At 37.1% G+C, this 69,301-nt stretch overlaps 2 protein-coding genes and 1 long non-coding RNA gene across 3 annotated transcripts; 2 read left to right on the forward strand and 1 right to left on the reverse strand.

The window, feature by feature from the left end:
- Positions 1-31,514: 31,514 nt before the first annotated feature.
- LOC140878719 (uncharacterized) lies at positions 31,515-32,180 on the forward strand. Its single transcript, XM_073282331.1, has one exon. The coding sequence runs from the start codon at positions 31,515-31,517 to the stop codon at positions 32,178-32,180; it is 666 nt and encodes a 221-aa protein (XP_073138432.1).
- Positions 32,181-43,961: 11,781 nt separating this feature from the next.
- Positions 43,962-44,438, forward strand: LOC140878720 (uncharacterized mitochondrial protein AtMg00860-like). Its single transcript, XM_073282332.1, has 2 exons — positions 43,962-44,015; positions 44,124-44,438. Exons 1-2 carry the CDS (start codon positions 43,962-43,964, stop codon positions 44,436-44,438), a joined length of 369 nt encoding a protein of 122 aa, XP_073138433.1.
- Positions 44,439-52,655: 8,217 nt separating this feature from the next.
- Positions 52,656-53,704, reverse strand: LOC140884687 (uncharacterized). The gene is made up of 3 exons (XR_012150702.1): positions 53,434-53,704; positions 53,201-53,349; positions 52,656-53,044 (listed from the first exon to the last, which is right to left on the reverse strand). It is a non-coding gene; the product is annotated as an uncharacterized lncRNA (long non-coding RNA).
- Between the last annotated feature and the right edge of the window lie 15,597 nt (positions 53,705-69,301).

Raw genomic sequence — 69,301 nt, forward strand, 5'->3', positions numbered from 1 at the left:
TGTTTGATTAGAGTTTCTTGACCTTGAGTTTTGGTATCCCGTACACTTGCATTCATGCTCATATAGTATTTGTATACGTATACTCTCGTACTGAACATAGTCACTCACATTCATATTTTTGTGTTATTTGGACACCTCATTCGACGGGACGGGTCTTAGTTTGGACGGAGCAGGAGGCTCAGGGCTGACTTAATTGCAGGGTTTTGGTAGCTGTTGGGAGCTTTGTTTATTCAGGGGATTGTATCAGAACTTGTTAGTTTGGTACTGAGAATCTGGTTCTATTTGGTTGTTATAATTTTGGATTTCTTTTTCTTGGCTCTGTATAACTTTGGTGTTTTCCGCTGATAATTTAAATTAGTTTTAATTAAGATTATTGCATGTTTAGGATTCTGATTAGTAGGTGATAACGGTGCGGGACTCTACAGAATGTAATAACCCGAGTACCCTTTTAAGACAATTAAATGTTAAACGTGATTAAGAGATCATAAATTTAATCAACTGCATGTTTAATCAGATAAAAAAATAATCTAATAATCATCGGAAAATCCGGAGAGTTTAGACCATCCGAAATGGGTTCGGAAGCACCGAATCAGATGCTTGGAAGCTCGGAAGTAGGGTCTAAGTTCAGATCGTCCGAACAAAAGATCGGAGCTTCCGATCAGAGTTAGGCAATGTAGTCTTGTTGTGTAAAGAGTGTACAAACACATGGTGATCAGAACGTCCTAAGTGAGGATCGGATATTCCGAAGTGCAGATCGGAGCTTTTGATCAGCATTAGTCTGAGATGTGGGAATCATGAGAAGTTCAAACCTTTCGAACTCTGCCTATAAATAGTCCATCTGAGAATTAGATTTCCTTGTCAATTCACCTGTTTCTCTCTCGTCCTTTAGTCTTTCTTGAGTGTTCGTAGCCGCTGTTCGAGGGTTAGGCACTAGAAGCTACTTTCGGGGTAGCAGCAGAGTGGTGCCTAAGGGGTGGATTGTTGCGAACTTTACGCTCGCAAGTGCACGGTGTGAAGTTTTAATAAAGAATGAGTAAAGTATCGTTCCCACAAGGAGTGGTGTAAAAATTATTTAGTACTTGTAATTAAAATAGTCCAAACTTTATTCAGAAAATTAAATAAAGATTTTTGGTGTTGAAACTTAAATAAATAATAAGTTTTAGAAAAATTAGCAAACCGAGCACACAAACTAAGATATTAAATCAATGAAAAAAAATAGTCTAGAGGGTTTGATTTCACCCAATTTCGACAACAACTACTTCTAATTAAATTATTTTCATGAATACTATTCAATTAATAGCCAATAACAGTTAAATTTTTCTATTTCTCTCTCCCGAGCAACAAATGGAGTGTATCAATTAAACTTCGATTTCAATATCCCTATTAAAAATATATGGTTAATGATATATAAAAAGCGATGTTCTTTCTAAAGCTCCATTAACGTTACATACTCTCACGAGCTATATAAACAATTAACAGTGTAATTTCTATTGTCCTATTAAAAATCCACTCTCCCGAGCAACGATTTTAAATAAATTTAAAAAATCAATTTATGGCCAGTAAATTGAAAATACAATCAATACTAAAACAATTAATCTAGGAGAATTCAATCCAATAAAAATAAAAATTTGTAAGAGTATCTACACCAGGCTACATCAACCTCTAGACTAAGAAAAATTAGTTCATAATCAAAGTTTGATATACACAATTCATGTTCAACAATCTAGACATCAATTCAATAATGAAAACTTAAGTAAATAGTAACAAATCCGAAGATGCATTGTCGTGTTTGGATGATGCGATCTTCGTATTTATTTGAAGCTCTTCACGTTCCTTGCAGATATTTCTCCTCCAAACTCACGTTGTTGCTCTCCAATATTTTTTCTGATATGTGGCGGCTGCTTCCCTCAATTTCTCCTTCAAAAATCTTTTTATATGTTTCTTGAAAAGCTAAGATCAAGCCCAAGAATCTAGAGTTTTCAAATTTTCAAACTCTGATACTTTTTTTCTAATTTGCACAGCCGCGCATCTTCCTTGTTTTCTCAGTTGTGCAGCAGCGTGATATTGGTGAGCAGAAGCGCATGAAATCTTTCTTCAGAAATCCGCATAAGCGTGACTCTCGCGCAGAAGCTTCTCTCAAATTTTCCTAACTTACTGGTCATGAAAGCGCAGAAGCTCAAAATCTTGCGCATAGGCTTTCTCCTTCTTTTCTTCCCTTATTGATGATTCTCCGCAGAAGCTCACTTCTTCACTGCATATGCATTTCCCCTGTTCTGCTCTTTTTGTCAATTTCTTCTTCTTTCCATCTCTAATTACACCAATTTATGAATGCTCCTACATACACACAAACAACAACAAAACAACATAAATTCGCTCAAAACAAAGAAAATTTCAATTAAAATCATAAATAAATTAAGTGCATAAAATACACTTATCTTAGACCCTTCGACATCAAAGGGCTGACTACAGATGCAAGTATAAGTCTAGACTATGAGTAGATTTTGGGAGTAGCTATTAGTCTAGTTAATACTTTAAGTGAGCTATAAGTGATATGGTATTCACTTTATTATAGGTTTGGAATTTTGACCCAATGCTACTAGGTTGCTTGTTAGATGTAGAAAAGTATTATCCAAGATATTCTAGTTGAGTATGAATGTTCTATGTGTTGCATTTTATCTAGCATGTTTTATGTGCTTATATTATGTCACGACTATTATGCTTCATTCATTTTCATATTCAGCTTGTATCCTTGAGATAGCCGATAGTGGGGTCGCTCATCCCCTTTCTTCAGTGGATGGTTGGACCCGTTTTTACGGAGTCGGGTCATCTGTATCCATAGTTGATAGGTGTGGAAGCCACCTTCTGGTGCAATGACAAAGAGTGTTACATACCATGTCCCTTGATTGAGAAGAGTTTGATTGAGATAGTTTCTCGGTATCTTTTACATTTGTGTTCACGTACTCATAGCATGTGTATACTCATAGTTTCGTATTGAGTGCTTTCATTGCTCATGTATTTGGTTTTGTCTTGGACACCCCATTTCACGGGACATACCTTAGGTTGGCGGACCCGGCGGGAGTGGTCGTTGAGGCAAAAGCTACAGATTTCCGAGGAGTGATGTTTTCTTGTATCAGTTCTAGTTGAACTCTTGTAATATTTTTATTTGGTTAGATAACATTTGGGTATTTATAGTTTTGTTCGATTGGGTTTTAATATTTTAGTTTCTATTGTTTAGCTATTTTTTGTTTATCTTAATTTAATTGCATGTCATTATAATTGACTAGTGGGTGATCCGAGACGGGTCACCACAATTTCATTGATAGACTTCAAGAACACGATTATGTGATATTTGAGCGAAATCCATAATCATATGACTACAAGAATACGCATAATATCTAAACTCAAACAACATACTAATTTACAATGGCTAAACTGTCTAGGAAACTCACTCAAATAGAGCAACGTTTGGAGGAAAAGATCACTAGTTTGGAGACAAAGTTCGGCACTCAACTACATGAAATCATACAACATTTGCATAAGGGTGATGCCAAAAATGGTGAAGAGGAAGAGAGAAGAAGTATGGAAGAGGATAAACGGAGAAAACAAGAGGAGGCAAGAAAGGCAATTGAAGATGAGAAAAGGAAAGATCCCAAGAGAGGAGGCGGTTTTGGAGGAGGAAGCAGTTCATGATTCAGAAGGTATTATTTTTTTTCAACTACTTAGAGTAGATGTAATAGGTTTAATCCTTTATTTTTTTCCTCATATAAAATTTTAAGTTCATTTTCTCAATGAAGTTCAAATTTTCTAAGTCGTTTGATCTTTGATGTTTATGACCTAATGGGTTTTTTTTTGTCATCATCAAAATAGAAAATTGTTTAGATCCATTTGTTTTGGTGATCATAAACAACATCTCATTGCTATAGTGCAAAATGTCTTAACTTGTATTACAGGTGTTTAGCCAGTTCAATACTGCCAACTGCTCAATGGTTCAGAAACTCTAAATAACTCCATTAGTTCAGAATCGTTCAAGTAAGTGTACGCCAGTTCAACCAATTCAAAAAACTCACAACCAGTTACGAAACTCTCAAGACTATTGAACATCTTGACAACTTCAAACAGTTCAGAAGCTTGAACCGCTGAAACAATTTGTCAAGTGGCTCCAACTGCTCAAACCGCTAATTGTTGAGTATATTTTCGTTGAAGATGTTGTCGTTAAACTGATACATCAACTTCAAATCTTGCAATATAAGTCACATTTAACGTACTTTAAATAGCAGACAAATTGATAGCCAAAAATGTTCATGAATTAGACGTTTATATTTACCAAAAATAATAAATGCATTCCACTTTAGCATTTGTGGCAACTGTTCTCATCCATTCTAGGAAAGAGTCTTGAATTTCATTTATTAACAATGTACAAAGATTTAAGATGAAATTAGATATCTTTACTCCTCACATTAAATGAAGAGTGCAGTCGGAAAATTGTCCTTGTTTCCTATAAATAGAGGATGCAAGGTGATCTTGCAGACAAATCTAACCACAAGAAGCTATTTACGCGCATTATCACAAGCTTGCAATCTTCGAACACATTCAAGATCTACATCTACTTTGCTGATATTGTACACGCATAAAATTTTATCTATCAAATCATCAGGGATCATCAAGGGTTTCGATTCAACCTCTCAACCATTCATCCTAAACCGTTGAAGGATTTTCTCGCCAGTTTGAACCTCCAGATTCATTCTTTTAATATATTTGTGCATTTGTATTGGTGTTAAGACGTGTTGGCTTACTTTGTTGTGACATAGGTGTTCTAGTCTGGGTTGTTACAAAGACTCGTAAAATCAAAGTCTTTTGGTGCATTCATTCCTAAGTGGAAGAAGAACGGACATAGAATTATTTCACCTTAGAACTTCCAAATATAATGTTTTATTAACTTAGTTGTTTATATTATCTTGCTAACAGTGCTTACATGAGTATAAAAGAGTCGTAAGAACTCTTGGACTGTTTAACCACACTATTTTGTGGTCTAAACCATTTTTAAGGTTGAGAAAATTGGTATTGGTTAGCTAACCATAACAAGACCATTTACAAGATTTGGAAAAATCTTTTAAAATATTTTAACAGTGTGCATTCATCCCCCTCTACACACACAACTGATCCCAAGGATCAACTGTTGATCAATTTGTGATGTCTGTAGTTACACTCTACATTTATATAACTTATATATTTCAAGGAGTGTTGTAACTGTATGCAGATGCTTGTTTCTAATCAAATTAAAAGTGGTAGTAATAATAAGATTTTCGGTTCATAAGGGTTATTGAACAAATCTGAATTTGGTTTATAGAAAAATTTCATTCATCAAATCTTCTAGTCATAAAAATTTCTATGAAACAGAAGAAAGGGAAATGTAGAAGCTTACTCTTCAAACTTCCATAAGCAAGCTCTTGCATCTTTGCTTATTACTTTATCATGTTATTTATTGTATCAGCTTAGTAGACGAAACAATTATTTTTGCATTTTAACAAAGTTAATTGTTCCATCAGCTCAAAGTCAAGAGATAATATAATTGAACCGATAACTCAGCTCAATAATTTCTGAAAGCTTTTTGTAATGTTTGGACAGTATGAAATCACAGAAATACCAGAAAACTTTTCGATTGTGTGTTATCTTTCAGTGTTGTCAACACTTCAAGAAAACACTATGCAGCAGAATAATTAACTAACAGCAAAAGTAAATAACACACAAATATTTATGCACAAGTACTAAGTACTTGTACGATGCCTCTTGACAAAATAATCACTAGAAAATCAAATCAGTTTACAAAACCCAACTAGTGATTGTTTATGAAAAACTACTTTTCTCAACAAATTGAGAAAATAAATGACTTCCTAAAAACTAGTAAGAAATAGAATAAAACATCAATATGAAGTTCTAAACCGAAAAACAAAAACCAAAGAAACACTTTCTGAACAACACTTCACTCGTGTGTTCTTCAGTGTTTCCAACACTACTCGGCAACACAACGTAGCAGTAGTATCTCTTCAGAAATTCTTCAATGATCGATTTTCAATACTCTAGAATTTTTGCAGTACTTTCTCTATGTATTTTGCTCTCTACGTTTCACTCTCTTGATCTCTCTATCTCGTTGTCTTTCTGATCGGTCCAAGCACTCCTATAAATAGATCTTCAATATGTTTTCATAAATAAGAACCTACAAAGCATGGAAACAATATATCATCAGAATCAAATATTTTGATTCAAGAAATAACTGATATTACCAATTTTAAAACTTTTTCTAAGAAAGGCAAAACTATAAATATAGAAATTGAATGCAATAAGAAAATAATTTAAAAGACATGTGCACAAAATGTTCTTTCAAACTCCCCCTTTTTGCCTTTCTGGACAAAACACACACACAAGTGCAAATAACTCCCCCTATCTTATGCAACTAAAGCTCCCCCTGAATTTAATCATCTCAGAACACAGTGTTGTGTGGTCGTGTTGGCAACACCAACTCTCAACACTTACTAGATCAGAGTAGCAAATAGTTTAATATCATATCAAAGAATAATAAGGAGCACAACCTAATCAACTCAAAAATATATTACTAACTCAGAGCAAAATAACAAAAATAAAAGATAAGGATAAGAAAAAAAATCCTAAAACCAATTACGATCAACCACAACTAATCATCTTTATCATCTTCAGCTTGATCAGCACTTGATCCTACTCCCTCTTTTTGTCCAGAGGGCCCTGGTAGTCCAAGTTTAGTCCTGTACTCAGCCATTAAGGCTTCATAGTACTCGAGATCAGCTTTGGCTTGTGCAATTTTCAGTTCAGCATGAGCCATTTGAGCACGAATTGCATTAGAATTCAACATAATCACAACAGTGTTATGAATGGTCATGGGTGGAACAGACTCAGTGTTTGGCAACACTGGGTACAACACCAGTCCATGGTAGATCAATCTTCCTATTTCCCTTCAGCAAACCGGGTGCGATCTTGATAAGCTCATCTTCTCCAATCAATTCTTCATCATCCTCTTTCGTGAAGCCTTGAGATTCCAGCATACCATAGATCAATGAAGGAAACGGAAACTTAGTTGCTTTCCAACCACCTTCTCGAAAGGTCATAATATTTTCAAATACCAAATTTCCAAAGTCCAAAGGAGCTTGAGTTCCAATGGCAAACAGCGCAAGGGCTTGTGGCTTAGTTACCACTGTTGTATTAGTAGATGGCGTTCAATTCCTGATCGCAATTTTGTGAAGCACAGAAAAGAAAGAAGTAAGATTTGCAGCTGACAACTTGTCTAGGTGCAGTGGAAATTTTTGAACCATTCCTCCAGTGATCACTTTAGTGACTTGATCAATATCCTCAGTAACTGCATCGTCATCGATATCAGGAGTATTGTAGTGCTCATTGATCAAAACAGGAGTAAAATCATACACCTTTCCTTGGATGTACACTCTTCCAAACTTAAATGATTCTTCATCTCCGGTCTTTATGTTCAGATTGCAGTAAAATTCTAACACAACTCTTCTTGAAAATGGTCCGGCAATGGTGACAGTAGAATATAAATTCTGCTGTTTCAAGAAAGTCACCAAGTTCTGCTTTTCGAAGGACACTTCATCAATATTTCTTTCTTCCCAACAGTCTTTTCCAGACAGAGCTTCCCATTCATCAGCAGATTCCTTTGAATAAAACTGAAGATTGTATGCCTTTGCAAGATCAATCTCAGAGTCAGATTCAGCATCAATGTTGTCATCAGTGTTGGCAACACTGTTATCAGCAGCTTGTTCCTCAGAACTTCTAGAACCATCAGAAGCAGCATCCTCATAATCTTCTTCCTCAGAACTTGAAGAAGATGAACTATCAGACTTCTGGGGCCGGTTATTCTCAAACTCTTGCAATATTTCAGCATCTAGTTCATCACCATCAGATGGAACCTGTGACGATGCAATTGGTTTATCCTTGGTTTTTCGAATATTTGCCATGAATGTGGCCAGTGAAATTTCCTCATCAGTAGACACTGGAGCCTCTGTGGTTGTCTTTGTGGTATCATCAACAACAATAGCACTAGATGGCTCTTTCTCAGTAGAAGCCACATCAGTAGAATCTTCATCAGAAGAATCATCACCACTAGATGAATCTCCTTTCTTTGATTTGGCCTTTTCAGCAACAGAGGTTTTTGTCCTAGAAACCACCTCAAAATTCTGATCTGCAGAATCATCTCCAGATGAGAATCTGGATCATCCAAAATAGGACGTGAAGTCTCTCCCTTACCACGAAATCTCTTATTGGTAGTAAAATCGGGGTTGAAGCCCGCTTGGCACTTTGACCTTCTTGCTATTGGCTGTGTTGGGAACACACGATTCAACACTGAGAAATCAGGAGGATTATCAAGGTCGATTTCGTTCCCGGGTTCTCCTGGAGCAATTTTTGCCAACGGTGTAGGTTGAATGGCCGTAGGTACAATTGTGAGAATAGGATCAGAAGATACCTCCAAAGGCTTGTCTTCCTCTTGATAACCCATCTCCGATCGTATATCATGCGAATCGAAAGCTTTGCCTGCCATTATAAACAATTTAGAAAGTAAGGGTTTCAGAGAATTTTTGCAGAGAGAGTTAGAAAAAGTTGAAGATGATAGATCAATTTCTACAGTGATAGAAATATATAGGAATAGGGGTTCAAACAGTAAAAGAAGATCAAAAATCCTATCTATCATATCAGACTAGAAATCTCCCCCTAACGGTAACAATTCTCCAACGGGTAAAAAAATCTCTCTAATTAAGGAAATTAAATTTGATTAATTAAGGATACCCAAAAACTCTCACTTAAGAATATATCAATATTTCCCAAAATAAATAACTCCATATCGAGTTTTAACACCACTGAAACATATTCAATCTCAACCAATTCAATTTTCATCAAGTTGGGCAATTTTTCCAATTTGTGTTCGTCTTTGAACTTTTAACCCTGAGCACGATATGATCACAATAAATGCAAAATGCATGATCTAATTTATGTCTAAAACAGAATGTAATGATATTAGATTAAAAATGCATGCAAAGTGTGTGCAGTACGTGTTAAGAACCAATATTGGCAACAATTCCCAACAACACTGTAGTCTTCAAAATAATTTTGAATTTGACACACTTTCAGAGCCATGTTTTTCTTCTTTTTATTTTGATTCAGAAGTGGTAGCCTGCACACTAAAAGAACGGTCTTCATTGGACTCTCTTAGGTAGCTTTTTCCAATTTTCTTCCGATTTTAGTTTGATTTTCAAGACATTGGTCACTGAAATTTTATCAAACCATGCTTTTTAATTTTTTAAAACCACTTTTCACATGGGACAATATCATGGAATACACGAACATCCCTCAACTACTTCGTGGTTTAAAGCATATTTTCATGGCAAGTGTGTTCTGAAAATAACTTTGACAGAAGAACTACAAAGTGTCAGTCAGTATTATCAAACAGTGCAAAACATAGAACATTATGAATATGCAGTATGCCTAAAGTCCTAAAAATGCACATGCATGTTTGGTGTTGTCCGTCAGTGTTGGCAATACTTAAGGACAGCAACCGTGAGTGCTTATAAAGAACACATGTTGAGAGATTTCCTAAGACTGGAGAATCTCTCGAAGTATAATGCTTTTGTAAAAATATCGGCCAGTTGGTTATTGGTCCCAACAAACTCCATATGGATCATGTCGTTCTCAACTAAATCTCGAATGAAGTGATGTCTTATGTCAATGTGTTTAGTTCGAGAGTGTTGTACTGGGTTTTTTGATATATCTATAGCACTTGAGTTATCACAGTACACAATTGGTGTTTCACTTTTAAGACCATAGTCTTGTAGCATTTGATTCAACCAAATTAATTGAGAACAACAACTTCCCGCTGCCACATATTTGGATTCAGCAGTGAAAAGTGACACACAGTTCTGCTTCCTACTATACCATGAAACCAAGTTGTTACCCAAATAAAAACAACCACCCGTGGTGCTCTTTCTCTCATCAACATCTCTTGCCCAATCAGCATCACTATAGCCTACCAAATTAGTATTGGTTTCTTTAGTGTACCATAACCCTAATTCTAAAGTGTCTGCAACATACTTCAAAATTTGTTTTACAGCTTTCATATGTGTGACTTTAGGATCAGATTGATATCGGGCACACAAATACACACTGAACATAATATCAGGTCGACTTGCACTTAGATATAACAGACTTCCAATTATGCTTCTGTACAAAGTGTTGTCAACACTGTCAGCAACACTGTCTTTGCACAGTTTTTCATTAGTTCTCATTGGTGTTTTCATATGTCTAACATGATCAGTACAAAACCTTTTCACCAAATTCTTAGCATATTTACTTTGACACAAAAAGATTCCATCACTCATTTGTTTCACTTGTAATCCTAGAAAGTAATTCAACTCACTACCATGCTCATTTCAAAGGTAGCAGTCATGCTTTCAACAAAATCATTTACAAGTTTTTGAGATGAAGCACAGAAAATTATGTCATCAACATAGATTTGACAGATAATTATGTTACCTTGTACTTTTTGAACAAAAAGTGTTTTATCTACCTCACCTCTTTTGAATCAAATGTCAAGCAAATACTCCGTGAGCCTTCCATACCAAGCACGAGGTGCTTGTTTCAATCCATATAAGGCCTTCTTCAACTTATAAACATGATCAAAATGATGTGGATCTTCAAATCCCTTAGGTTGCCTTACATACACTTCTTCATTCAAAATTCCATTCAAAAATGCACTTTTGACATCCATTTGAAAAAGTTTCATTTTCATGTGACATGCAATAGCCAACAATAATCTCACAGATTCTATACGGGCTACAGGTGCGAAGGTTTCATCAAAGTCCACCCCCTCAACTTGTGTATATCCTTGAGCTACCAACCTAGCTTTGTTCCTTACAATATTTCCTGATTCATCAGTTTTATTCTTAAAACTCCATTTTGTTCCAATGATATTACTATGATCAGGTGGAGGAACTAAGATCCACACATCATTCCTAACAAATTGTTCAAGTTCATCATGCATAGAATTGACCCAAAACACATCTTTTAAAGCATCACCAACATTTTTTGGTTCAATACTAGACACAAAGCAAGAATGTCTTACCTGAGAGTATGCGGAATTCATGCACACTAACCCACTCATCTTTTGATAAACAACTTTTTCCTTTCTTCTGGTTTGCATCCTTCCTTGTGCCTCTCCTATGATTTGTGAAGTAGGATGGTTTTTCTGAATTTTTCTAGGTACATTATGTACAACATCTTGTATTTCGTCTTCAAAATCATCCTGATTTTCTGTATTCTATTCATTCATATTCAGTGTTGGACTTAGTGTTGTGCTGGGTGATTTTCAGGTGGAACAACACTAGTGACAACACTGGAATCAGTCTGGGGAGTAACAGTATCTAGCATATCATCAATATTATCTTCAATTGTTTTCCCCTTCAGATCTGCATAATCATCAAATACCACGTTAATAGATTCAATGATAGTTCTAGTTCTCAAGTTAAACACATGATATGCTCGACTATTCAAAGCATATCCAAGAAATAAACACTTATCGCTTTTTGAATCAAACTTAGCCAACTGCATCCTGTCATTCAAAACATAACATATGCATCCAAAAATATGAAAATATTTAAGGTTAGGCCTCTTTCCCATGAGAATTTCATAGGATGTCATAGTAGAACCTTTCCTTAAATATACTGTTAGAACCTAATTGGGGGGGGGGGGGGATTTAGGTTCTATTGGCAACTTTAATAATTTAAAGCGATTATGCAAATACGCAAGCGGAAGACTTAAAGCAATCAAAAATAAATGCGGTAAATAAATGCGTAAAAGAAATAAAGCGATAAATGAGATAGAATATGTTTATGGAAGTTCGAGATAAATCGTCTACGTCTCCCCTTCTTGGTTAAGATCGATTAACCAAGGATTCACTAGCACTTCAACTTCTTGGCCTTGATAGCTCCAAGGATAGCCGTAAAACTTGACACGATCACCGCGCCGATACAACTCGATACTCTTGGCCTTAAGGGCTCCAAGTATAGCCTCAACACAACACACTTGGCTTCACACTCAAGTGCTTACAACGATAGCACAACACACTTGGCTTCACACTCAAGTGTTTACAACAATAGCACAACCAACTCACAAACTATTTTTACAAACACTTTCAAATATTTGAATATATCACACACACACTTTAATAGAGAGAAGATTGCTTGCAAAGTAGAGAATAGATGAGTTGGGATATCTCCAAATGACCTTGGATGGCCTCTATTTATAGTTGGCAAAGATTTGAATCTGATTTGAGTGCATGGAGCATGTGTTGAGAAGTCAAGGAGTGACAAAAAGTGTTCGGCGCCGCTGCCTACTTTTTTCCAGCACTGAGCGGATTTTGTGGAAAAATCATATCTCATAATCTAACTGTTGGATTGATCTGCAATTTAAACCGAAGCTTTAAAACATCTGGATCTTCATTCGGAATGTTAGAGATTTTATTTAAACAAGTCAAACATTTCCAGTAATTTTCGAAAGTTGCTTCATCAAGTTTTCAAACTTGTTCTGTGCAACAAATTTGAAAAATTTATATCTCACAATCCATCCGTTGGATTTATCTGAAATTTGGAAATAGGTTGTAAAACATCCTAAATTTGAATCAGATTGGTGGATATTTTATTTGGATGTCTCCATCTTTCCCAGTTATTTTTTGAATTTGATTCTTCATCATTCGCTTTATGTTCTGCAGAAATAGGTACTGCATAACTTTTGTGGAAAAATCATAACTCCATATCTAGCCGTTGGATTGCTCTAAAATTTGGACAGTACATGTAAAACTTCCTCATAAATATTATGACTGGTGAAGATTGGATTTCAATGCTAGAAAATGCCCAGTAATTTTCGGAAGTTGCTGCTCCATACTTTGGCTTCTTCTTGTCTTTTTCTTCATATCTCTTAACAATGTTCCATCTATTCAATGAGCAATACAAGACTTTATAAATACATGTATAGCTTCAAAATAGCTTCCAAGAATTTAATCATCAATAAATCTAATCTGTAAAATCTCACTTTATATGGTTAGTAACAATTAACCGAGTTTTGTAATCATCAAAATATAATATTATGAGACTTGTTAATGCATTAAAAACATTAATCTTATAACACGAGATTTGTATGCGTTTAAGGCGTAACATATATCCTATTGGATATGTGACATGCAGTATTTAAAGCCTCAGCCCAAAATCTTTTTGCAATATTTTTGGAGCTTAACATAACCCTTGCCATCTCTTGGAGGGTTCTGTTTTTCCTTTCGGCAATGTCATTCTGCTGAGGTGTCTTGGGTGCTTAATATTCATGTGATATACCTTCCTTTTCACAGAATTGATGAACCAATGAGTTTTCAAATTTCTTACCATGGTCAGTTCGAATCCTGATAACCTTCAAAGAATACAAGTTAGTAATCTGTTTTATTAACTTTTTGAAAGCTTCAAATGTCTCAGACTTTTCTCTTAGAAATCTTACCCATGAGTACCTTGAAAAGTCATCAACACACACAAATGAATATCTCTTACCTCCACAGCTTTCAACCTTCATAGGTCCTATTAAGTCCATGTGTAGGAGTTCAAGACATCGTGTTGTCCCACAGTATTGTAACACTGGATGTGACACACGAGTTTGCTTACCTTTCTGACAGTCTCCACACACGTATGAAATTCCAGAAGTTAGATTTGGCATTCCAAGTACAGCATCATACTGGCTCAGTTTCTTCGGTGCTTTGAAGTTGGCATGTCCCAACTTTTGATGCCATAAATTCAAATCATCAACCTTGGTGAATTTGCAAGCAAAATCCTCTCCAAGTTGATAACAGTTGTCCGATGATCTAGACCCTGTCAAAACACACGAATTACTCTTATCAAAAACTTGACATAAATTTTTATCAAATTTAACATAAAGATCATCATCACAAAGTTGACTAATGCTAATAAAATTAGCATTTAATCCTTCAACATGTAGAACATTGTGAAGCTTAGGCAGTCCTTCTACATTCAAGGTGCCTTTTCCAACAATCTTTCCATTGGCTCCTCCTCCATATGTCACTTTTCCTTTATCCTGTTCAACATAGTCAGAAAGATACTTCTTCAATCCTGTCATGTGGCGTGAACTGCCACTGTCGAAGTACCAATGACCTGCCACATTAGTTTTCAAGAAAGTATAAACGACATTATAACTAGATTTATCTTTTGGTACCCAAACCTTTTTCTTAGAATGTTTCTTCCAGGCAGTGTTCTGGTTCAGTGTTGGCAACACTGATGGTAACACTTGTCTGGTATTCCAGTACATATAGTCATACCTGAGCTTAAAATAGTAAGGCTTGATGTGACCTTGCTTGTGACAGTAATGATAAACAAACCTACGCTTCTTTTACTTTTTCCTCTGAACAGGAGCTTGTGTCTTCAATGGATTTGGCTTTTCCTTTGGAATTGCAATTGGAACAGTAGTAGAGTTACTGTTCTCTTTGACAAAAATAGTTTGTGATGACTCCCCTATTTCAAACTTGCTGTTTTGAAAGCCTAGACCAGCTCTATCATCTTTTCCCATCATCAAAATTGAATCCAGTTTGATCTTGCTTGAATTAAACTTTGTGAGAGTTGCATTGGCTCTTTCAAGCTCTTCTTTGACCTTGCCTAGTTCTAAATCTTTTTTGCTCAGAACAACTTCAAGTCTAGCCACTGAAGCTTTCAGTTCACTGTTTTCTTTTGAAAGTATTGAATTTGATTTGTTCCTTAACATCAATCAGTATACAATTCTTCATACATCTTCTGGGCCTTCTCTAAATACAGCTCTTCTTCATCAGCATCCTGATTGTTAGAGTCTTTAAGTACCGAAGCATTCAGACAAAATATCTTCGGGCCAGTGTTGTGACCAAGTGTTGTGACACTTGTAACAACACTATGTTTCTTCTGCAGCACCAGAACTGAAAAAGCATTGTGAGTCTCTTCTACTCCTTGTTCTGTACCTTCCTCATCTTCATCATCACTTAGGGACGCACACATTCCTTTGCGAAGTCTTGTTGGACACTCATTAGCATAGTGACCAAATCCTGTGCACTCATGACACTTTACAGACTCAAACTTCTTTGAGATAGTCAGTGTTTTTCCTTCTTTCTGAAAGTTATTTTGACTCTTTGAAGGGATGGTATTCTGTTTTGGTCCGCAAATCCTCAATGGTTTTCCAACAGCAGTGATCTCAAAACTTTTCTTACTAAACGTTCGTTTGAAATAGCATCACCAAGATCAATTGACTCATTCTCGATCTTTCTTAAGCGACGTTCATAATCATCGATTGACTCACTCTCTTCCATTCTCAGATTTTCAAATTGAGTAGTGAGAATCCTTATTTTGGTTCGACGCACACTTTCGGATCCTTCACAGTGCATTTGAAGTTTTTCCCAAGCCTGTTTAGCACATACACAGTTAGTGACTAGTGAAAACATATTGGAATCAAGAGAAGTAAATATAGCATTAAGGGCTTTATTGTTCATATTCGAAGCAGCAGTCTCATCGACATTCCAATCTGTTTCTAGTTTGAGGAGAAAATCACCTTCTCCATCAGTTCTCCTTGGTGGATTCCATCCTTGTAACACACACTGCCATGTCTTTTCATCAATCGATTTGATGTAGACACACATCCTAACTTTCCAGATAGCATAGTTGGATCCATCCAAGATTGGAGGACGTTGAGCAGTTCCTGAATAAGGTATCTACATTGTGATATCCTGTCAAACACAAAAACAGAATCACACTTAGTATCGTCAAGTGAATGTCTCTGACGCCACTTGTAATGTTTGGACAGTATAAAATCACAGAAATACCAGAAAACTTTTCGAGTGTGTGTTATCTTTCAGTGTTGTCAACACTTCAAGAAAACACTATGCAGCGGAATAATTAACTAACAGCAAAAGTAAATAGCATACAGGTATTTATGCATAAGTACTAAGTACTTGTACGATGCCTCATGACGAAATAATCACTAGAAAATCAAATCAGTTTACAAAACCCAACTAGTGAGGTACCGTTTGGTACAAGTACTAATAGTACTTGTACAACTTATCCTATCCAATCCCGTGTTCTTCTCGTCATATTATTTATCCATCTATTAATTATTTATTTTACATCAATCAAATCATTAATCATTTATCTTAAATCAATCAAATCGTTGAACTTAAATTACTATATTATCCTTATAAATAATATTATTCATATTTTATTTATTCTCAAAAGGACAAAATGGTAATTTATATTTTTAATATAAAATTCACTCAATCAAATCAAATAAATTATAATCTATCAATCAAATCAAATACTAAATTAACTATAATTTTCTATTTATTTTATATTACGTTATATTATTTATCGAAATATTATTTATCTTATACTCGAACCAAACGGTGCCTGATTGTTTATGAAAAACTACTTTTCTCAACAAATTGAGAAAATAAATGACTACCTAAAAACTAGTAAGAACTAGAATAAAACATCAATAGGAAGTTCTAAACCGAAAAACAAAAACCAAAGAAACACTTTCTGAACAACACTTCACTCGTGTGTTCTTCAGTGTTTTCAACACTACTCGACAACACAACGTAGCAGTAGTATCTCTTCAGAAATTCTTCAATGATCGATTTTCAATACTCTAGAATTTCTGCAGTACTTTCTCTATGTATTTTGCTCTCTACGTTTCACTCTCTTGATCTCTCTATCTCGTTGTCTTTCTGATCGGTCCAAGCACTCCTATAAATAGATCTTCAATATGTTTTCATAAATAAGAACCTACAAAGCATGGAAACAATATATCATCAGAATCAAATATTTCGATTCAAGATATAACTGATATTACCAATTTTAAAACTTGTTCTAAGAAAGGCAATACTATAAATATAAAAATTGAATACAATAAGAAAATAATTTAAAAGACATGTGCACAACATGTTCTTTCACTTTTAAAGTATTTTAAAATTTTTACTCACCTCCTTCTAAACACATTTTTTATTCTAACAATAACTAATATATCGGTTCCTAAAATAATTACATCAATCTCTCAAATTATTATATTCAATTTATCAGTACTCTTTTATCTCATAAAAAATTATCAGTACTCTTAATGCACAAAACAAATATTAAAAATTTTGCTAAAATTAAATTAATTTTAATTTTTTTACTTCACCTTAATCACCAACAATACCATTTATAAAAAAAACAATTATGATAATTACCGTGCGAAGTTAGGATAAACTCAACGAATTGAATTATAATATGACAATTTTTAAAAACATGATTAGAACATACAACTATATAAAAGAAATTAATGTGTATTTGTTTACAAAGTGACTTACCTTTCAAAAACAAGAACAAGCGTTATATTATGAGATTGAAGTCCGATTATATATAGTCGTGGGAGGTTGAGTCCACCCGCCCATAAATTTGTAACACATGTTAATTAAATTCACGGGTAGACAGTGTCTGAATCCACGACTGATCCAAGGGAAGGCCACCCAGGTGGCTTCTTGGGGCCTTTCTTTGGTTTAGTTCCAATAATTTGGAATTTCAATTATTGAATGAAGTAATCGTATCGATGTTTAATTTTAAAAATTATATATATTGTTTTCTTAAAAATTAGCCTAGTTTCAAATTTTCTGAAGACGATTTTGTCTGAATCCATGGTAGATGAATTTGGGACAGCCTAACACGAATTCAAACCGAATTTATCTTTTTTCTAATGAAAAATCCGAATTTTTCGGATCCACAAAAACAGGCATTTATAAGGGAAAAAGATGATATTTGAATCCGTGAGACCGTTACAGTGTGTCCGGGATTGCATTAGTTTCGTAAACCTTCCACATCATTTTTTTTATATAGAAAAAACTATAGTCGTAAATGATTGCAACAGAAGCTGCAAAAGCTGTACCGTGCCACATTCATTTCGCAATTTTTTTTATAAAACCCCATAAAATAATAAATAAAAATTTGGACCTCATATTATGGGGAAAATTAGCATTTTGGTTTTGTATGTTGGCTTCTTTTTGGCTTTGGTCCTGTATGTTGGCTTGTTTTGAAAAAGATCCTGTAACTCGATTTTTTTTTTTGGATTTAGTCCTATATGTTGGCTTATTTTGGTTTTGTTCCTGTAAGTTGGTTTGTTTTTTGGTTTTCGTCCAGTATGTTATCATGTTTTGGAATTTAGAAGTTGATCTCTAATTATTTTTGTAATAAATATTTTTTATTCTTTCATGTTTTATCTGCTTATTGGTTTGAGATAATTACAACTAACTAATAAAAAAATATTTTTTTACGCTTAAACTTTTTTTAATATAAATAATTTAATAAAAGTAAAATATGTTAATTTAATGTATTAAATGTAACATACTTTTGTCCTTTTAAAAAGTAACAAACAAACATTCATTTATATCGTTCTCAACTGTAACTTCGATTTTTTTTTATTTGGCACTAAGTGTTCGCCCACTTAGCACCTATTAATGAACATATAAATAAGTTCCAACCTAAATTAACAAAATTAGCTAAAAAACAAAAATTTATTTAAAACATACTTTCGTTCTTTTAAAAAGTAACACTCTAATATATTTTTTTATCGTTCTCAACTATGGTTGAATTTTTTTGTTCCTCTTTTCTCGAAAGCAGAGCTTTTTAGGTATGTTTCACTTTTATCACGCTTAATCGCCGCTTAAGCGTGCTTTTTAAAACACTGCAAATAAGCAAAATTTTGCTGCTCCCTCCAGTTTCGGCGACGGAGGAAAAATAAAAAAAAAAACCAAGTTATTGTACCTTTTAGAACATAATTATTATTTTAAAAAATAATTAGAAGGTCAACATCTAAATTTTAAACCTAATTTATTTAATTATAAAATCATAAAAATATATTTATTATAAAAGCTTAAGCGGTGAAGTTGGAAATTCAACTTCTAAATTCTAAATTTAATTTATTATTTTAAAATAAAAAACATAGACGCTTATTCTAACTTAACCGAGCTTAATTTGGTCAGAACCGTATCTTTTTCATGACCAAAATAAAAAAAACAAGTCAACTAATATGAACAAATCCAAAAAAAATCCAAATTCTTGTATTTTTTTTCAAAACATAACTTTGTATAGGACCAAAATCAAAAATTAAGTCAACTTATAGGACCAAAACCAAAACAATCAACATGTAGGACTAAATCCAAAATAAAAACAAAGTTACAGGATCTTTTTCAAAACAAGCCAATATATAGGACCAAAACCAAAATGAAGCCAAAATACAGGATTAAAATGCTAATTTTCCCCATATTATGTGTTACCTGTTGGCTGTTTCATTCTTATTCACAACATATGCTTTAAACATTTATCAGATCTTTTAATATCTCTTTCTTGATGATGATATACGACGTGGATACGTCAGAGGAATAATTCTTGGAATATTTCTTGAAAAAAAATATGATTACTATAAACCTCCGAGAAACTTTTTAGAAAATTCAAATGCGATCACGCGAATTTTTTATGCATTTCAACTAAATTTTGATGGATAAAATTAAATTATTTAAGAAGCCATGCAGTAAATTTAATAGATTAAAACTGTAATTGCTGACTTAATTCGAGTTCAGTTAGCAACATACTTACCCTACACAAAAATCATACATTTTATCGAGAAGTGTCAAGGGCACTGCCCTGAGATGACGTGACAGAACATGATTGATTAAAATCAATGGACCCCAGAAGCATAGAATTTCCCCATTTTATCATGTAGTAAATTGATCTTTGCAAGCTTTCGATCATCTTATTTATCAATTTTTCATTTCACTGCTCTGACCTTTGAATTTGTGTTCATTTCATTTGATTTTCAATATTTCTTGGATTCAAGCCCAATCTGACCATCTCTCAATCTCAAACTCATTTACTCGATCCAATTAAGTCCAGTCATATTTAATTATTTATTGAGATATTTTATCAAGGTCCATAAATTATATAAAAAAAAAATCAAAAGATGCTCAAGATCATGAATTTCTTCGAATATCTATAAATAGCTCAAATCATTTTATTTTAAGGTACGTTCTCTATAGTAATATGCTCTTTATTTTTCTAAAAATTTTATTGGGCAAATATTGACTTGAGTGTCAGAGTGTTTTTGTCGTGTAACCCCGACGCTACTCACTTTGCTTTGTAATGAAAGTAGCAACCCACGAACTTCGTTCCTTGGACTTGCTCAAGTAATAATTCGGCCACTCGGATCTCCACGGATTACCCGGATAAGCATCAATCGGGTCAAATTTTGGCTTAATCTCTTATCAATTTTTATCGTAGATATTAGCAACGTTCAAAACTATGTTGTATTCAATTCATGTCCACTGAAAATCGAACTGGACGCGATGAGAAACCAATTTATTACCCTAAAACCAAATTTTGACTAGTTCTTAAACCAAAATCATGTCGAATTATTTTTAAATTTATCATAAATTACTTCTTTTAAATTAGCACGTAGCTTTTCCAGTCCCACAAGATTGATTGGTTATCTGTCCACAAGCAAATAAATTTGTTGTGCACTAAAAAAATAAAAGAGTTTAAATTATTAATCGGAAGCACAAAATGAGGACACGAGATCATTATTGATATGGTTGTTAGGCTTAGGCATATATCATCCACATAAATAAAGTTGATTAAATGCAGAATGGGGCTCTGATCTGCCCTTTTGGATTGGAACCATAATTTATTTGGTTCATTTGTCTCGCTGAATATGATAACATGGTATTATAATTAACAATAATTATTAATTTGTGATTCAAAAGTATCCGAAGCCTATTTCGATCTGTCACTCAATAGCAATATAGAATAGATCTCGCCACCATAAAAACTTTTTTCAAATTAATTTTAAAAAAAATTATTTTATGAGAATTTTATTGATGAAGTTGTGGAGAAATATATCACTTTTTAAAAAAGGTTTTTCTTGATTGTAAGGATTGAGAATGCGTTTAAAAATTAGGAGTGAATACACACTTTAAAAATTTTCTCTAAAAACACTGTCAACTAATGTGGCCAGTATCAATAGATTAGCTATACAAGAACAAAATTCTCAGCGCATAAAAATGATCGGATCACAACTAATGCGGACAATGGTCCGATAGATTTTTATGAAAATTTATACTCCAATAAAAGATAGCCAACAACATAAAAGATAGTAGTAAAGTAAGTAACACAAGATATATGAAAGTTCGAATGCAAAAATTTTTTATGTCTTCTGATCTTCATCCATTTAGGAAGAAATGCACTGGAATACTTTTGTTGTATAAGAATTTGTAACAACTCACTTCATCCTTAAGACTTAACCACGACCTAATTTGGAACTCCTAGTTAACAACTTGGTTGATACAAGAAGTCTTATAACCAAAAAAACACAAGTAAAAAGAAATTATGAATCCTTAGAGTCAAGATTTCCAACAACTCCTCAAACAATCTGGACAAAAACGGTCAATTGATTGATAGTATCTCTAGACGATCCTTGATGACCTGATAAAAGTTATCTGAAACAAGGTCTAGTTGACCAATAGAATATATGAAGCTTTGGACTTTGGAGTGCTTTGACGCTGCAAGCAAGCTTTTAAAGTTTCTTTGCAAGTTTGAAATCACGTGTGTTCGTTCTATATCAAGCTATTCTTAGCATCATCTATTTATAGTACTTTTGTATATTGTCTCGTTCAAAGTTCGATTGTAGCTTCATAAATGCAAAAGAATTGTTGTCTTCGTGCTTTCTTGATTCATAACTTCAATAAAGAGCAATTTGGAATTTTATAAATGCGGAAATAAACGGTCATTGATAGCAAATGATTATAGACTTCGATATGTGTCTTTTCGGATAAACATTCTGATCTTCTGAATTTTAATTTGTTGTGCATGATTAGTCAACTATTTTTTCTGATATAGTAGGTATAAAAGCCTTGTGAGGTGTGAACTCAACCATTTTTATTTATAATTTGAAAGGGTGAACGGTTGAGTAGTCCTTATGCCACAGAATTGTTGGCTCGAGTAGTCGAATAGATTAAGTAAACTGCTTAAGTCTTGAAAAGATTGGATGGATTTGCATCTTGAGACCTCTTGTAGTAGCCCGGTTCCATTTCACAAGATTAAGGGACTTAAACGTAATTAAGGAATTGATTAAGGGACTAAATTGCAAAAAATGAGCTCGGGCAGGATCGGACCGTCCGACCCAGGAACGGACCGTCCAAACCCATTGCTAGGTATCCAATGAGGTGCCAAGCTGGGACTGACACGTGGCGGAGATCGGAGCGTCCGATGTGGTGGCGGGACATATGTCACAAGATCGTGACAAGTGGCAGGACATGCAGATCGGACCGTCCGATCTGGCCGACCAGAGCGTCCGATATTGCCCTATAAATAGGGTTCCGAGGGCAACATTTCTCACACCTTTTACAACCTTCTCTCTCGGTCTTCAGTGTATTTTAGGCGTTTTGGGGTGATTCCAGCCTTCCTAGGCTTGGTCCGGAGGTTGGCGAGGCGCTCCGGGGTTGCTGCAGAGCGATGCCCAAGTTTTGGGACAGTCGTCATCAGTGGGTTGACGAAGGCCGCAGGTATAGCTCTGGCTCCTTATAGTAAATAGGGAGTATGCTATAGCTTAGTTAAGGCTTTTATAATAAGATTGTAATGCATGAGTACATTGCATTGTAGTGCGGATTATAGGCTTGGACATAGAGCTGGTTTAGCTTGCCTAGTATATGAGGTACGGAAGTATTATTCGAGATATCTAGATTGAGTATGCATGTATTATGTGTTTGCAAGTGTTATGTGATTGCATGCTTTATATGCCTTTATATACAGCATGTCAGACTGTATGTTGCATACATGAGCATATTTAGCCTTTACCTTAGAGGTATCCTGTAGTAGGGTGCTCACCCTACGAGTTTGTGGATGGTTGGATACGTAAGTCTTGTGTCAGGTCACCTTGATGGTTGGACAGATGTACTAGTATCAGGTCACCATTATCCACTAGGTATATGAGCCACCTCCTGAGGTGACGGCACAGCGTGCTATATACCCTGGACCCGGTTTATGAGCTAGTTTCTTGACCTGAGTGTCTTGGCACCCGTTTCACTTGCATACATGCACATATAATACCATATACTCATTGTAGTAACCCGGAACCCATTTTAAGATAATAATATGTTAAACATGATTAAGGGTTGGTAATTGATCTATTTCGGAGTGTTATTGGACTTCGGAAGAGGAATTTGGGCTTTTGACTTTGGGCCAGATCGGAAGCTCCGATCCCAGTTCGGAAGCTCCGATCCTGACCACTTCGGAAGCAGATCGGATGCACGGGGATCGGACGTTCCGATCAGGAACGGAGGTTCCGATCTCAGCCAGCCAGCAATGCTCGATGACTCAGCCGTGAGTTTTGACAAGTGTTGGTCGGGGGTTCGATCGGAAGTTCCGATCCCGGAACGGTGGTTCCGATCCCGACGTGTCGGACATGCACAGAATGAGCTGGAATCGGAAGCTCCGATCCCGAGATCGGTGGTTCCGATCGTTGCCGAGATTTTGGCTATAAATAGGGCTCATTTGCTTCAGTTTTGAAATACGAATTCTCGCGTTTCCTTCTTCAGTATATAGTGTGAGATATACACTTGAGGGCCCTATCGGTTATAATAGAGGTTCTGGAATAACCAAGGTGTGGTTATAGTCATCCGGGACTAGCGACTCCAAAGGGCTAACTACGGACGAAGGTATGGTCCGGGAATCTATTTAAGTTTTGGGAGTACTTATTAGCTTAGTTAAGACTTATAGAATTTATGTAGTGATACGGTGAACTTTTGAATATAGGCTTGGAACCTAGGATCCTATTATACTTGAACTAGCCTAGAGGTACGTACACATTGACTGAGATTGCCAGCGAGTATACATGTTTATATGTTGCATTTATTTGGCATTATTATATGGCATGATGTATGATTTACCGTCTTCTATACTCATATGTCATGTGCATATACACGTTGAGCCTATACCTTGTTATACCTGACTATAGAGCCGCTCAGCTCTATACTCGATAGTCTGTCACTGAGAGTACCGCGACGGCGGGGGCATTTATGTCTGTCTACTCTGGTGTACTAGACGAGTGTGGTTGCACCCAGAGGTTGATCCGTGCGGTGGCAGCACTCATATGGCGCCGGTTCTGAGCATGACTTTTCAGATGACCCTGTACCAGTCATCATGTTGCATGCATTATATACATATGTTTACTCATGTCTATGTACTGGGCGTAGCGCTCACGTCCTAGTTGTTATCTTGGACACCCTATTCCATGGGGCAGGTCGCAGGATGGACGGAGCTGGTAGTTCAAGGCAGGCTTAGGGAGCAGGAGCTTTGAAAGTTTTTATACAACACGATTTATTAGCTGTATAATGTTTACTTTTAAGAATTTCGATATGGTTGTATCACTACAGATTTAAGTCTGGATTATATTACTAAGCTGATATGTAAATTATGGATTACGTTTCCGCACGTTTTTACTCTATTAAGTATTTTGCTGTATTTAAGTTTAATGCATGCTATTAGTTGCCAGTTATTAGGTGATTCCATGCAGGGTCACTACATTTTTGGTATCAGAGCATGCATAGATTTTGGGATTAGTACTTGAGATTTAGTTTAGTCTTGAGTAATTCTTGCGCATTTGGGATTTTAATGTGCAATTCTTTTCAGGATATGGCTGACGAGAGTCACGGTAGTGTTGGCCAGGGAAGTGGTCATCATCATCGTCGCCATCATCATCAGGATGATCAACATCGTCCTCATGAGGGTCGACGTCGCTATACTATTAATAAGTTTATGCAGGTAGGACCGAAACCCTTAGTGGGAGACGAGAATCCTGAACAAGCTAGAAGCTGGATGTCTAAACTTGAGAGCACGTTCCGAGCTTTTGAGTGTACTGAGGAGCAGAAACTGGAAGTTCTAGAATTCGTTCTAGAGGATAGAGCACGTTTTTGGTGGGATGCCAAGGTTGCTCAGGCACGTACTGAGAGAGGACAGGTGACTTGGGGGGATTTCTGTCGGGAGTTTCAGAAATTGTATTTTCCTCCGGCTGTTCGCCAAGCACGATCTATGGAGTTGCTTACTTTGAGGCAAGGATCAATGACTATTGATCAGTATCAACAGCGATTTCTTGATCTGCTACCTTTCAGTCCTCATATCAATGAGAGTGATGCGTCGAAATATGATATCTTTCTACAAGGCCTGAACCAAGATATCTATTCTCAGGTTGTCGTCTGTGATGACCCGGTATCTTATGAGACTTTGGTGAACCGTTGCCGTCTTGTGGAGACTAGCAACAGGCGTGGACAGTTGATGATGCCAGCACAGCCTAGTGGATTTATTGAGCCTCGAGCTCAATCTGTTGTGCCATCTGTACCTACGTCTTCTTCTACTCCTACTACTTCGTCTGGTTCTCGTGGTTCACGAGGTACTTTCCGCTTTGGGAAGAAGAAGAAGGAGGAGTTTTGTAGCCACTGTGGTGGGAAGCATCCTGCAGCTTCATGTCGGAGAGCTACTGGGGCGTGTTATATTTGTGGTCAGCAGGGACATCTGCGGAGAGATTGTCCTCAGCGTATGGGTTCTGCTAGTGGATTGGGATCACAAGTTGGATCTCAAGCTTCTATTTTTCCACGTCAGCAGCCAGCACCACAGAGTTCTTCTGGTTATCGTCCCCAGACTCAAGGGCAAGTGTTTGCTCTGTCTCAGGAGCAGGCTACTGAGGGAAGTGATCGCATGTTGGCAGGTAACTTCTTGTTTTGTGGTATTCCTGCACTTGTATTAATTGATACGGGAGCATCGCATTCCTTTATTTCTAGTCGCTTCGTTAAGAGACATAGATTACCTTACGTATCATTAGATATGGATTTAGTTGTATCTACTCCGTTGGAGCAAGAGATAGTAACTAAGCGTCTAGTGATGGGTTGCCTTCTGGAGTTTGAGGGTAATGTGTTATCGGCTAATTTGATGATATTAGTGATGACGGATTTTGATTGTATTTTGGGAATAGATATGCTGACTTTGTATCACGCTACTGTGGATTGTTATCAGCGTCTGGTACAGTTTCATCCCGTTGAGGGTGATAGCTGGTATTTTTATGGTGAGGGTGCGCGACCTCCGATGCCACTTGTTTCGGCTCTGAAGGCATGTCATGTCTTGGAGTCAGGTGGGGAGGGTTACCTCATCTATGCAGTTGATATGTCCATGAGTAGTACGGGTATTTATCAGCTACCGGTTGTCAGCGAGTTTCCTGACGTATTCCCTGATGAGATTCCTGGTTTTCCTCCGGTTCAAGAGGTTGAATTTGGTATTGATCTAGTACCAGGAACTACACCTATATCCCGAGCACCTTATCGTCTGGCACCGTCAGAGATGAGGGAATTGAAACAGCAGTTACAGGATCTGCTTGATAAGGGATATATTCGTCCGAGTGTTTCTCCGTGGGGAGCACCTGTTTTGTTTGTCAAAAAGAAGGATGGATCGATTATGTATTGATTACAGGCAGTTAAATCGTGTCACCATCAAGAATAAGTATCCTTTGCCGCGGATTGATGATCTGTTTGATCAACTACAGGGTACTTCTGTTTATTCGAAGATAGATCTGAGATCTGGATACCATCAGATGCGGGTACGAGACTCAGATATATCTACGACTGCTTTCAGGACCAGATACGGGCATTATGAGTTTCTGGTGATGCCATTCGGTTTGACGAATGCACCGGCAGTCTTTATGAATCTGATGAATCAGATATTTCGAGATTATCTGGATAGATTTGTCATCGTCTTCATAGATGATATTCTTGTCTATTCTCATGACAAGGATGAGCATGCACAGCATTTGAGAATTGTTCTACAGACGTTACGAGATAAGCAGCTATATGCGAAATTAAGTAAGTGTGAATTCTGGCTTGATCGGGTAGTATTTCTCGGTCATGTGATTACGAGTGAAGGGATATCTGTTGATCCTAGTAAGATAGAGGCAGTGCTGAACTGGTCTCGACCGACGACGGTTGCTGAGATTCGTAGTTTCTTGGGTCTAGCGGGATATTACCGTCGGTTCATCGAGAATTTTTCACAGTTGGCCAGGCCTTTGACTCAGCTTACACGGAAAGATGTTGCCTTCATTTGGTCCTCGGATTGTGAGGAGTCATTTCACGAGCTGCGTAGACGTCTTACTACTGCACCTGTGCTAGCTCTACCTTCTGGATCAGGAGGTTATGTTGTTTATACTGATGCCTCTGGTCAGGGGTTAGGATGTGTGTTGACACAGCATGGACATGTTATTGCCTATGCTTCTCGACAGTTGAAGACGCATGAGAATAACTATCCAGTGCATGATCTCGAGTTAGCCGCCATTGTATTTGCGCTCAAGATTTGGAGACATTATCTTTATGGCGAGAAATTTGAGATATTTACGGATCACAAGAGTTTGAAGTATTTATTCACTCAGGCAGAATTGAATATGCGACAGAGACGCTGGATGGATCTCCTGAAGGATTATGATTGTGAAATCAAATATCATCCAGGTTCTGCTAATCTTACTGCTGATGCCTTGAGTCGGCAGGTGAGACTGTCTGCACTTCAGACTAATAAAATATCTCATATGATTCAAGAGTGCTGTTCATTGAGTTTTACGCTCAAGCACAAGAAAGGGAGGAATGAGATTCGTTTGTATACTATTCTATCTGAGCCGGTATTGTATTCTCGGATCAGAGATGCTCAGATATCTGATGTTAAGACTCAGCGATTGGCACGTCTAGCCAATGGAGTTAATACATATGGATTCCATTTTCAGGCAGATGGTTTATTGTGCCTATCCAATAGAGTGGTTGTACCTAATGTTGCAGAGCTCAGGAATGATATTCTATGTCAAGCTCACAGGAGTCGGTTATCAGTTCATCCTGGAAGTATGAAAATGTATAAGGACTTGCGAACTAGATTCTGGTGGAAGGGAATGAAGCGAAGTGTTTATCAGTTTGTTTCGAGATGTTTGGTTTGTCAACAGGTCAAGGCTGAACATCGACGACCAGGTGGATTACTGCAGAATCTTGAGATTCCCGAATGGAAGTGGGAGCACGTAACTATGGATTTTGTCACACACTTGCCTATGACGTCACGTCAGTGTGATGCTATCTGGGTCGTTTTTGACCGTTTGACGAAATTAGCACACTTTATTCCTTATAACCGGGAGTATTCTTATGATCGCATGACACGCTTATATATCCAGGAGATTGTGCGATTACATGGGATTCCAGTGAGTATTGTCAGTGATAGAGATCCACGATTTACTTCACGTTTTTGGGGTAGTTTTCAGCAGGCATTGGGTACCACTCTGAGTTTGAGCACGGCGTATCATCCGGAGACTGACGGGCAGTCAGAGCGCACTATTCGTACGCTGGAGGATATGCTACGTTCTTCTGTCATGGACTTTGGTTTATCTTGGCAGGATCAGTTACCTTTGATTGAATTTGCCTACAATAACAGTTATCATCGTAGTATTGATATGGCACCTTTCGAGGCATTGTATGGTCGACGGTGTCGTACTCCGTTATTCTGGGATGAAGTCGGGGAACGGCAAGTCGAGGGTCCTGAATTGGTGCAGCAGATTGTAGACAAGGTAGATTTGATCAAGCATAGGATCAAAGTTGCTCAAGATAGACAAGCCAGTTATGCGAATATTCGCCGCAGGCCACTTCAGTTTGAGCCTGGTGAATATGTTTTTCTGCGAGTATCACCTTTCAGGAAGGTGATGAGATTTGGTGTGAAAGGCAAGTTGTCTCCTCGTTACATTGGGCCTTTCCAGATACTGGAGAAGATCGGAGATGTTGCTTATCGTTTGGCTTTACCGCCATCTCTTTCCAGTATACACAATGTTTTTCATGTGTCGTTGCTTCGACAGTACATAGCTGATGAATCTCATGTGATTCAATCTACTGATATTCAGCTAGAGCCAGATCTGTCTTTTGTTGAACGACCAATCTGTATCCTAGACAGGAAGGAGAAAGTTCTTCGGAACAAGACTATACCACTTGTGATGGTACAGTGGCAGCGCCGAGGCGTTGAAGAAGCAACTTGGGAAACTGAGAGTCGTATGCGAGCAGAATATCCTGAGTTGTTTGCTTTGTATTTTTGATTACCATATAAGATGTAATTACCGTTGTTGTAATAAGACATGGTTTGTTGTTTCATATTGTTATCTTGATTTATCTTTAGATGTTATTTCGCGGACGAAATATCTAAAGGTGGGGAGAATGTAGTAACCCGGAACCCATTTTAAGATAATAATATGTTAAACATGATTAAGGGTTGGTAATTGATCTATTTCGGAGTGTTATTGGACTTCGGAAGAGGAATTTGGGCTTTTGACTTTGGGCCAGATCGGAAGCTCCGATCCCAGTTCGGAAGCTCCGATCCTGACCACTTCGGAAGCAGATCGGATGCACGGGGATCGGACGTTCCGATCAGGAACGGAGGTTCCGATCTCAGCCAGCCAGCAATGCTCGATGACTCAGCTGTGAGTTTTGACAAGTGTTGGTCGGGGGTTCGATCGGAAGTTCCGATCCCGGAACGGTGGTTCCGATCCCGACGTGTCGGACATGCACAGAATGAGCTGGAATCGGAAGCTCCGATCCCGAGATCGGTGGTTCCGATCGTTGCCGAGATTTTGGCTATAAATAGGGCTCATTTGCTTCAGTTTTGAAATACGAATTCCCGCGTTTCCTTCTTCAGTATATAGTGTGAGATATACACTTGAGGGCCCTATCGGTTATAATAGAGGTTCTGGAATAACCAAGGTGTGGTTATAGTCATCCGGGACTAGCGACTCCAAAGGGCTAACTACGGACGAAGGTATGGTCCGGGAATCTATTTAAGTTTTGGGAGTACTTATTAGCTTAGTTAAGACTTATAGAATTTATGTAGTGATACGGTGAACTTTTGAATATAGGCTTGGAACCTAGGATCCTATTATACTTGAACTAGCCTAGAGGTACGTACACATTGACTGAGATTGCCAGCGAGTATACATGTTTATATGTTGCATTTATTTGGCATTATTATATGGCATGATGTATGATTTACCGTCTTCTATACTCATATGTCATGTGCATATACACGTTGAGCCTATACCTTGTTATACCTGACTATAGAGCCGCTCAGCTCTATACTCGATAGTCTGTCACTGAGAGTACCGCGACGGCGGGGGCATTTATGTCTGTCTACTCTGGTGTACTAGACGAGTGTGGTTGCACCCAGAGGTTGATCCGTGCGGTGGCAGCACTCATATGGCGCCGGTTCTGAGCATGACTTTTCAGATGACCCTGTACCAGTCATCATGTTGCATGCATTATATACATATGTTTACTCATGTCTATGTACTGGGCGTAGCGCTCACGTCCTAGTTGTTATCTTGGACACCCTATTCCATGGGGCAGGTCGCAGGATGGACGGAGCTGGTAGTTCAAGGCAGGACTAGGGAGCAGGAGCTTTGAAAGTTTTTATACAGCACGATTTATTAGCTGTATAATGTTTACTTTTAAGAATTTCGATATGGTTGTATCACTACAGATTTAAGCCTGGATTATATTACTAAGCTGATATGTAAATTATGGATTACGTTTCCGCACGTTTTTACTCTGTTAAGTATTTTGCTGTATTTAAGTTTAATGCATGCTATTAGTTGCCAGTTAGTAGGTGATTCCATGCAGGGTCACTACACTCATACTCTCGTACTGAGCTTTGCATGCTCACGTCCCGTATTTTGTTGTGTCTGGACACCCTATTCCATGGGGCAGGTCTGCGGTTGGATGAGGTGGGTGGTTCCATGGGGGCTTAGGCTACTGATGGCCAGCAGGGATATTTGTCTAAGTTGCTGTTTTTGATGTATTCGGGTTGATACATTTTGAATTGTTCGATATGGTTGTATAACAGTATTTACAGATTTCTTTCCTTGGGATTGTATTTTATTTTTTTTCCGCTCTTATTTCTGATGATTTATTTGTTAATTTAAATGCATGCTTAAGCTTCTGATTAATAGGTGATCACGGTGCGGGTCACTACATTTATAGTATCAGAGCATGCATAGTAATCTGGGATCTAGATTGTTGGAATTGGTTTTAACCTTTAATCATCATGTAGATGGCGGGTCATGGTGACGAGAGTATCCACGGCAGCGTAGGTGGACGCTGTGGTGATCAGGATGATCGGGAGCATCATTGGGGTCGTCATCACCATCGCCATGATGATCACAGGCGTTTCAGTATGCATAGGTTTATGCAGATGGGTCTGAAACCCTTAGTCGGTGGAGAGTCACCAGAGGATGCAGGGAACTGGCTGCGCCATATGGAAGTTTGTTTCCTGGAGTTCCGATGAACTGAGGAGCAACGGATGGAGACTCTTGATTTCCTGGTAGAAGGACGAGCTCGGAAGTGGTGGGATTCTGCATCTGCACATTTTATTTTAGTCCGAGGAGTTGCTACCTGGGAAGAGTTCCGCACAGCTTTTGACAAGCTGAATTTTCCTCCTGATCTCCGACAAGAGAAAGTGAGCGAGTTGCAAGGTTTGTGGCATGGATCGATGTCGATCGATGAGTACCAGTTGAAGTTTTTTGAGTTGCTGCCTTATTGTCCCCAGATTGCTGATAGCACGGAATCAAAGTACAATCAGTTCCTCCAGGGCCTTAATCCGGAGATCCATGATCGAGTTGTTGTGGGAGATGACATGACTTACGAGGGATTAGTGAGTCGATGTCACCAGGCTGAGGACAGCATCCTCCGTAACAGATCTTTCCTTTCCTCTAGACCCGCGAGTTGTGATGTGATGTCGTTCAAGAAGTCTGGTTCTACTTCTTATTCCTCAGGATCTAGAGATGTGATGCGCTTTGAAAAGAAGAATCAGGGGCCGTGTAGACATTGTGGTGGGAATCATCCTGCCAACAGATGCCGGAAGGTTTCAGGGGCATGTTTTCGATGCGGAGAGATTGGCCACCTGAAGAAGGATTGTCCACAGACCGGAGGAGCTGGTTCTAGCTCAAGTTCTGGTTCTCAGGCTTAAGTACAGCAGAGACCTCAGGGACAGTCGACAGGGAGTTCTAATCTGAAACCTCGTACTACAAGTCAATTTTTTGCCTTGAGACATGATCAGGCGGTGGATGAGAATGAGAAGGTTATAGCGGGTATGTTCTCGTTATTTGATATACCTGCTTTTGCACTCATTGACACTGGTGCATCTCATTCTTTCATTTCTGCATGTTTTGTTAAGAAGTATAAGATGCCATATATATCACTAGACACAGTGGTTGTTGTTTTTACTCCAATGGATCAGTCTGTTCCGGCTAAGATTCTATTTTTAGGCTGCCCTTTAGAGTTTGAAGGGAATGTTTTTATGGAGAATCTCATGATATTAGTAATGGAGGATTTTGCTTGAATTCTGGGAATCGATGTGTTGACTACATACCGAGCTTCATTGGATTGTTACCAGAGATTGGTAAGATTTCATCCGGTTTGTTATGATAGCTGGTTCTTTTACGGTGAGGGAGCGCGACCTCAGATGCCATTGGTATCAGCTTTGAAAGCTTGTAGAGCTTTGGAGTCTGGCGCAGAAGGCTACCTCATCTATACAGTTGATACATCCGCTGATAGTGTTGGTATCGGGCATATGCCAGTGGTGAATGAATTTCCAAATGTGTTTCTGTTACGCCTTAAACGCATACAAATCTCGTGTTATGAGATTAATGTTTTTAATGCATTAACAAGTCTCATAATATTATGTTTTGATGATTACAAAACTCGATTAATTGTTACTAACCATTTAAAGTGAGATTTTGCAGATTAGATTTATTGACAAATAAATTATTGGAAGTTATTTTGAAGCTATCAATGTATTTATGAAGTTTCATACTGCTCATATAATGAACACAATGTTATGTGGATGCCATGAAACCTTGTTATGAGGAAATGAAGAAAAGGACAGGAAAAAGCCAAAAGTATGAAGCAACAACTTCCGAAAATTAATGGAAATTTTATATGACTCAAAATCAGATCTCCACAAGTCATAATTTAGCTGCGGATGTGTTGAACCAGCTGTCCAGATTTTAGAGCAATCCAACAGCCATATTGAGAGATTTGATTTTTTCAAACATGCTGCACAATACCTACTCTTGCAAGAAATGAAACCATGAAGAGGCTATTTCAAACTTTTACTGGAAACGTTTGAAACATTATAATCCGATCTTCACCTGTCAATGTCAAGATCAGGATGTTTTCAAACTTACATAAAAATTTCATGTCAATCCAACGGCTAGATATGGAGTTATGATTTTTTCACAAAAGCTGCGCAGTACCTATTTCTGCAGAACATGAAGCGAAGGATGAAGAATCAACTTCCGAAAATTACGGGATGTGTTGGAGACATCCAAATCAAATCTCCACCTATCAAACTCAAGATCAGGATGTTATAAAACTTATGTCCAAATTTCAGATCAATCCAACGGATGGATTGTGAGATATGAATTTTGCATAAGTGTTGCACAGAATAAGAAGCGAAAATATGATAAATCGACTTCCGGAATTTACTGGGCATGTTTTATTCCTCTAAATCCCCTCTCAACCGTTCAGAATTACTATTAGAATGTTTGAAAGCGTCTTTCAAAATTTGAGCTCAATCCGACGGTTAGATTGAGAGATAGGATTTTTCCACAAAATCCGCATAGGGCTGTTTTTGAAGGGGACAGCGGCGCCGAACACTTTTTGTCGCTCCTTGACTTTCTAACACACGCTCCATGCACTCAAATCAGATTCAAATCCTTACCAACTATAAATAACGGCCTTCCAAGGTCATTTGGAGACATCCCAACTCATCTCTTCTCTACTTTGCAAGAAATCTTCTCTCTATCAAAGTGTGTGTATGATATATTCAAGTATTTGAGAGTGTTTGTAAAAATAGTTTGTGAGTTGGTTGTGCTATTGTTGTAAACACTTGAGTGTGAAGCCAAGTGTGTTGTGCTATCGTTGTAAGCACTTGAGTGTGAAGCCAAGTGTGTTGTGCTATCTTTGTAAGCACTTGAGTGTGAAGCCAAGTGTGTTGTGTTGAGGCTATCCTTGGAGCCCTAAAGGCCAAGTGTTTCGAGTTGTAGCGGCGCGGTGATCGTGTTGTGTTGAGGCTATCCTTGGAGCCCTTAAGGCCAATTGTTCGAGTTGTATCGGCACGGTGATCATGTTGTTGTTCGAAGCTTTCGAAGTGCTAGTGGATCCTTGGTTAATCGATCTTAACCAAGAAGGGGAGACGTAGACGATATATCATCGAACTTCCATAAACATATCCTATCTCATTTATCGCTTTATGTATTTTACACATTTATTTACCGCATTTATTTTTGATTGCTTTAAGTCTTCCGCTTGCGTATTTTCATAATCGCTTTAAATTGCTAAAGTTGCCAATAGAACCTAAATCCCCCCCCCCCCCCCCCAATTAGGTTCTAACAGTTTCCAGATAAAATTCCAGGATTCCCTCCAGTGCAAAAATTTGAGTTCGCCATAGATTTGATGTCAGGGACTTTGCCTATTTCTCAAGAACTGTATCGTCTGGCTCCATCAGAGATGCATGAGTTGAAGCAGTAGCTTCAGGATTACTCGAAGATTGATTTGAGATATGTATATCATCAGATGCGAGTCTGAGATCAGGATATAGCCAAGACGGCATTCAGGACTAGGTATGGGCATTATGAGTTCTTAGTAATGCCATATGGGTAGACTAATTCACCAGCTGTATTTATGGATCTAATGAACCGAGTATTCCGGGAATTTTTGGACAAGTTTGTCGTCGTGTTCATAGATGATATCTTGTTGTATTCACATGATGTGAATGAACATGCGTATCATTTGAGGCTGTAACGAACTGGTCGCGTCCAACGACGGTAGCTGAGATCCGTAGTTTTCTGGGTCTAGCAGGATATTATCGTCGCTTTATCGTGAATTTCTCGCAGATATCCACAACTTACTCGGAAGGACGTGAGTTTTGAGTGGTCCTCAGAATATGAAGCGAATTTCTATGAGCTTCGTAGACTATTGAATTTTGCGCCTGTATTGGCTTTACCGTCTGGATCTGGAGGGTATGTGATGTACATAGATGCTTCTCTTCAGGGACTGAGATGTGTCCTGACTCGGAATGGGCATGTGATTGCATACGCCTCTAGACATTTGAAAGTTCACGAGAATAACTACCCAGTGCATGATCTTGATTTAGCAGCTATTGTTTTTGCATTGAATATCTGGCGTCATTATATCTACGGTGAGAGATTCGAGATCTTCACAGACCACAAGAGTCTCAAGTATTTGTTCACTCAGGCAGAGTTGAACATGAGACAGAGACGTTGGATGGATTTGCTTAAGGATTATGATTGTGAAATTAAGTACCATCCAGTAGCTACTAATCTCACTGCTGATTATGAAATTAAGTACCATCCAGTAGCTACTAATCTCACTGCTGATGCCTTGAGTCGCAAGGTGCGAGTGTCCGCATTTCAGGCTTGTTCTATGGCAAGTGCAATTGAAGATTGTTGTTCTTCAGGGTATACCTTCAAGCATAAGAAAGGTATGCAGGGTATCCATATATTTGCAATTTTATCTGAGTCAGCTTTGTATCTCGGATTCGAGATGCTCAGATGTCTGATCCTAAGACTCAGCGTTTGGCTCGTTTAGCTAGAGATGATAGTACGTCTGGATTCCACTATCAGTCATATGGTTTTCTCTATTTGTCAGGCCGTATTGTTGTTCCGAAGTATGATACTTTTAGGGAGGAGATTTTATCCCAGGCTCATCGTTCAAAGTTAAGTATTCGTCCGGGGAGCAACAAGATGTACAAGGATTTGCGTATGAGATTCTGGTGGAAGGGAATGAAGAGGAGTGTGTATCAGTATGTTTTGATATGTTTGGTGTGTCAGCAGGTCAAGACAGAGCACCGACGACCTGGAGGGTTGTTTCATAGTTTATCTATTCCTGAGTGGAAATGGGAGTTGATCACGATGAAACTTGTGACCCATTTACTGGTGAGCTCGAGGAATTGTGATGGTATCTGGGTTGTGGTGGACCGACTCACCAAGTCTGCACATTTCATTCCTTATAACCAGGACTACAGTTTTGACAGGATGTCACGTTTGTACATCCTGGAAAATTGTTCGATTGCACGGAGTGCCTGTGAGCATAGTTAGTGATTGAGACCCCAAGTTTACTTCCAGGATCTGGGGGAGTCTTCAGCGCTCTATGGGTATTACTCTCAGCTTGAGTACATCATATCACCTAGAGAATGACGAGCAGTCAGAGCGTACGATTCGTACACTTGAAGACATGTTGCGAGCATGTTCTTTGGATTTTGGTCCAGTTTGGCAAGATCAGTTGCCATTTATTGAGTTCACGTACAACAACAGTTACCATCGCAGTATTGGAACGGCTCCATTTGAGACGTTGTATGGGCGATGGTGTCGTACTCCACTATTCTAGGAGGAAGTGGGGGAGCGACAGGTAGAGGGACCAGAATTAGTCCAACAGGATGTTGATATTGTTGGACAGATCAAGAAGAGAATTAAGATTGCACAGAATCGACAGGCTATTTATGCAAATGTCAAGCGCATACCTTTGCAGTTTGAGATGGGCGAGAAAGTGTTTATGAAGGTCTCACCATTTTGAAGGATTTTGAGATTTGATCTCAAGGGTAAGCTATCTCCTAGGTTCGTTGGTCCATTTAAAATACTGAAAAGTGTTGTAGATTTGGCTTACAGGTTGGTCTTACCACTGTATTTGTCAAGTATCGACGATGTGTTCCATGTTTCACTGTTGCGACGGTATGTGGCAGATGAGTCTCATATCTTACAGCCGGTCTGAGGTACAGTTGAATACGAATTTGACATACGTGCAAAGACCTTTGCATATCATAGGTCATAAGGAAAAGGTGTTACGCAATAAGATCATTCCTCTTGTTCTAGTTCAGTGGCAGCGCCGAGGCACTGAGGAAGCCACTTGGGAACTTGAGAATCGTATGCGTACAAATTATCCAAAGTTATTTTGAAATTGTTGTATTTCAGTTGTATCTTGTAAAATGAATCATTTTGAATAAAAGATGTTTATTCAGTATTTTACTGCATTCAGTACTTAAGATTGTTCGAGGACGAAATATCTTAAGTAGGGGAAGAATGTGGTAGCCCGGTTCCATTTTACAAGATTAAGAGACTTAAATATGATTAAGGAATTGATTAAGTGATTGAATTGCAAAAATGAGCCCGGGCAGGATCGGACCGTCCAATCCAGGAACGGAGCGTCCCAACCCATTACTAGGTGTCCAATGAGGTGTCAAGCTGGGACTGACACATGGTGGAGATCGGAGTGTCTGATTGGAGATCGGAGCGTCCGATCGGATATCGGAGCGTCCGATGTGGTGGCGGGATAGATGTCACAAGATCGTGACATGTGGCAAGGCATGCAGATCGGACCGTTCGATCTGGCCGATAGGACCGTCCGATCTGCCCTATAAATAGGGGTTCCGACGGCCACATTTCTCACACCTTTTTCAACCTTCTCTCTTGGTATTTAGTGTATTCTAGGCTCTTTGGGGTAATTCCAGCCTTCCTAGGCTTGGTCCGGAGGTTGGCGAGGTGCTCAGGGGTTCCTGCGGAGCGGTGCCCAAGTTCTAGGGTGGTCGTCATCAGTGGGCTGACGACGGACACAGGTATAGCTCTGGCTCCTTATAGTAAATAGGGAGTATGCTATAGCTTAGTTAAGGCTTTTATAATAAGATTATAATGCATGAGTACTTTGCATTGTAGTGCGGATTATAGGCTTAGACATAGAGATGGTTTAGCTTTCCTAGTATATGAGGTACGAAAGTATTATTCGAGATATTCACATTGAATATGCATGTATTATGTGTTTGCATGGGTTATGTGACTGCATGTTTTATATGCATTTATATACAGCATGTCATGACTGTATGTTGCATACATGAGCATATTAAGCCTTTACCTTAGAGGTATCATGCAGTATGGTGCTCACCCTACGAGTTTGTGGATGGTTGGATAAGTAAGTCTTGTGTCAGGTCACCTTGATGGTTGGACACATGTACTAGAATCAGGTCATCATTATCCACTGGGTATATGAGCCACATCCTGAGGCGACGGCGCAGCGTGCTTTATACCCTGGGCCCGGGTTATGAGCTAGTTTTTTGACTTGAGTGTCTTGGTACTAGTTTCATTTGCATACATGTACATATAATACCGTATACTCATACTCTCGTACTGAGATTTTCATGCTTACGTCCCGTACCTTGTTGTGTAAGGACACCCTATTCCATGGGGCAGGTCTGCGGTTGGATGAGGCGAGTGGTTCCAAGAGGGCTTAGGCGACTGATGATCAGCAGTGATATTTGTCTAAGCTATTGTTTTTTATGTATTCGAGTTGATACATTTTGGATTATTAGATATGGTTGTATAACAGTATTTACAGATTCCTTTCCTTGGGATTGTATTTTGATTTTTTTCCGCTGTTATTTTTGATGATTTATTTGATTAAGTTAAATTCATGCTTAAGCTTCTGATTAGTATGTGATCACGGTGCGGGTCACTACACCTGTTGAATGACTTCTTCTGAATGTTCAATATAATGGTTGAGTACTTGTATTACATGCAAAGGCAGTTTGATCTAGTACAATAAGTTATTGCTTGTTATCATCAAAACAAAGTTATCTAAAAAAATTTCCATTTTTGGTAATTAAAAAACCTAAGCCCCAAATAAAAAATGCTTAAAAAATAAAATTGAACTTTATTGAGATAATGAATTTCATTATTACATAGTATAAGAGAAAAAAGTAAACCTATTACACCTACGTGCATGGAAATAAAACTATACTACAAATATTGCCTCCTAAACCAAAAGTATAGTAGCCCAACTCTTAATAAAGTTAATCAACCATCTAAACATGATTAAGGGTTCCTAAGTGGGTATAAGAAGTTGAAATACGGATTCGAAATGATCGGAAATGATTCCAAGGCTTCAAGTTATTGGACAGTTCGGAAGCTCCGAAGAGTAGTTCGGAAGTACCGAACCAGTTCGGAAGCAATATTGTACTTCGGAGGCAAAGGGTGAGTTCGGAAGCTCCGAACTCAAGATCGGAAGGTCCTATCGCCTTTGATAATAAAGTATGGACTTTCTTATTGGTTACTTGTTGTGAGATAGATCGACAACTCCGAACCCCAGTTCAGAAGGTCCGAACTCCGTTGGCAGTAGTGTGTTGTCCAATCAGGGACAAGCGTTCGGTGATAGAGATAGGAAGCTCCGATAGAGAGATCGGAACCTCCGAAGTCCTATCAAAAAGGTCCGATCAAGTGATAGTAAGGTCCGATCTTTGCCTATAAATTGGGGCTCGAGGCACCCATTTCTTCACATCATTCTCACTTTTCTCTCTCGACTTCTAGCTTGATTCTAGTGGTTTTAGGCATCGGTTTTAAGGTCGGACGATAGCAAGGCTAGGTATGCAAAAGAACCAAACGGTTCACGAGTTATTCAGAGTTTGGCTCAGTAAAAAGCTCGTTCAAGCTCATTTGTTAATCTTATCGAGCCGAGCCCAAGATTGATTTCGAGCTCGATAATTTTCACGAGCCGAGCTTGAGCTTAAGGATGTTTGGCTCGTGAGCTCGCTAACATGTTTGTTAATAGGCTCAGGAACTAGAGCTCAAGCTCGGCTCATTTAGGAGGCTCGCGAGCTCGAGCCTGTGCACGGATCGTTTAGGAGGCTCACAAATATGTTCATTTAATTTATATGTCTTGCAAACCAGAATTCGATTCCTTTATCTAGTTTGAGTTTGATTCTTATAAATATTTTGAATATGTTATATGTCTTGTGAGCAAGCTCGGCCCATATGTTGAGTGAACAAATAAAAAATAATAATTCTAATGCAAATGACATGATTGGAACATAATACTTTGTTGAAAGAAAGATGAATTTACAACACATAGGACGTTGCCAAAATTTCATATTTTATTTTAACTTAAAAATTATTGTATTAAAATGCTCTTAAAAAACAATAATCAAAATATTTATGTGCAATATTACTAATGAATGACAATTCAATCAATAAATTTCTAACAAACTGAAATAACAATTTTATTTAAAATATCTTACAAGAATTAGAACTATTTATGATAGATGAATGATATTCAAAATTTTTAGTTAAAAGAAGTTATGAAATTATCTAAATTAAATTTGTTGAGTTAAAACTTGTTAACTCAATATATGTATATGCACAACATTTTAAAATATTTCATATACTGGCGGATCGAGTAACGGGTAATGCTTAGATCTCGTTAAGAAAAATAAGAGTGTAGTGGTTTTTTTAAAAATATTTTAAAATAAATTTAATATTTTAAAAAAATTAAAAGAACTATATATTATAATAATTAAGCCACAAAATAAATTTTTATATGCTTGTGAACTAAGCATAGACATTGCTGATTTTTTTCAAGGGTAAGTGCTAGAAACTTGGGTTTAGCATTTTTAGTTGGGAGCTTTAGATTTTATTTGAAAGGTATAAATAGAACCGAAGCTGCATTTTGAGTTTATTAATTATTTGATCGTATGATAAAATATTTGGAATGCTGATACAATTGTGTACTATACAATAGAGAAAAGTGCACCTTGAACTTATACAGATTGGAAGCGGTCGAATGTTTGTGGCTGAATTGCATCTAGAATTTGATTTGTAATAAATCCAGAGATTTCGGGATGTATCATGACTTAAGCAGATAGTAATGATGTTGTAAATTCATAAGATAAAAAAAAAAAAAAACTTTGATGAATGAATTGGTGGATTTCATCGAAATTAGGCTAGGTTGGAGGTTGAAGTTAGATCATGGTAAGGTTGTAAATCAAGTTATAGTCAATTTTATTGAGAAATTATAATCTAAAAAATCAAACTTGAGCTCCGTTGTATGCCTGACGAGCCAGGAAATGAGTCTGCTTAATGAGCCTGAAAACGAGCTTGCTAACGATCCTAAAAACGAGCTCGCTAACGAGCCTGCTTAACGAATTCGCTTAATGAGGTTGCTAACGAACCTGATTAACGAGCCCAAAAATGATCTCGCTTATTTCTCTACGGGGATCGTAGAGCAGTTATGCTTAGGTTTTGAGACCACGGTATCAAAGAGTTGACGACGAACGCAGGTATAAGTTTATATTCTGATTAGCTTCTTTGAATAGATATTAGTCTATTTAAGGCTTTTAGTAGACAATAAATTATATGATGATTATCGGCTTATAGGCCTGGACTAGAGAGCCAGTGTTGCTAGATTGCCTGAGTTGCTTAATAGATGTACGAACATGCTATCCGAGATAACTTGGTTGAGTATGCATGTTCTATGTTTTAATGGTTTATATGGTATGGCTTATGTGCATTTATTATGCCACGGTTATTACTATGACACGCATTATCATGTTGAGCTTATACCTTGATATTACCAGTAGAAGAGTTGCTCAGGCCCGAGTTATTGTGGATGGATTACGTGGATTCGGGTACGGTTACTTTTATCCACTTGTTCTTATGTTATGGGAGTACCTTTTGATGCAACGGCTCAGTATGCTACATACCATGGCGCATATTGTTTGAGCAAGAGTTTTCTACCGTGATAGGTTTTAGGTACCTTTCATTTGCATTAGCATTCACAACATGTTTATACTCATATTTTCATACTGAGCGTCGTTAGCTCACGTCCTTGGTTTTTTATTCTGGACACCCCATTCTACGGGGCAGGGCGTATGTTGGACGGATCATGAGGTAGCGGTCATTGAGCTGCAGCAGAGTTGAATTTATACTGTACCAAGTTTCTATTATTGGATTTTTTGTATTGTTATTCCATGGGGTTGTTTAAAATTTGGCTACAATTGATTTCAGTACTGGTTGTATTTCACCTGGATTTTTAGTTGTATCATTTTAGTTTCCGCTTGTTTTAATGATTATTGATTTATGATATTTATTGCATGCTTAAGCTTTGATTAGTTTGTGATTTCGGAACAAGTCACTACATTTATGGTATCAGAACATGCATTAAGCTTTGAGATCTAGAAAAATAGTTTTGAGGTTAAATTCAATTACCTTTATAGATGGCAGGCCATGGAGACGAGAGCCATGCGGGGGTCGGTGGATGATAGGGAGACGATGAGGAGAGGAATCATCATTGTGGGAACCTTAACCACTAGGATGGAAGACACCGCTTTGACATGCTTAAGGTTGTGTAGATGGCTCCTAAGCCATTGGTGGGTGGTGAGCTGTTGCCGTATTGCTCGTATGTTGATACTTGCTACGAGGCCAAATATGATAACTTTCTGCAACACCTCAACCCAGATATTCATGACCGATTGGTTATCTGCAACGATCCAATGTACAAAGTGTTGGTTAACCGTTGTCGACAGGCAGAGAACAATATCCAGCGTAACAGGGATTTCTCCTCCTTCCGACCAGGTAACTCTTTGGGGCCTAAACCCTAGTATTTCAAGAATCCTGTTGCGTCTTCTTTTTCAGGTTTAGGTTCAGGTATCGGTGGCGGTGTGTTCGAATTTGGGAAGAATAAGGGACAGTGTGAGAACTTTGGTGGTCGTCATCCATCTGAGAAGTTCCGTGAAGTAGGAGGTTCTTGTTTCCGTTGTGGCAAGATGAGCCACATGAAGAGAGATTGTCCTCAGTCTGTTGGAGGATTAGCATCTGGCTCTAGTTCTTGGGCATCAATACCGCAGAGGCCATCTGGACAGTCGGTTGGGAGAACCAACCAGAGGCCTCATATCCCCGGGCAAGTTTTCGCGCTGAGCCAAGCTCAGGTTCAGAAGGAGAACGAGGAGGTTATCGCAGGTACATTTATTTTGTGCGGAATTTCTGTTTTCGTTCTCATAGATACTGAGGCATCGCATTCATTCATTTTGACACGTTTCGTTAAACTCCATAGATTGTCATACATATCCTTAGACATAGTATTATATGTGTCTACACCGACTAGTCATCGGCTTTGGCCAAGCGTTAAGTTTTAGGTTGCTCTTTAGAATTTGAGAGCTCTAAGTTATCGGAAAATCTTATGATTTTAGCGATGAAGGATTTTGATTGTATTTTGGGTATTGATATTTTGACTTCTTATCGAGCTACTGTGGACTATTATCAAAATATTGTTCAGTTTATTCCGGTAGAGGGAAACAGTTTGTTTTTCTATGGTGAGGGAGCGCGACCCCCAATGCCTCTGGTATCAGCTCTGAAGGCTTTTCAAGCTTTAGATGTGGGTGGGGAAGACTACCTTATCTATGCGGTTGATACATCCATATGGAGCAAGGATATTGAGGAGTTTTCAGTTGTATATGAGTACCCATATGTTTTCCTGAATGAGATTCTAGGTCTTCTTCCAGTTCGAGAGATTGAATTCGGGATCAAGCATGTGCTAGGCACGGCACCGATTTCTTGTGAAAATTATCGTCTGGCACCAGCAGAGATGAGGGAGTTGCAACAACAGTTGCAGGATTTTTTTGGATAAGGGATATATCCGACCGAGCGTTTCACCTTGAGAAGCGCCAGTACTTTTCTTCAAGAAGAATGATGGTTACATGCTTCTCTGTATTGACTACAGACCGTTGAACCAAGAAACGATCAAGAATAGGTATCCTTTGCCGCGCATTGATGATTTGTTCGACCAACTTTAGAGTACGTCCATGCATTCCAAGATTGACTTGAGGTCAGGGTATCATCAATTGCGAGTTTGAGATGCGAATGTTTCGAAGACTGTGTTTTGTACGAGGTATGATCATTATGAGTTTTTAGTTATGCCTTTTGGACTGACGAATGCACCTGCAGTGTTCATGGATTTGATGAACAGGGTATTCCGCAGTTATTTGGACAAATTCGTCGTGGTTTTTATTGACGATATTTTGATCTACTCACGTAGTTTTGATGAACATGTGCAACACTTGAGACTTGTATTGTAGATTCTCCATGAAAAGCAGTTATATGCCGAATTCAGTAAGTGTGAGTTCTGGATTGACAGAATACTATTCCTTGGTCATGTCATTTCTCGGGAGGGTGTTTCAGTGGACTCGAGCAAGGCTGAAGTTGAATTGAACTGGTCGCATCCGAAGATAACATTAGAGATTTGTAGCTTCTTTGGTTTAGCAGGTTACAATCAAATATTCATCGATAATTTCTCACAGGCTGCTAGGCCACTGATGCAGTTGACGAGGAAGGATCTTCCTTTTGTCTGGTCAGTCGAGTGTGAGCAGAGATTTGATGAGTTGAGGAGTTGACTGACTACCGCACCTGTTCTTGCTTTACCATCTGGATCCGTAGGCTATGTGGTATATATAGATATATCTCTTCAAGGTCTAGGTTGTGTGCTGACACAGAACGGGAATGTGATTTTCTATGCTTCTTGACAGTTGAAAACCCATGAAGGGAACTTCCCAGTGCACGATCTAGCAGTGATCATGTTTGCACTGAAGATTTGGTGTCATTATCTGTATGGCGAGAGTTTCGAGATTTTTTCGGACCACAAGAGTTTGAATTATTTGTTCACTTAGGCTGAGTTGACATGTAGCAGTGTCGTTGGATGGACCTTCTCAAGGACTATTATTGTGAGATTACCATCCAGGTTTTGCGAATCTAGTTGCAGACGCTCTTAACCGTGAGGTGAGTATTAGTGTTCTTTGAACTAGTGAAGTCCAGGAATTTTGTTCTTTGGGTTTCATGTTCAAACACAAGAAAGGACAGCAGGGGATCTGAGTATTTTTGGTGTCCATGTCTGACTGTGTTGGTGCATCCGATCTGTAGTTCGTAACTTTTGAACTGCTCAGTGCATCCGATCTTGACCTTTGTCGTCCCTCCCAACACTTAGGTCCCTTTGGACCATTTCTGATCATTTTGAATCCGATTTTCAACTTTATAAACTCAAAAAAGAATCTCTTGACCATGTTTTGACCAATTAACCATGGTTAAATAATTTATCAGTTTAATTAGGAAACTGAGCTACTACATCATATTCATATCTGATCAAGATCAAAGACCAACTTGTGATACATACTTGAGCTGTAAACTCATTTTAATACTGTAACGTCCCCAAAACTCGTGGATGCTACTGAACTAACATTCTTTAAAACTTAAGGAAAAATTCGGAAATTAAAAAAAACTTTAATTTAAAATATAATTGTGCACCAAACAACTGTAATAATATCTTTCATCAAAGTTTTGCCAACATGCCAAAAAGATTAAAAGTAAAATTTTGTTTTCTCCTCAAACAAATTTAAAATATGCATAACATCAAAAGTTCCTCTGACAGTGCGCTCGTGCATTAACCCTCACTAGACTGGCTACTTTGCTTTTTTTTGCTCGACATACTCGTCAATAAAATCATATAAGGTATCATTACCTGAACCATTCAAGTACAGTGAGTCTAAAGACTCGGAAAAAAAACTTATATTTCATAGCTACTATATAATAAAACATAATGCATAGGCATAAATAAACAAAAACATCATGCATAAGAACGTATGTCATAAAATTCTTCATTTTGAGTGATGAGATACATGCAATTATGATAACCACCATTTACGAGTCATTGGGCTCCCATGATCATGGTCGTTTTACAACAAGTATATAACATTTGGTACAGTCAATACCAACCGAATCCAATATGTGTCCCGTCTCATACAGGTCATCGCCGATATGTACATTAAACTTTCATTCTTTGGAAAGGTCCTCCCGCAACTCATCCCGGAATTCCAATCTTGTACTACTACCACAAGGACACATACAACATCAAAATATTTATCATGCATCATCATAACGTCATTATACTTCATCATAAACTTTGTCATCAACTTTCATAAATATTTCATGCCTTTTGAAACCTTTCGTGCTTGAAAACCATGCATGTTATTTGAAAAAAATGAGTACAACAACGTCACATTCATGAAAATTCATGCTTTCAAAATAAACATAACTTTCGTGAGGAGAAAAGTACATATAGATGCACTACATAGCTAAATCAATCCACGTGAGTTGTTTTTTCCGTTCTAACTTCAAAAATTGGACATCATTTCATGAAAACATTTTAAAATAGTTAGAACAACTTAAATGACCTTAAAAGTAGCTTTAGGACATTAAAAACATGTTTGAAAGAAGTTTCGGAACGATCCATAGCGCTAAGGCGCCCCCCCCAAAGGATGCCTGGGTGCTAGGGTCATGCCCTTGGGAGGGCGCCTGGGCGCTAGGGCCATGTGCCCGGGGGGACCTAGGCACCTCTGGATGGCTCTTAGGCGCTAGGGATTTGGCCTTGGCAGCGCCTAGGTGCCTCTGGGTGGCATATATGCGCCAGTGCATCGACCATAGCAGTGCCTAGACGCCTCTGGACGGCACGTCAGCCCTTCTTTCTGCGAAAAAACAAAGGGTTTTCAAAATTTTTGTCCTTAATTCGATCTTTTTTTATTCCAATTCAATTAAACTCACTCACTCATTGAAACTTGTGATCATACTCATGAAAAACTTTAAAAACTCGAAAAAAATTCAATCAGGACAACCATCTTCAAAATATTTGCATCCAAAAACTTTTCGTTCAAAACACACATAACAAAATTATAAGTTTCACGCATCTTTCTCATCAAATCTCAAAAATCTTTATACAATCGTTAAGAACGATTCACGTATCACAATTCTACATCATGCTCTTCAAAAACTCATAAAATCAATGCATTATACAATACATAAACATCAACTCACAGAATTTTCATACCAAAATACCTATATTCTTGAATGATGGTTTCAAAAGCGTTAAAAACTTACGCGATCGTTGAAGGTTGGGTATAATTTGGCTTTGATAGCGATCTGGCCTTCCACGAACGCGATCAAGGAACGTATTTCTTCTTTGGTGCAGATTTTTAAACGAGAGAGAGGAGAGGGGGGGGGGGGGGGGGGAGGGGGGCTAGGCGGCATTGGAAGATAAATAATGTGAAAATTTGAATATCAACTTCCTATATGACTAATAGGCTTGGAAGTCAGCCAATTAGTTATCTAACTTGACTTTTAAAATTTTTTCCTCTAAAATTTTTAAAATAAAAAATACACCAAACATTGAACTTAAAATAAACTTAGAAATATTTTTGTTAACCTCGTTCGTAGGCTAATCTCGTTTTTCTCAATCCAGAATTAATCCTAAAACTGAAAACATCAACTAACTTGCACCGTTAAAATATCAAGCACAATCATAACATGCATAACTTTTAAATCTCCTAAATAAAAAAATACATAAAATCATAAAAAAATCATTTAAAAAAATCTCGTGAGTGGATTACTGAATTATTGGACCTTACAAATACTTTTCGTAATCTATATATATATAATAACTGAGTTTTTGCCAAATATAGTAAAATCCCGCCAAAAACTTTAAGCTAAAATAGGAAACAAATTTTATTTAATTCTATTTATATGTTTTATGCACCGAAATTTATTTTAAATATTACTTAGAAATAGTTATCATTTTCATATATATCTATATATATAGTGCACAAATATAATTGATTCAAATTAACTTACTTTATAATAATTTTATTTGCCAAAAACTTACGCTTAAATTGGTAGATATTAATTAATACTATAAATATAATAATAAATCAATTTTCAATTTAAAATTTTCTTAATCACTTTATAAAAAATAATTAATTATTTGAGTCCATATATATTTCAAAATATCTTACAATACTATAAATAATAATGTACAAATGTATTATATAACAATTTATTTCATTTAGTATTTCGAATTTGCTTCATAAACAATTTTATACGGAACTAAATTCATCTGAAAACATGCTTTCAATGCCAACGAACAAACTTTTCAATCAATTATCATATATATGTGAAATCTTCAATAAATGCTATATATATATATATATATTATATAATAATAACAACAACAACAACAACAACAACAAGAATAATAATAATAATACAACAAAATTTTGCAGACTTCCCAATTATATATAAAATTTTCAATAAATGATAAAATTTTTGTAATTTAGAATTAAAATTTATATGGGTCAAAATTAGTCTGAAAATTTGCTTCAAATCAAATTTTGAAACAAATTACCAAATCAAATTTTGAAACAAATTACCGCATATATGTGAAATTTTAATAAATTCTAAATTTCTATAATAATACAACGAATTTAGAATATTTCTCAATTACATATAAAATGTTCCATAAATAATACAATTTACCTAATTTAGAATTAAAATTTAGAAATTTTACAGAATTAAGGAGGTTTATTTTTTTTAAAAAAAAGTTTATGTTAGAATACAGAAGATAATATTATTCTCAGAAAAATTTGATTCGTTTTAAAATATTTACCATATTTATGAGAAATACTTATATCATTTGAGATAATCTTTAAATGGACATACCAATTTTGTGTGATTACATAAAATTCTTTATCTTGGTTGATATAACTCTTATTAATAAAAAGAATATAAAAAAATATTATAAAAAATCATATATTATTTTTCTATCAGAATTTTTAAAAATAAATATTTTTCAAAAAATTCAAATTTTTTGTCGATTAATAAATTTGATTAAAAATGATAATTATTTTTTAGAATATGTTAAGTAAATTTATATCAAGGTTCTAATTAAGGTACGTAATATAGATTTATGGAAAGTCAATATACCAAATATTCTAGACGACGCTCTTTTAAAAATTTTGAAAATGTAATATTTTATAAAACAAATGTTTTCGAAATAAAAAAAAAAACATAATTTTCCGTCAAATATATTTGAATTCAAGAAATTTAAATATTTGACGAACGCATAAGTCATCGACGAATCAAAATTTTTTGTCATGTTTAATCTTGAAGTGTCGTGTAATTAAATGATCTTAGCATGCATTTATTATTATATTTTAATTTGTGTTAATTTATCACTTTATTTTTCTAGATGTGATTGGGGTAAATATTGTTATTTTAATATCTTATTTTTATGGTGATTATGAATTTGAATTCTTATATATTCCACATATATTTATAATTTTTTAGGCACCACAAGTTAGCATGCACTTTGTGGGGAAATTTCATGGATAAAATGATGATATTTTTTTATTACAATTGGTGATGATCCTGTATTGAAAATAATTGGTGATCAATCACATAAATTTAAAAATATTTATATACACATAAAAAATATACGATGTAGATCATATATTGTAATTTAGGTTTTTTCAACAAGAGAAGTCGCATGTTGTAATTTAGCTTTTAAAAAATATTTCATCAAATAATTTATTAAATTAAAAATATTTATATAACACACATAAAATACATTTGTTTTCTTATTAGTTTTTTTATGGTAAAAGAAAATATTTTTAATTTTGTCTGCATTGAAAATAAAAATAATAGAAGAAGAAAACTTAAAAATAAATTTACATTATTTTTTATTATAATAGAAATAATATTTATCTGGTTTTATGAGAGTATATACTTTTGAAAGATAACTACACAAAACACTAAAAAAAACAATAATAAAATATAGTCCATAATTTTTTACCATAGATTTTTTTTAACGAGATAATTATTTTTTTTAATTTTAATATTCATTATAAAATTTTTCCCTATCAATTATCTAATTTCGCTCTTTAAGAAAACTAAAAACAAATATAATAAAAAATATTTGCAATTAAAACACACATATAAAAGAAAAATATGATAGATTAAACAAAGATAATTTATTAATTAACATATTTATGGTCTTTAAATTTGAAGAAAAGTATAATATTCTATCTTATTAGTTAAAATTTATAATTTTAAACCATTTATAATTTTTAAACTCCGAACAAATTGTAATTTTTTTTATTTTTTGCAAAACTTTATTGTTAAAAAACTTTTATATTTGGTTTTTGTGTATATACAATTAACAATTTTTATAATCTTACCAAATTAAATAAATTTATCTATATGAAAATTTTACCCACTATATTAAATTAAAATAATAAAAAATTTTAAATATGATTTGTATATTGTTATTTTGGTCTATTAAAAAATAAATTTATATAGTTTCCTTTTATACATTGTTAAAAATGGGTTAATTAAAGTATGAAACAATATTTTTTAGAATTATAAGATTTTGTGGGACATTACGTTTTAAAATCCTAAAGAGTTGTAGTATATAATAATACTAGAGAGAAATAAAAAATCCGAAATTATATTGAAGATACCATAATTTGGTCGCCAAAATGATTTATATATACTTAAGGACAACAAACCGTATCGTACCAAAAATATATGTCATATCGAAAAATATTGAATAAAATTTTTTTATACCGATACCGCACCAAAAATTTCGATATATCGAAATCGGTGTACCGAAAATTTTGATACATATAATTATCATAACGATTATACCAAAATTTTACGATATACAGAGATTTCGATACGTATTGATCGGTATATATATTCAACTTTATACAAAAAAAACTTTATATTTTTTAAAAGTTATAAATATATGATATTATTAAATTTTAAATATATTCATTATATTTTATCAATATTTTTAAAGATATTCAAGCGATTATACTTATTACCTATATATTTAATCGTTAAATATATAAAATAACACACCGTGCATCGCACGGGAGAGAAACTAGTATTTTGTAAAAGAGCAGTTGACTAGGTTCCAGTTGAGGCATTATATAAGTCCTAAATGAACGAGAGTTTTGCAAAGTGTTGTAATTCTCAAAATCTTCTAGTGAAAACCTTCCTGATAGGAATAAAGGGTAATGTAGGAGTGTTGAATTCTCTGAATATCCATAAACATTTGTTGGTGTTCTTTTATTTTCAGTCGAGCTATCTTTATAAGTGTTCTAAACTATCAATCGGTCTTATTCCGCACAACTACTGTTGGCCAACTGATATTGACTGTCAAGAGAGAACAAGTCATTCAGTTGACATCTCAACTGAACTAATCATTCAAAGCATAAATTTTTTGAAGTATATATTCACCCTCCCTCTACACACATTTACGATCCAACAAGAGGAGAGTAAAAATCATTTAAAATTCATCATCATATATGAGAACTTCCTTGAGAATAACTCGGAGACAACTGGTTGATTGGTCTGGCCAATAAATAATGTCTTCAGGTTGATTTGTACTTCAGCTCGGTTGGATTACCCTAATCTCATCTGATATGATGACCTTATACAATAAATCTCGGTCCGACTGGTCTAAGCCTTCTTCGGTCTCATGGGCGGAGGCAGCTAAGGCTCAGTGTGGGCTGCTGCCCACACTGGGCCCAAAAAAAAGTTGTTTATATATATATATATATATATATATATATATATATATATTAGAAAATTTTAATGCAATTTATGCAAAATTAGAAAATTTTAATGCAATTTATGCAAAAAATTAAAATTTTGCATGAAATTTATTGATGTTTTGGTATGTCATTAACACGATCTTACTTAATATACAGTGTTTGTGTGTATATATTATGTATAATTTGTAGATTCAAATTTTACATTTTTTATATGTTAAGTTGTTCACACTAAACCCAAAGAAACAATAATAATTTTCTTTTTTATAAATTTTTAGATCCAAATTTTAGATTCAAATTTTTAGCTCATCTGCACAGTTTGTACAATGTATTTTCCTCACGAGTCACAAGTGTCGTGCGTTTGAATTTTGATTACAACCATTACAATTCATATTACTTGTTTCATATTTCAAATTCTTTACAAAACCCACAATTTCACCAAATTTTAGGTCTACTTTTTTTTTTTTTTTTTTTTTTGCAATCAGCAGTGAATATAATTGATGCTTATTTTTTCGAATATAGAGTGTAAATTTTCTACCAAATTTAATTTTGATTACGGATTCTGTACACAATGTTATTCGTCATTTTTTCTAACGTTTTTCCATCAAGTAAATGTCCTTCTAACCGTGTGTAATTTGTGTTCGAACCTAAGACATATTGTTTATGGTTTTCAATTAACATTAGCTTTTTTGCGTTATAATTATAATATATTGTTGCCTACACTCAACCAAAATCCTAGCTTCGCCCCTGTTTGGTCTAGTTCTATTGGCTTCGTTCAGATCAGTTCAACTGTATTATCATCAAAGTCCAAAAATGTATCTTAACAATTTTTTTTTTTTTGTGATGACAAAACTTAGATGAATATTAAAAATAAAATCCAAGAGATTTCATGAATATATATATATCTATATATAGATATATATGTATATATATATTAGTGCAATAAATTGGTCTTCTGTTGAAGTCGGTTCAATTTTTGTTAAGAGTTCTCAATTTTATCCGGATATCTCAGCAATGTCCAGGAAAAAAAAACACTAAACCATTACACTAATAACATAATTTTGGCTACTAAAGTATCAAAAACCATCATAGATTAATTTACAGGACGATCTTTAGAATTTCTAACTCTCAGAATTAAGCACCAAAGTCCTTCCTTCCTTTGTTTTTTTTTTAAAAAAAAAATAATTATAATTTTTGGTGGACTCTACGAAAATTACTATTCTGACCTCACAACTCATTCACAACCTTCTTCGATCCCACAATATATGGAAGCCTCCACAAGGGTCAAACTCGGTAGGCAGCTACCCGAACGAGTCAAAACGGCGCCGCCGAGTTCTCCCATGTTTCTGGTCGATTTCGGGCTGTCCAAAGTCTTCCTCAAGATCTGACTCATGGCCCGGATCAGACGCGTGGTGGGGTCCTGAGGCGGGCCCGAAGCCCGAAACTTGTTGCAGAAGCTGAAATGCCGGGCCATGGCTTCTTCCAGGCTTATCAATTTCTGGCACCGCAAGATTTCATCTTTCACCGCTTCTGCACAAAGCCCGCATATCCATTTTCCTCCGTACCTAGAGATCAAGCACATGAGAGTGAGACAAAAAAAATAAATATTGCAGAAAGTTTTGTGATGGCAGAAAAGATAATTAATATATAATATTTATTCCAAGAAACTAACTAATATATATATATATATATATATGTTGACGGCCGGGCTTATAGCTAACCTTTGACGAATCTTTTGGATATATGAAGGGGTGCATTCCTCCATGAGGCCGCAGCAATCGCACACCGCAAAATCCACCTCAGTTTGACCCGAAATGACGGTACTATTCATCACCAACGAATCACTGATTATACCTGTCGACATATATCCCTGAAATTAAGAGCAACGGATTCAACATCATGATTCAGAAGTTTTATATATAATGAATGGGATGAAGATAAATTTAATAATTACCAGATGAAGGAAAAACAAATCGATCTTTGAACAGAATTAATTATTCTCTCTTTCTTGGTATATATATTGTAATAAAAGACTCGATCAGAAGCAGCTTGTTTCTTTGTTTCTTTCTCTTCTACGAGCGAATATGCATCAATATCAATCAAGCTGCAAGGAATTTAACACAGTGTAAAAGATATGGCTTTTTGGGTTCTCTCGCCCACACAAAAAAAAAAGAAATTCTTTAGACTTTTTCTGAGGTTTTAGGAAAGAATAATTATTATGAGATTATACAGATATATGGGTGGCAATATATATAATATAATAATATGATTTTGCATTTATTTTTGGTGAGAATTAAAAGAGGGAGCTAGGGTCCAATCATTGAGAGATGGGATGTGGGGTTTGAAGAAACTACACGTCATCGCACAGTAGGAGTCGAGTGAATTTGTGGCCGTGCATTGGTTAATTTCCAGCACTGCATTATCTGTGTTTGGAACATATATAATATATGTCATTCATCTTATCTTATACGAATCCCTACATTTTCTTGTTATTTCTTGCTTATTAGGAAATTAATCCAATCACCAATTTGAGCCCGATACGTATGATTAATTATGTCTTAGAATTAGTATGTAACTCTTTTGAATTTTAAAACGAACGTCAACAAAGGTTGATATCCATTTACTTTTTTTCAATATAATCGTGAAAAAAGAAAAAGAATCTACTTAATAATTTCGATGTGTCAAGTTTTCATATATATTACATGGTGTGATCTATAGCTTGTGCAGTTTTGTTGCTGGGAAATTGACTGAGAGCTAACGAAAACACTTTTTTGATTTTCATGTTTTAAACACCCAAAAATATATAGTTGAAATAATAGTTTTGGTCGTTTATGAACTAAGTGTTAACCTTTGCTTTTATCGTTTATTATATATTATCATGATTCACAAGGTTTTTTCTTTTTCTTTTTTTTTTTGTTTGGCTTTACTTCCACGTTTCAACATTTTCTAAATTTTTTAATTAATGTAAACACGTAAATATTCAACGCATTTTTAGGAATAATGGTTTTGGGTTCATGGTCAACTAGTACTATCGGCCAAGTCAACGATGTACCCAACATCGTTAAAAAAACAAATGGGAAATAAAATAAAACTTTCTAAAGGTAAATATTAAAATTGGATCCGCGTTTAGGGGTTTTATTTATTCGACCCAAGAGTGCAATATTATTAATTTTTATGACTAAAAAATAAGATAAGTATAAAATAATTAAAAATTATGGTTTATCTCATTTCCATTAAGTTCACTGAACAGTAGTATCCCAAAAATATGGTCTAAGTATCTGGAAATAAGTGAAAGACACATCATTATCTGTAATTGCTATTCCTGATGGGAAATAAAGTAGTAAACTGATTTTAAAATATTCATAATTTTATTATATTCTTGTTAAGAAACCGAATATTCTCTGGGCTTTTTTTAATAAATACGTCGCCCTTACAATATTATATATTATGTATCATGAGTATATGTATGTTTTATTTTATTTCATGTATTAAAAACATATAAAAAAATTAGAATGAAACATATTCAAATCTCTACCTTTTCTTTCTTCATGTTATGAATTATTCAATGCTAGAATGAACGAATGCTCTAGTCCAGCACGGCAGATGATATGTTGACTAACATGGTAATTAATTTAATTCATTTTAAAAGTTAGCATTTAACTTTTTTCGGGGAAAAAATGAATTTTTTTAAAAAAAACATTTCAGTCGGGGGAGGTCAAATCACAATACAATTAAATTGAATTAATTTGAAATTTTGGTTAGTGATACCAGTGAATGTAAATATTGTATTTGCATTGAAGATTTATACGATACATAGAGTCATTTATACAATCTTGAACCTCATTGACGGAACTCGTCCGACCCTCTCCATGGCTACATCACATTCTGTTTCATCATCTACAAACACTGACACCTTTCCCTTCGCCACCTTAATTCACATGCTTACCATCAAGCTTTCTTCGTCCAACTATCTTCTTTGGCGAAGCCAAATTTATCCTTTCCTAATCGGTCAAGGACTCATGAACCTCATTGACGGAACTCGTCCGGCACCACCCACAGAAATCATCACGGATTAAAAATCAGTGCCAAATTCGGCATATCGCTCCTTGCTCATTGACGATCAAAGGCTCGTTAGTCTTCTTTTTTCCTCTCTCACTGAAGAAGCGATGTATGTCGTTGTTGGCTGCACCACTGCTCAATCCGTTTGGCTTGCCTTGGAGAATCATTTCAGTCACCAATCTAAGGCTCGTGAATTTCGTCTCAAAGGCCAACTTCAATCGCTCCAGAAAGGTGACCGGTTTGTCGCAGATTTTGGCCGCGCTTTTAAACTTGTTTGTGACCAATTGTTTGCTATTGGATGTCTTGTTGAAGATGCGGATAAGATACATCTTTACTTGAAAGGTTTGGGTGCCGCTTATTCAAATTTTTCAGCCACTCAGATGGCCATGACTCCGCTGCCCTCCTTCACTGATCTTCTTAATAATGTCGAGGCTTGGGATCAATTTCAGCAAGGGCTCAAAATCCCTTCACCATATCCAGTGGCATTTGCCATGAATACTGCCTCCAAACCACATGCCTTATATGCTCCTTCTCGTGGTTTTGGAAACGACAAGAAACATGGTGGTCGTGGCACTAGTCAAAAACGGCAGCCTCACTGCAAAATTTGCCGAACTAATGGTCATTATGCAAACAACTGTCCCGACCATTTCAATCGAAGTATTGCGGCTCCTTTCGCTATTCTTGCGGAGGGTTTCTCTGCTGCGTGCTCTATTATGGATCAGCCTGCCTCTGACTGGTATCTGGACACAGGAGCATCGGCTCACATGACTCCTACTTCTGATCAATTGACCTCCTCCAAGCCATATACAGGTTTGGATACTGTCGTTGTTGGCAATGGTGCTTTATTATTTACCACTCGTATTGGTTCATTCTCTATTACTGATTCAATTAATCTATTTGAGGTGTTGGTTGTTCCGGGGCTCACTAAAAATTTGCTATCTGTAAGCAAGTTGACATCTGATTCCCCAGTTGATGTGATTTTTACTGATAACTATTTTACGGTTCAACATCGAGTTACTCGGAAAACTCTGGCTCGAGGAAGTCGTTGGCATGGTCTCTACGTTTTGGATGCTCCTAGGTTGGCATTAGCTGTTGTTCGTCGTCCCATAGCATCTTTTGAATTATGGCACTCCAGAATTGGTCATGTTTCATTTGATGTCATTTCTCTTTTAAATAAATTGGGTCTCATATCTGTTACTGCTTTATTACCCAAACTTTTACTTTGCGACTCTTGTGAGCAAGCTAAAAGTAAGCGTTTACCTTTTGTTTTGAATGAAAAACGGTCATCTTCTGTTTTGGATCTTATACATTGTGATTTATGGGGACCTGCGCCCGTTACTTCTGGGTCTGATTTCCGATATTATGTTATTTTTGTTGATGATTTCTCTAGGTTTACATGGCTTTATCCTTTATGACAAAAATCTGACTTTTACGAAGTGTTACTTCAATTTCATACCTTCGTTGAAAATCAATTTTCTTGTCGTATCAAAACCTTTCATAGTGATGGAGGCACTGAATTTACAAACAATAGGGTGCAAAATTTCTTTCGTCAATCAGGCATCAGACACATTCTCTCATGTCCATACACACCGGCTCAGAATGGACGGGCAGAGCGTAAGCATAGACATATCACTGAAACTGGTCTTGCTATGTTGTTTCATTCTCTCATGCCTATGAAATTTTGGGTTGAGGCTTTCAGCAGCGCTGTATATGTTATAAATTGTTTGCCAACCACGGTGCTAAATGGTAAATCACCATTCGAGTTGTTGTTCTCTACTGATCCAAATTTTGAGAACTTTTATCCTTTCGGTTGTCGGGTATATCCATGTCTCAGAGATTATGCTGCACATAAATTTGAGCCTAGAATCAAAGCTTGTGTTTTTATGGGCTACAACAGCTCTCATAAGGGGTTTCGTTGCTACGATCCTATATCCTTCCGCGTCTATATATCTCGACATGCAAAATTTGATTAATCTTTTTTTCCGTTCTCTAAATTTCCTAACATGTCTGTCTCTGCCTCGCTGCCTGTCTCGGAATTTTTTGAACCAGCTCGGATATGTGTTTCTCCTGCTCATGGTCAGACTCCATCCTCATCTCCTTGTACCATCTGTTCTCACGAGTCACTTCCTACATCTTCAGCCGTTCTCCATATACCTACTCCAGACGACCATCATGTTCCTATACATGAGATTGATGTATCTGATCCTGAACATCTTGATGCAAACCCCCCTGCTGCGTCTCTTCTCCTTCTAGCATTCCAGTTCCGACTCCTGCGATTACCACCACCTCGACGCATCCCATGCAAACTCGGGGGAAGTCAGGTATCGTTAAAACCAAGCATATCCCCTCCTATGCCAGCATCAAACTATTTACTGCTCTTGTTGCAATTACTGTGCCCCGTGGTATCAAGTCTGCATTAAAGCGTCCAGAATGGTTGGCCGCTATGAATGAGGAGATTTCTGCTTTGTCATCAAATCAAACGTGGGATCTTGTGCCTCGGCCCCCAGACACAAATATTTTTGGTTCGAAATGGGTTTTTCGAACTAAATTTCTCGCTGATGGTTCCATTGATCGTCATAAAGCACGCCTTGTTGCACAAGGTTTGTAAGGCCCCAAAAATATTAAGTTATTAATTATGAAATTAGAGATTTAAATTCTGAATTTTGAAAAATATTAATTTGAGAAATTATGGAAATTAGAGATTTAATCCGAGCTGAAAATATTTAATTTGAGAATTTACGGATAGTGAGATTTAAATTCCGAGATTCTTAAATTAAAATTTAGAAATATTTGAATTAGATATTTATGGGATTTAAGATTTAAATTCCATGTTTCCGGAATTAAAGGATTTAATTAGAAGTCGGAAGCTTGTCGAGAGACTGAATTGCAAATATTCCAAAGCTTAGAGGCCAAAGTGCAATTTCCCTTTGCAAGTGGGAAATCACACGTGTAAGGCATATATACATGTGTAATGGAATGAATTCAGCAGAAACTCCACCGAGAGCAACCATTTCAGATTTTGCAAGATTGTTCTTCATGTTCAAAAATTGATATCTCAAGATCCGGCTGTCCGATTTCAAAACCGAGCATAGTTTTGGAATCCTTGCAAGAAGAGTCATCCATTGATGTAATTATATCTAAGATTCAGTAGGTTTCGAAATTATGATGTTATGATGTTGGGAAAATTCAGAATTTGAGTATGTATTAGTGTTCTTGATGATATAAGCTTTACGATATCGAAACCGGAACGGAGAACGGACAATGTATGCAATTTTTATGATTTTCAGAATATATTTCGAATCCTTGAACCTTTTGATATGGTGGTTGAAGTTGATATTCTGGTGGTATGTGATATATTTGAAGTAGACTTGGTGGTTAGAATTGATAGATTTTAGTTTCGGGTACCGAATTTGTACCGTTACGCCGTCAGTTTACGTTTGATAATTTCTGGAAATATACGTTGCTGATTTCGAGAATTAAGTGAGGAAATGATATTGATATGAGTTATATATCAATGTTTAGATAATGTTTGAGTTGTTAGAATTATTGGTTTCGAACCGTTACGTCGCCGGTTTGAATTTCGGTCAAATTAGCAAGCCTTGAGTTGTTGAGCTTCGGAATGAGTTGAATGCAATATTAAATGACTTGATATGAATTTCAGATTGTTCAAGAATATATCAAGTTCGAGTTCGCACCGATTCGAATCAATTAAAGATTGGTCAAGGTTTGAGTTGCTAGCTTTGATATTTCTACCATTCTATCTAGTGAGTTGATACAAGCTTGGTGTGTATTGTAGCTTGAGGATTGGAGCTACTTAGCTATCACGATTGGAAGGTATGATTCGACGATGACCAAAGCAGGGAATGAGCATCGAGATGTGTTTGATCTCTCGATCCCTTAAATCACACAATAGTTTATATTTTATGTGTTTATGTGCTTTACTATGCTTTATGTGAGTTATATGCTTTGATTGCCTTACTTGAGTTCTTGAGTGATGGCATGTTTGTTAGGCTATGTAGGAGGTGATTGTGTATGGTTTCATCCCGTTGAGCCTAAACGGTCTTCTAGTTTTGCCTTGATATCGTTGATGAGTTTTAAACATCGATATCGTGTATCAGTGATGAGATTCGAGCATTGATACTTAAAATCGGGTTTATAACATCAATAAGGAGTTTTAGCATTGATGGTGAGTGATGTGTTCTAGCATCTAAACCAGTGTCACCTTTGAGCCTTATTCCTTCTTAGCCATTTAATTTATTCTTCATTTCATAAGGTGTTATTTATGATTTGAAATGCATGCTATGGCTACTTGTGGTTATTTATATGTTCCGTCGTTCATACTAAGTCTTTAGACTTACCGGTTTTTCGGCTGTTGCTTTGTTTTTGTGTGTGCATTGCAACAGGTGTTTCAGGGCCAATTTATAGGAGGCCAAGAGCATTGGGAAGAGTTTAGAAGTGGTGCTCCGGGTTGTGTTGTAGCTTGTTGTAGGAAACTTATTTTCAAACCATGTTGAGTTTGGATGGTATATAACTTTTGTATTGTATATCTTTGCATAGTCTAGAGTTGTATAGATTATATGTTGTTAGATCATGGTTTTGGGTAAGTGTATATAGCATTTGGTTGTTTGATATTCAAGTTGAGATTATCACCATTTCATATGAGCTTGGGTTCTTGTTAGCAACAAAAATCAGAACAAGAGCTGGACTGCAGAATTTTCAAGCAGACATGCCCGCTCGATCGGTTGAATTGCACCGATCGAGCGAGGCCAGTTTTGCTTCAACCCGAGAGCTGGGATTTTCTTGACCGCTCGATCGGTCAAGTTTAACCGATCGAGCGAGGCCCTCTTTAAAAAAAAATAAAATTTGGGATCTTGTGCTGCTTCTTTTAAATGATGTAATTCTTTAATTATGGTATTTAGTAGTCGAGCCCCGGGGTCCCACAAGGTTTCACTCAACTCCCAGGATTCGATTATTCCCACACCTTCAGTCTTATGGTTCGGGCATCTACTGTAAGAATTGTTCAATCTCTAGCTGTTTTACACCATTGGCCTCTTCATCAGCTCGACGTCAAAAATGTTTTTCTGAATGGTGTTCTGTCAAAGCTTGTCTTCATGGAACAACCACCTGGATTTATTGATTCTCAATTTTCGAATCACGTTTTTCGTCTTAAAAAGGCATTATATGGGCTCAAACAAGCTCCACGTGCATGGTTTCAACGACTGAGTGCTTTTCTGTTAAGCATTGGGTTCTTCTGCAGCAAATCTGATTCATCCTTATTCATATACATCCGATGACCAACTATTTTATATCTTTTGGTGTATGTTGATGATTTTATCTTGACAGGAAATTCTTCCAAAAGTCAGAAGTTGTTCATCTCTCATCTTCGTCAGGAATTCTCCATCAAGGACTTGGGGAAACTTAATTATTTCTTGGGGCTTGAAGTAACCTATACTTCTTCTGGAATCTTTTTAAATCAAGCAAAATATGCTCGTGATATTCTCCAAAGAGCGTCTCTTGAAGATTCCAAAACTATTTTCACTCCTTTAGTTGCAGGTTGTCAGCTCCCTACGGATGGCAAATTATTTGATGATCCTACACTCTATCGCTCTTTAGTAGGCGCTCTCCAATATCTCACGATCACTAGACCAGATTTATCCTTTGCAGTAAATGTGAAGCCACGTTTTTGTCATAGGCAGGAATTGTAACAGCCACATTGAGTATGCAGATTAATGTTGCATGTATCAGCCAAGGATTGCAACAGCTAGAAACCAAGAGGTTGTAACAGCTGAAATAATGAGGAATCATGGCTGTTAATGAACATTATTGGTCATGAATGAGGAGACCCTTCACCTGTTGATTTTTTCCTATAAATAGTGGCAGAAACCCCAAGGAAATCACACAAAATTCGAGCACCACCACTCCACATTTCGGGTTTCAGCTCTGTCATTCGAAGCAGCATAATTCTTGCAGACTTCTGTCCAAGTATTGAGCAGAATTTCTGTCAAGCTTGGAGCAGAAACTCTGTCCAAATTCGAGCATACTTCTTGTTCCAGTTTCAAGCAATCATCTACAGCAAGGCTAAGCCAAGAAGCTGACCGAGGTTGATCTAAGAAGCAGTGCCAAATTTGATCAGGGAACCGCATTTTCTGTCCAGAACCGAGCAACTCAAACTTCTGCACGATTTGTTATAGATCGAATACGGTAAGAGGGCTTATACCTATATATGTTTTAAAAACGTTCATGATCTTGTTTGTGAAAGTTCAATCGTACATCTCTTGTTTCATATGTCTTTGAATTATGTACAAGTTATTCCATGAAACTCCTTGTTATGCACTGTTAGAAATCGACTTAAGAAGTGGTAAAGAATTCTGAAAACATGATAAGATATTATATGGCCCTGATGCGGTAGGTTATAATAACCGTTTATGGCCTCGCCCCCTTAGAGGAGTAAAAATTAGGGACTGATCAGTAGCCATGATTAACGAGATGAATAACAGTGCTATGTCTAAGTTTATGTTCCATTCATGATATGTATTGATGCTCAGTTTCAAGTTTTTCCTTGTCTTGATTTATGTTGCGACATGTGTTGGAACATGCTCCCTTTGAACTCCTATATATATGTATATTCAACTTTTGCACGTACGATTGGCCCCCTTACTTCCCTTCCCAGATACCGAAGAGCAATTGGATGATGATGAGCAACACACTTTCTGGGGTTGGTGATCAAGTCTAGAATGATGAAAATGCTAGCAGTCTTACTAGTTTTATTATCTTTTATATTTCGTTTCCGCTACTGTTATGTTTTGATATTGTAAAGACGTTTATGGATTTGTAAAAGACTGGTTGAAGGCTATTTTTACACTACAAGGCTTGTTGTTTTACGATTTAAAATTGTTAACAACGCCGATGCTACGTTCCGATCTCGGGGCGTGACATTTTTGTGGTATCAAAGCCGCCAGGTTCATAATCCGGGTGGGAATACCTTAGAAATTTTTTTGCAGTTTCTCACAGTAGGCCAAAGGGCCAATGTAGTCCCCTCCGAAACGATCTCACGAACCAAAGTCACCACAAAATTACATTTTGTCGTGCTGTGACTCGGATTTTGGCCGAATTCCTTCGTTTAGGCCTCCGAAATCGCGTTTTTTCCGTTTGAGGAAAGATTTAGAATGCTTATAACTTTTTATAAAAAAACTCGAAATCCAATTCCGTCGATTGTGTCGTGATCCTCACAATCGATACTGTCAGCTCAATTAAAAATCTCAAAATTTTCCATTTTTGGAAAATTTTTCCGAAAAGTCCCGTTTCGTTTGTAATTATTGCAAAATGTTCATGTATTGTGTAATTGCTGAATTCTGATATTTTTTTTTTTTTGTTCTAAGCCCTGCCTTTCCATTTGTTTTCTTTCAGGAAATGGCGCCCAGTTTTCCTCGTACTCGTGCCCATTCCATCTTTCGCATGAAGCAACTGGTTATTGATAACCAGAAGCATAAGATTACTCGACTTTGCGCTAAGGTAGTTCTTGCTAGACGTGAGCAGCGTGAATGGGAGAAGAGGGCCAACCAGTACTTCTATGAGTTAGAGCAAGTGAGGGGGGACAACATATATCTTCGTGATGACATGGACCTTAACCATTTTCGTGAAGAAGCTCTGCGCAATCAAGTGATTAAGTCTGAAGAAGAGCATAACAAAACGAAAGGAAAAATGGAGGCAGCTGAGATAGAACATAAGCAGTCGAAAGACAGATTGGGGACAACACAGGACACCATAGCAGAGCTGTCTGGTGTTGTTAGCCACTTGTCTAAACAAGTGGAACATGAGAAGCAGTTGAGGCAGCAGTCCTGCGCAGAACATGGGCAGCGTCGTCAACAGATGCGAGATCGCATCCAACAGCTGGAAGCTCAAGTCCAGCAATTGCAGGGTACAGTGGCAAACTTGAATAATCATAATGCCATTCTACTCCAGGCCGTGAATCAACTGCAAGAAGAGGATTTCGAGGAGGAACCTGAGGAGGATCCGGAGGAAGATCCGGAAGAGATTGAGGTTGAGGAGGTGGTCGCCGATGTTCTGGGGGATGGAGAAGTTATAGACTTAGATTAGTATGGATGCATTAGTTTTTATTCAGCTATGTTTTCTTGTCACTTATTTCCAAATCAGTTGTTGCTTTCAATTCCAAAACTATCAGTTGTTATTCGGTTGTTATTCTGAAATTCAATGAATGGTCTTTTGTTTACCTATGTGTTCAACTTGTTAAGTTATTTTTCTAATCCATAAATCTATCAGAATCTTAGAAACTTTTACGTATGTAGGACAATGGACGAGAGACCAGTACGCAACAATCGTAACCCACGCTATAGAAACCGCAACAACAACAATGAAGGGAACCCTCCTCCTCCACCGCCACCGCAAGGGTTAGGCCTAAATCATGCTGACTTGGCAGCTATAGCAGCCATTGTGGCTAACACCCTTCAAGGGTTGGGAAACACGCCTGTAAATGGCAATCCACCACCACAGGCAGTACCACAGGTGCATGGGGTGAAGTATCATTACGAGTCACTGAGAAAGAATCGAGCCCAAACCTTCAAAGGAGATCCAGATCCTGAGGTTGGCCAATATTGGCTCAAGAATATCGAGACTCAACTCCGCCTACTCGAGATCCCTGATGAGTTCAAGGTGGATGTAGTAACACCCTTCTTGGAAGAAAAGGCCGCCAAGTGGTGGGAGGCAGTTTCACCACCTATGATAGCAGCTGGTCCAATCACGTGGCAATAATTTAAGGATACGTTCTTGAAACAGTACTATCCAGCCGAGGTTAAACTGCAGAAATTGAGTGAATTTGAAAATTCACTCAGACTCAGGATATGTCAGTGGTTGAATACACTTCAAAATTCAATTCACTCGGAACGTATGCTCCCACTATCATGGCTGATGATGTCTTGAAGATGCACCGTTTCAGAAGAGGTTTGAGCAGTCGTATTCAGACAGCTTTAGCAGTATACCATGCCACAAGTTTCGCTGATTTAATGGGAGCTGCAATTCGAGCTGAGACCGATATCAAGCAAAGGGAAGACGAGAACACGAACAAGAGACCACTTGTGGGGCAATCTTCAACAGGAAAACAGCCATTCAAGAAACCATATCAGTTTACTGGAACAAACAAGAGCACTACTTCCAAACCAAGTAATCAAGAAATCAAACCATGTAGTACTTGTGGATTTAAACACTTCGGAGAATGCCGCAGAGCAACTGGCGCCTGTTTTGGATGTGGGAAGACTGGGCACCGCATTGCAGATTGCCCAGAAAACAAGAGGAAAGAAACTGAGGCAAAAGGTAGTTCAACTCCGAATAAACCAAAGGAGAACAAGCCGAATGCCCGAGTTTTTGCCATAACCCAAGAGGAAGTTGAGAATGCAAATGACGTTGTAGCAGGTACCATCCTAATCAACAAAACTTCTGCTTATGTGCTGTTTGATTGTGGTGCTACGCATTCCTGAGATACTTGAGGAACCTTTTAGAGTAGCAACTCCCACTAGCAAAACAATTGAAACACATAGGGTTCATAGAGATTGTGTAATTAACATCAGTGAACACGTATTTCAAGCTGAACTCATTCAACTACCCATGGTAGAATTTGATGCCATTTTAGGAATGGATTGGCTAGCAAATAACCATGCTTTAGTAGATTGTCGCATGAAGAATGTCAAATTGAAAGCTGCAAATCTCGACGAAGTCATTTATCATGGCAAAGTCAAGGAGCAGAAGTCCCTTTTATCTGCAGGTACCATCCTAATCAACAAAACTTCTGCTTATGTGCTGTTTGATTGTGGTGCTACGCATTCCTGAGATACTTGAGGAACCTTTTAGAGTAGCAACTCCCACTAGCAAAACAATTGAAACACATAGGGTTCATAGAGATTGTGTAATTAACATCAGTGAACACGTATTTCAAGCTGAACTCATTCAACTACCCATGGTAGAATTTGATGCCATTTTAGGAATGGATTGGCTAGCAAATAACCATGCTTTAGTAGATTGTCGCATGAAGAATGTCAAATTGAAAGCTGCAAATCTCGACGAAGTCATTTATCATGGCAAAGTCAAGGAGCAGAAGTCCCTTTTATCTGCTTCTCAAACTTGGAAAGCTATGAAAAGTGGCGAAGAAGTATACCTAGCAGTGGTAGGCGAATTAAAGGAAGAAGTTGCACTTTCATTAGAAGATATTCCTGTAGTTCAAGAATTTCCAGATGTGTTTCCTGAAGAACTTCCTGGGGTAATGCCCGACCGTGAAGTGGAATTTGAAATTAATCTAGTACCTGGTGCTGCACCTATCTCAAAAGCACCATACCGAATGGCTCCAGCAGAGCTGAAAGAATTAAGATAGCAACTCCAAGAATTGTTGGATAAAAAGCAAATACGACCAAGTGCATCTCCTTGGGGAGCCCCGGTCCTATTTGTGAAGAAGAAAGATGGGAGTATGAGGTTGTGTATCGACTATCGAGAACTCAATAAGATCACAATCAAGAACAAGTACCCCCTCCCAAGAATTGATGATTTGTTTGACCAGCTCAAAGGAGCTACAGTCTTTTCCAAGCTCGATCTAAGGTCAGGCTATCATCAATTGAAAGTCAAGTCAGCAGATGTTCCGAAAACAGCTTTTAGGACACGGTATGGGCATTACGAATTTATGGTGATGCCTTTTGGGTTAACTAACGCACCGGCAGTATTTATGGATCTCATGAATAGAGTATTCAAGCCGTTCCTCGACAAGTTTGTGGTGGTATTTATTGACGACATCCTCGTATATTCACCAAGTGAAGAAGACCACAAAGAACATCTCCGACTCACTCTCCAGACGCTAAGAGAGAAAGAACTTTATGCCAAATTCAAGAAGTGTGAATTTTGGCTAAAGAGCGTCACCTTATTGGGCCATATAATATCCAAAGACGGAGTATCTGTGCATCCCAAGAAAGTGGAGGCAGTTATGGATTGGCCTAGACCAAAAACTGTAACTGAAATCCGAAGCTTTCTAGGTTTGGCTGGCTATTATCGAAAATTCGTGGAAGGTTTTTCTTCGATAGCTATACCTCTCACCAAACTCACACAAAAGAACTCTAAGTTCAACTGGGATGAAACGTGTGAACAGAGCTTTGAAATTCTGAAGAAAAAGCTGGCATCTTCACCAGTATTGATACTTCCAACTGAAGGCAAGGATTTTGTCATCTATAGCGACGCGTCAAAAGGAGGATTGGGATGCGTGCTCATGCAAGATGGAAGGGTAATTGCTTATGCTTCAAGACAATTAAAGCCGTATGAGCAAAATTATCCTACAACGCATGACCTTGAATTAGCCGCAGTGGTCTTTGCACTAAAGATTTGGAGACATTATCTTTACGGTGCAAAGTGTGAAATATTTACTGATCATCAAAGTCTCAAGTACTTGTTTACTCAAAAAGAATTGAATATGAGACAGAGAAGGTGGATTGAACTATTGAAGGATTATGATTTGACAATAAGCTATCACCCTGGAAAAGCAAATAAGGTAGCTGATGCTCTAAGTCGGAAGAAAATGAGTAAGGTAATCTTAGCCTCACTCTCAGCACAACCATGTCTTCGAGAAACAGTCAAATTGAAACAAAGCCACGATCCTTCTTTAGCAAAACTCAGGGAGCAAGCAGGAGAAGGAAAGACACCAAATCTTGAAATAGATTCCAATGGAGTTATGTGGGTGAAAGGACGATTGTGTGTACCCAACATCGATAATATTCGTCATGAGGTGATGTCTGAGGCACACAAATCAAAATTTTCAGTGCATCCCGGCAGCACCAAGATGTATCGAGATTTAAAAGGAAATTTTTGGTGGAATGGAATGAAGAAGGATGTCGCTGAGTTTGTGTCGCGATGTCAGGTCTGTCAGAAAGTCAAAGCTGAACATCAACGACCTGGAGGATTACTTCAACCTTTGGAAATTCCAGAATGGAAGTGGGAACATATTTCTATGGATTTTGTTATCGGTTTACCCAAGTCAAGGCAGAGTCATGACGGAATATGGGTAATTGTAGATAGACTTACAAAGACAGCGCATTTCCTACCGGTCCGCATGAACTACAACCTGGATAAACTAGCTACTCTGTACATGGACAATGTCGTAAGATTACATGGCGTACCTGCTAGTATTTTGTCAGATAGAGACCCGAGGTTTGCATCCAGATTTTGGAAAAGCTTTCAGAATGTCATGGGAACCAAGGTCACTCTCAGTACGGCTTATCACCCTCAAACTGATGGCCAAACAGAGAGAACGATCCAAACATTGGAGGACATGCTAAGGGCTTGTGCTCTAGACTTTAGTGGAAACAGGAGTGAACACTTGTCTTTAATCGAGTTTGCTTACAACAATAGTTACCACAGCAGTATTGGTATGGCACCATACGAAGCATTATATGGGAGGAAGTGTCGCTCACCTTTATACTGGGATGAAGTAGGAGAGAAAACCATAACGGGACCTGAACTAGTTCAAGAAACGGTAGAAAAAGTAACCATCATCAAGGAAAGACTCAAAGCTGCTCAAGATCGACAAAAGAGTTGGGCTGATATGAAGAGACGACCGTTGGAATTTGAAGTAGGTGAAAAAGCGTATGTAAAAATCTCACCCATGAAAGGAGTTGTTCGATTTGGTAAAACTGGAAAATTGAATCCCAGATATGTCGGACCATTCGAGATTTTGGACAAAGTAGGAACCTTGGCATATAGACTGGCCTTACCACCAGATATGTCAAGGATTCACAATGTTTTCCATGTTTCTCAATTAAGAAGGTACATCCCAGATCCCAGTCATGTCCTTGAAATTGAACCTCTGGTAATTGAAGGGAATCTAAATAAGGAGCTCAAGTATGAAGAGATTCCAATACGAATAGTGGATACCAAGGATCAAGTCTTGAGAAGAAGAACCATTCCATACGTGAAAATTCAGTGGTCTAATCACACGGAAAAGGAAGCCACTTGGGAATTGGAAGAGAATATGCGCAACCTGTATCCATTCCTATTTGAAGATCAAGTCAATCCAAGTTTCGAGGACGAAACTTCTTCCAAGGTGGGAGGAATGTGAAGCCACGTTTTTGTCATAGGCAGGAATTGTAACAGCCACATTGAGTATGCAGATTAATGTTGCATGTATCAGCCAAGGATTGCAACAGCTAGAAACCAAGAGGTTGTAACAGCTGAAATAATGAGGAATCATGGCTGTTAATGAACATTATTGGTCATGAATGAGGAGACCCTTCACCTGTTGATTTTTTCCTATAAATAGTGGCAGAAACCCCAAGGAAATCACACAAAATTCGAGCACCACCACTCCACATTTCGGGTTTCAGCTCTGTCATTCGAAGCAGCATAATTCTTGCAGACTTCTGTCCAAGTATTGAGCAGAATTTCTGTCAAGCTTGGAGCAGAAACTCTGTCCAAATTCGAGCATACTTCTTGTTCCAGTTTCAAGCAATCATCTACAGCAAGGCTAAGCCAAGAAGCTGACCGAGGTTGATCTAAGAAGCAGTGCCAAAGTTGATCAGGGAACCGCATTTTCTGTCCAGAACCGAGCAACTCAAACTTCTGCACGATTTGTTATAGATCGAATACGGTAAGAGGGCTTATACCTATATATGTTTTAAAAACGTTCATGATCTTGTTTGTGAAAGTTCAATCGTACATCTCTTGTTTCATATGTCTTTGAATTATGTACAAGTTATTCCATGAAACTCCTTGTTATGCACTGT

The sequence above is a fragment of the Henckelia pumila genome, chromosome 2 (genome assembly GCF_033568475.1).
Source record: "Henckelia pumila isolate YLH828 chromosome 2, ASM3356847v2, whole genome shotgun sequence".
Taxonomy (NCBI): domain Eukaryota; kingdom Viridiplantae; phylum Streptophyta; class Magnoliopsida; order Lamiales; family Gesneriaceae; genus Henckelia; species Henckelia pumila.

Coding starts and splice junctions, on each gene's coding strand:
- LOC140878720 (XM_073282332.1), top strand. CDS start 43,962: ATGCCTTTTGGACTGACGAATGCACCTGCAGTGTTCATGGATTTGATG. Junction 44,016..44,123: donor TCATGGATTTGATGAACAGG/GTATTCCGCAGT, acceptor CTTGTATTGTAG/ATTCTCCATGAAAAGCAGTT.
- LOC140878719 (XM_073282331.1), top strand. CDS start 31,515: ATGGAGACTCTTGATTTCCTGGTAGAAGGACGAGCTCGGAAGTGGTGG.